Source organism: Rattus norvegicus, chromosome X (assembly GCF_036323735.1).
Source record: "Rattus norvegicus strain BN/NHsdMcwi chromosome X, GRCr8, whole genome shotgun sequence".
NCBI classification, from domain to species: domain Eukaryota; kingdom Metazoa; phylum Chordata; class Mammalia; order Rodentia; family Muridae; genus Rattus; species Rattus norvegicus.
This window is the reverse complement of record NC_086039.1, coordinates 151,676,610-151,748,698: the sequence shown is the minus strand read 5'-3', so window position 1 is coordinate 151,748,698 and position 72,089 is coordinate 151,676,610. Positions and strand designations below refer to the sequence as shown.

At 38.2% G+C, this 72,089-nt stretch overlaps 4 non-coding genes across 4 annotated transcripts; all 4 read left to right on the top strand.

Moving 5' to 3' along the window:
* Positions 1-15,813: 15,813 nt before the first annotated feature.
* Positions 15,814-15,898, top strand: Mir509 (microRNA 509). Its single transcript, NR_106674.1, has one exon. It is a non-coding gene; the product is annotated as a microRNA 509 (primary transcript).
* Positions 15,899-36,537: 20,639 nt separating this feature from the next.
* On the top strand, positions 36,538-36,618 carry Mir547 (microRNA 547). The gene has a single exon (NR_032763.1). It is a non-coding gene; the product is annotated as a microRNA 547 (primary transcript).
* A 218-nt stretch (positions 36,619-36,836) lies between these two features.
* Mir201 (microRNA 201) lies at positions 36,837-36,916 on the top strand. Its single transcript, NR_032759.1, has one exon. It is a non-coding gene; the product is annotated as a microRNA 201 (primary transcript).
* Positions 36,917-41,873: 4,957 nt separating this feature from the next.
* Mir3585 (microRNA 3585) lies at positions 41,874-41,991 on the top strand. The gene has a single exon (NR_037380.1). It is a non-coding gene; the product is annotated as a microRNA 3585 (primary transcript).
* Positions 41,992-72,089: the final 30,098 nt, after the last annotated feature.

Genomic DNA, 72,089 nt, shown 5'->3' with positions numbered 1-72,089 from the left:
GGTTGTCTAACTCAGATTGCCAGATTTGCTTTTCCTTTTGAGTCACCTCATTGACTTCTGTTTACTACAGTTTGACTCTGGATCCTTTAATTACACTAGAATTTAAAGTCATGTTCTTAATAGTCTTGGTTTTTAATTTTACTTTTTAAAACACTTTTTAAAATAATTTAATTTATTTTATGTTTATGGTTACATATATGTCTGTGCCATACATAAATACAGTGCCCACAGAGGCCAGAAAAGGATGACATATTCTTTGGAACTAGAGTTACAAATGACTATTAAGCCCCATGTGGGTACTGAGAATGAAAATGGCGTCCTTTGGGAAGTGATCCATGCTCTTCACTGATGAGCCATCTGTCCAGCTCTGCTTTATTTTTGTCGTTGTTGCTGTTTGTTTGTATTGTTTTGTGATTCAAAATTTTATAAATATATGTAAACAGGCATACTCTAAATTACAAACTTGAGAAATAGTTTGTCTATAAAGTCTGACAACCATAGACTAGTCACAAAACTAGCATACTACCTATATATACTATATACACTTTTGTTTTTATTGCTTCACAAAAATATAGAGGCATATATGATCATCATAATTCATTCTTAATAATAAATTACTGATTCAAATAAACAACTGATTCAAAATTAATTCACTGCATTAATATTCTATAATCATAATCTCCTATGAAAGCTACTCTATGTATTGCATATATATGATAAATTGTGTGGTATATTTTTTTCAATCATGATGGCAAAATACTATGTTTAACTAGTTAAACTCACTACAGCCTCAGTGTGTTAACATTATATATGTAATATGTTCAAGCTCAATGAGTCAGAAGTGACTATCTTAACACAAAAGTGAGGTTAGACAGATTAAAAAGTACATTTCTTTGTTTTTCTGTGATGGCTTAATTAAATGACTCTTAAAGGGCATGAAACAGTAATGAAGCTAAAGTGTTGATTATTATTAGCCTTGACTTTATAGCAGAATAACACAGAGATCATTAAATAGTATGCTGCTTACCAGTTTCAGATATTTTTATTTAATTTTTTGAAGTCTATGTAGAGTACTAGAAAATTTCAAAGTTCCCTCATCTTCTAATTTAGCATATGCTAAATTTTTTTAAAAAAATATTTTACTGACTCCAAGATTTCTTTAAGTAAGTTTCTATATACATAAACAGAACACAACCCATGTCAACCAAGTTTTAAAAAGAGGAGAGACTGAAACCAAGACTTCCTTATTAAAGCTTCTTGGATCATTTCAATAAGCAGTCATGTCAAAGAAACCCTCCCCTAGCGTATCATTAGCAAGCCAAGTAACTATATAGATCATAACTCCAATTGGGGTAGTCTCCTTGCTACTACGTAAGGTAGTTGGTAGAAATTTAGAAAATAAGTGACAAAATTGAGTTTTCATCATGGTATAAACGCACTTATCAAGGGATTCTCTCATTTACAACATGACAACAGATCAAATATGTACTTAAATCTCACCTGTTGAACTCTGCCATGGCTTAAAATTTCATGTGGAATACATTCCAAAATAGCCAATATTACAAACTTCAGAAAGTAAGAGGTTTAAAATTGCTCATGTGAATTATTTTGTGCTTTCATGTGTGTATGGGCCATATGAGAGAGAATCGGGTATATTTAATGAGCTACTGAGAAGGTCAGAATCCATTATGTAGGACTAATTTTCTGATTCAGCAGTTGGAAAGGCTGCTTTTGTTGGTCCTTGAATTAGTTACATCATCTATATGGCATATATATGTATACTAGCTCATATTTGTGACTACACAATGATTTCTGTTTATCTCTTCCCTGTACAGTATCAGAACCTGGGCCTGTGCACATATTGGGAAGTTTCCTAGATGTCTCATTTTGCCTGTCATTTAATTTTCACAGCCTTAACTTCTTTATTGTTCTAAAAATGTTAGCATAAGCTCTTCCTGAAAGCATCATAATGTTTTTGTGGGGGTCAAATTAGAGTTTGACCTGGTCTTATGCACAGTTTTAGTTAATTTTTTTGCAATGTATTAGTCACATTTCTTTCACTATGAAAAATACATGAGGTAATCAACTTATAAAGGAAAAAAGGATTGGTTAAAGTTTTGGAAATATCCAGTCCCCTGATATATATATATATATATATATATATATATATATATATATATATATATATATATATTGCTGTTGCTTTAGGCTTCTGGTAAGATAGCTATCATAGCGAGGCTCTGTAGTAAATCCACAGGATTTGGCTACTATCTATCTATCTGTCTATCTATATATCTATGTATCTATGTATCTATCTATGTATCTATCTATGTATCTATGTATCTATATATCTATGAATCTATCTATCTATCTATCTATCTATCTATCTATACATTGATCTATCTATCATTTATAAGTTGTTTATCTGCCTTACAGACATGACAGTCTTAATAACCTCAAAAGGCTTATCCTCAAAACAAGAGAAGTCTTTTTTTAAGGGTTCTTTTTTAATGTATAAAATTATTTATTGTCAATAAATTTTTATTTAAGTGGTTGGTTTGATTTCTTTGATGTCCATCCAGGAACTCTGAAAATAGCCCTTTCTCAAGGGCATCCAGTTGTGCTTTTTAGCCCTGCATAATAAGAACATGGGAGTAATGGGATGAGTAGTCAGTATTCTAGAACCATCTACATATAAAGTAACAACTGGATAAAGATTTGCTCAAAAAATGTTCCCAACAAAGAGAAGTCTTCATATATGAACATGATCTATTCACATCCATAATTTGAAACTTAAAGGTAATTCATTCTCCCTCCTGGGAGAGGGTAAACCAATTTTCTACAGGTGTGAAGGCCTTGAGCAGCTACCCATTCTCTGCAGATGATCCTATATCCATGCACATTACAGACAATGTTAAGTTGACTTAGTAAATAAAAAATAAAGAACACACGAAATCAGGAGAGGACAAAAGGTAGGGGGATAGGAAAAAGTTGGAGAAGAAGCCATGGGAAAGGGATATGATCAAAACTTCAAATGCATGTGTAACTCGTTTCCAAAAAACGAAAGAGGTAATCTTTCATCAATACCATATGAACTCATAATATGTTCTTCATCACAGAACCATGTTTCATTTAGTTACAATATAACTAGAACCTGACCATTCTTTATCAATTCTACTGCAAGCATCACCATTTCTCATTTGCATGGTTTCAGGGAATTTTTTCAGTGCCCATGTGTCTAATCTACAATCTAAAGTCAGAACACATAGGCAATTTATTATAATGCAAAATTGTGGATTTTTTGTACAACATGCAAAGATTAAGTTTCTCAAAGTTTCATGATGTAAGAAGAAACCCCACAGATTTTACAATATTTATAAGTCTAGATGAATTCCACTTTTCTGGCATGTGCATACTTACCTTTTTTCCTACACTTTTATACCCTTCCTCCAGCTATTTTCATGGCTACTCATTCTTTTCAAAGGAACTCTGTCCTATCCTATTACAATTAGCTACTTCAATTATATTTTCATATTAATCTCCTTTACATTTCATCTTCATAATGATTATCATCTTCACAATGAAAATAAACTATTTGTATAGATACAACATTTCTAATATATAGAGCATGGCAAGTTGTAATTAAGAAACTATAATTATTATTACCATTATTACATCGTAGTATGAATAGTTTGGTTTGATGGTCATAGAAATGTGAAGCTTTATTAAATATTAGTAGTTCTACATTTGGGACATCAAAGAGTATTACCACCGATCAGAGAACATTAGGTGTACTGATGTCTCTAATAATAGACTAGTTCAACTATGCACATTTGTTACCCATTAAACTCTAGCTGTTTTAGGTTTCTATTAAATGATTTAATAGATAAACTAAAATCAGTTAGCTCAAACTTTATCTTCAAAGGGAAAATACTAGTTTTCTGCTCTACAAAGATACACTATCATGATTTGAAACAGCAGTGATCGAGATAATTACACTAGTCCTTTGAAAGTGCCTGAATACTCATATGAGACCTCTTTCTAGAGTCCAAGGGTAATTATCTTCTAACTTTGCTTCGACTTTGATCAAACAGCCTTAAAAGCCAGTCATAGGAAACAGGCCTGGTTATTTCATTGTCATTTATAGCAAACCCAGGGTGCATTTTCTCTTTGTAGATTTATTTGAAAGTCTACGAAACTGTCATGGGGCTGTAGACAGCCCTGATCAGATAAGCCCTGCTTATATGCATGGTATTTCAAGAAAACTCTCCAGCTGCGGTGAAGGAGTTCAAACCACAAGCACAAAACATATAACTAGAAAAAAAGGAACACTTGAGAAAACTCCTCCGAGTGTCATATTCTTGCCTTTAGTTGCTCTCGCTTAATAGATCTCTCAGTTCATGAAGAGCTCAATTTTTATTTCTGAATACTTTTACAGAAGAAAAGGAAATATAGTCCTTTGTAGGTTAAATAATAAGCAAATATTATTCTCTAAAATAAATTTGAAAATAAAACTAAACTCTAGTGTAGATCATTGTCATTGGTAATCATTTTATCTCAGCATACTTTATCTTATTTTTTAAAAGCGATTTTATTTGTATGAGTACACTGTAGCTGTCTTCAGACACACCAGAGGAGGGCATCAGATCCCATTACAGATGGTTGGGAGCCACCACGTAGTTGTTGGGAATTGAACTCAGGAGGTCTGGAAGAGCAGTCAGTGCTCTTAACCACTGAGCAATCTTTCCAGCCCTATCTTTCCATAGTCTAAACTAGCACGGCAGCTTGTCTGTCCAACACTAAAATGTACAACATGTCTCAAATGTAATCAATCTTTTTTTTTCTAATGTGTTTTTTTTATTAACTTGAGTATTTCTTATATACATTTCGAGTGTTATTCCCTTTCCTGGTTTCCGGGCAAACATCCCCCTCCCCCCTCCCCTTCCTTATGGGTGTTCCCCTCCCAACCCTCCCCCCATTGCCGCCCTCCCCCCATAGACTAGTTCACTGGGGGTTCAGTCTTAGCAGGACCCAGGGCTTCCCCTTCCACTGGTGCTCTTACTAGGATATTCATTGCTACCTATGAGGTCAGAGTCCAGGGTCAGTCCATGTATAGTCTTTAGGTAGTGGCTTAGTCCCTGGAAGCTCTGGTTGCTTGGCATTGTTGTACATATGGGGTCTCGAGACCCTCCAAGCTCTTCCAGTTCTTTCTCTGATTCCTTCAACGGGGGTCCTATTCTCAGTTCAGTGGTTTGCTGCTGGCATTCGCCTCTGTATTTGCTGTATTCTGGCTGTGTCTCTCAGGAGCGATCTACATCCGGCTCCTGTCGTAATCAATCTTTAGTCACACTCTATTTTGTGAAATTTCCTATTACACATACTCCTGTCTAGAGCAAGAATATGTCCTCTAAAGTTCCCAGAACAATTTCAAAATGGAAAAAGCTACTAATTAGATCCACTTGCACTTTTAAGAAACAATAGATGTTCTATTGTACAAATGTTATAGTTTTACATTTAATGCTACGATCCACTCTGAGAACAGTGACTGAAATAGGAAACAATTTTGTGCTTAATTATGAATACTCATTGGCTCAGAAACATTTGATGGAAAGACTAGTCTTTCTCAGTTAAGTAGTCTGTGTAATGATCTCTCAAAATGTGTGGTATATATTTGTAAGGGCTGCTTCTTGCTTCTATATTAAGTTCTGTTAAATGACTACATCTTTGGCAATAGCGTAGGATATTGTTACTTTAGTTAAATAGTAATCTTCATGAATCGATTTGGTCAGTCTTAGTTTATTCTTCTTGCATTGCTTCACTTTATTCTGTACAAGGCAAAGCATTAATTATGAAACTGTGACCACTTAGACATAATTAAGGTTTGTTATTTGGACTTATTATTCAAAATTAACATAACACAAACAAGAAATATCAATTGAAACTGAAGGAAAAGTAGTTGAAAATATTCAACACATGTTCATGATGATGGTGATGCCTTTTATGAATTTAGGATTGGAAGGGAAGAACTTAAAAACAACATTCAACTTAGTAAAAAATATTTCTGGAAAATTTTATACCTGCCATTATACTTAATTTTGAAATAATATATATCATTCTTCAAATCTGGAAGAAGCCAATGATGTAAAATTTTCTTGTTAACTATTATCATTTTGAAAACTGAAATAAGAATAGAAAACAAACAAAACCATATATACTGAAAAGGAATAATAAAATAATGTTTACTTTAGAAAGACATAATAATCAACATAAAAAGATCAAGCTTTCTCCAAAACTTTTTTCCATAAAAGTAAAAATGCATGTTCAGTGTCAGTTCAGATTTCATATATTATATGAAAAGCAAGCATTTCCTATCGAGCAGCATGAACCTAATTGAAGTGAAACTAGTAATGTGGCATATCGGTAATGATGCTTAGCAAAAGGAACAAAATCTGGATAATAAAAATATAGTGTTAATTTAAAAATGAGAGAAATTCTGTATTTATGAATCAGAAGACAACTTGGTATTACCCAGTTATAGGCTCAAGTCCTATAACTGATTCCTATTAAAATCAAAAACAGTTTCTTTGATCATTTTAAAAATAAATGCAACAAAGTACAGAGGCACCAAAATAAATGGTAATGCCATCAAAGTAAAAGAAATTAGAAAGAAAAACCTAGGTTATTTCTGAGGTATATAATTTTTGAACATGCATATGCAAAGTTAGAGGAACATTAAAGCAGCGAAGAAACTAAAATGGAATTGTGGGTAGCATTATTTATGGCTGTATGTAATTAACATAAATTTGGCTTAAATAGGACACATTTATTGTCTCAGATTTTGCTAAGTAGTTTTAGTCTATTTTTCATCGTACAATGAGATGTTCAAGATTCTTAAGGCTGAGTAATTTTTTCCAGGAGCAATGTTTATTTAGTTGATAATTCTGAATATTTCAAGGGAAAGTTAAAAGCACTGGTTTTGCTCTGGTGAGAACTTCATGTTATTAGCATCATGATGTTGGGAGTTCATGTTAGAAGAGACCTCAGGTCAAAATAAATAGTTAACTTCCACATTGAAATGATAGAATATTCATCAAATAAATATCTGCATTATAAAACAGCAAAGTAAATAATCAGTAAAGGACATAGTAAGATCTCAATCAGACACATAGCCTCAGGATGTCCTATCCCCATCTCTTTCTTATTGTTTACATGTTTACCAACTCAAGATATTCTGGCAGCATTTCACATTGCTGTGTTTTTGGACTTTTGAGGTTTTCCACACAGCTTCAATCCCATGCTCTCATTAGGCTTCCATCAAACTCCATAACAAACTCCAGCATCCCAATGCTTTCTTTTTGAAATACTGGTAATATCACTCACAAGCACACAACTCTTCTTGAAACCATCATCATTTTTATGCTATAGAGTCTGAATTTGTATTAGTGCAAAGGAAATCTGTTTAAATCATAGCTGTACTGGCCATAGAGTAGCTTGCCAGAATACCAGGGCTCCAAGGTAGTCATGTTTAAGTGATTGAGTATCATACATAAATTTATTGTTTAGAGCTTCAGGATTTCCAGGACACAGATTTACCTTAGAAGTGGTTTGGACTTATAATTGGAAGGAAAGACAATCTTAAGGATATCTGAAATTTCTTCAGTTTCTTTTCCAATTTCTCTAATGTCTACCATTCCAGCAAATATGTTTACACCAGTACCCTATGAAGCATTTCCTTTGTTCTTTTCCTAATAGGACAGCAATTGAAAGACAGCCACTGGTATACACTTAATCATTAAGACTCACTGTAAATTTATGCTAAATTGTGCAATAATACCCATACCACAACCTGAATACTGTTTAGTTTGGAAATGTTCCCAGTCTTTTGTTCTTTGTTTCACCATTTGCAAACATCTTCAGCATGGACACATTACCAATGGTGGTATTACAAGGGTAATGTTTATTTTTAATTCGAATCAAGTTCTCATTTCCATCAGTGTTCTGGTCTAGATCACTTACCTGAGCCCTAAGGTGTTCTAGGTTTTCCCAAACTCACCATCTATTTAAGGAACTCTATTTTATACAACCAATAAATTCCTCATAAACTTGATTCTGGGAAAATAGAGAATAGCAGTGTTTTTACTTCTTTTACTTTATAATTTGAGCAATTTGCTTATTCAATGATTTTCTTCTATTTTATGTCAAATACTTGCTAATATTTCTTCTGGACAAAATACAGATTTAAGTATTTCTAGAAGTATTCATCCATAGTCTACCTCACTCCACTAAATGCTTCATTTGGGTTGATTTTCCATTCCAGTGTTTACAAACAGATTAGGTTAATGTGTCATATCCACAACTCCTATCATACGTCTAAGCGAAGCTATAGGACAAACAATGAGGACCATCCATGTCTATATCTAGGACACCAACAAATAGGATTGTGACATCTGAATAGCAAGATTTTTTTACTTGCTTGCTTTGAGGAAAAATGGTTACATTGAGAAAACAGCCCGATTTACAGGACTATCTACATCCTTCTGCATGCTCATTTATCATTCTAGGCCTTGCCTTCTTATTTCAGATCATATAATACTTTTATTTTATATTTTAAAAAAGGTGATGTTTGAGAATCATAATTGTGTGCAGGCTTCAGAAAACATCATCTCATTGTACTCTCATAGGGCTTCTTATTAAGCACTAAGCAAAATAAGTAGAATGAGAAATTATATATAGCAAACAGTTACTGGGAACTAAAGTGAACTACAAATATGAAAGTTTCAAAAATTGAGAGTAGTGGTTTCCTTGGATGAAGATACAGGGATTAAGTTATTCTTTTTAGGAAAGAGAGACAGTTATGGACTGAGAAGACAGTATCTGATGAAATGGAATCAGAGTCAGATAATTTTGATGGATATGGAGGAATAAGTGCTTTGAAGAAAGAATAGTAATCATTAGCTACATAGAGAATTACAGCAAAAAGAAAACATAGAAAGACAACTAATAAAATTCACTTGCCATTGACATGTTGGAACATGTGACTTTGAGGCATGAATGCATTCAAGAACTTCATGGCTTTCGAGGTAATATTGGTGTTAGATGGTAAGAACTTAGTTATTTAATTAACATGTCAATCTCAAGCCTGATGTGTTATACTGAGATGGAATTTTCATAGTGGAATTAATGTTCTCAAAGTTTTTTTGCTACTAGGTTTTAACTGATTTCTGCATTTAAGATTTCTTGTCAGTTTGATTTTCGGGTTTTCTTATGTTACCTGTGTCTCTATAATTGCCATAAATTAAGCCCATATACATTAGCATTATTATAGGCATTTCATAGTCTCATCTCACTCTGATTTAGCATTTTAAAATAGGATATGCAGTTTTATTGCAGTTTTCCATCTTTCTAGAACATCCACTCATTTACTTCTGTAATACACACAGTAAGTAGATGTTGATCTTTGGCACTGACATGGTCAATGCTAGCAAAGCAGAAATAACCCAAACTAAGCTTTTTTCTTCATGAGAATTATGTCCTGCAAAATAAGTATTTCAGTAAAAAGAAGGTATGAATTCAAGTTTGATAAAATGAATTTGATTAAACATTAAAATTTAAATAATAATAATCACTTCATTACCATTACTTTGAGAAGAATTTTCAGTTATTTGTCTCATAACATATGAGTACTTTTTCAAGTACCTGCACTAAATTTGCTCAAAGAGGAAAACATACTATGAATTTGTGTTTAGTGGATGTATGTTCTCTTAAAACCATTTTAATGATAGAATTCCATTAATTTTACATTAAAGTATTTCATTTTTGCATAGAATAAGAAAATCTGTATATCTTACCCACCTTACACATACTCTTAAATACCACTAATTTAAATTTAATAAACTTTCTGAAAATTAAAAATTCACTACTTTTGTTAAAGGAGAGTAACAGTAGAAACAAATTTAGTTATATATATATATATATATATGATATGTTTTCCCCAATGTGAAGATAGAAAATTTCATTGTTATAATGAAAAGATACAATTTAAATCTGCACTTAAATTGGTCTATGACATATTTGGTAAATATTTCTTGTTTTTAATGGCATGCCAAATGCACTTCCCTCATGTTTCCAAGAGTTTAAGACTAGCTTGGTCTATATAATGAGTCTCAGACCAGCCAGACTATACCGTGAGACCTTATAATATTAAGAAAAGGAAGAAAAGGAAAAAGAAGAAGAGGAGGAAGGAGAAGAGGAGGGGGGAAGGGGAGGGGGGAGGAGAAATAAGAAGAGAAAGAGGAAGAAGAGAAAGAAGAGGGACAAAGGAAAGAAGGGAGGGAGGGAGGAAGGAAGGAAGGAAGGAAGTGAAGGAGGGAGGGAGGAAGGAAGGAAAGAAGATAAGCATCAGTTCAAAATAATGCTAATGGTTTGCTGTTTGCAGTTTCTTGAACAATAACCTGCTACTTCATCCTTGTATTCTCCCCGGTGAACTAGTTACATCCAACTTTAGTGCTTAAAGGGGAAAGACGCTATAAAACTGCAGAGATGGCAAACTTTTTAGACAGCAGACTATCATAGCTTTCGAATCGCCTCTGTATAAACATAGTAGTGGAAAGCTGCTACCTTATGTCTTAGAATTGAATTGGTTTTGTTTTCCTTTTGCAGGACAGAGTCTCATGCAGTTCAGTCTTGTTTTGAACTTCTGATCCTTCTCCCCAAATTTCTTAATGCTGGGATTATAGGTATAGGCTGCCAGTGTCTGCCTCTGTATCTGTTAAGCTGAGGCAGAGCCTCTCAGGAGACAGCTATATCAGGCTCTTGTCAACATGCACTTCTTGCATCTGCAATATTATCTGGGTTTGGTGTTTGACTACGGGAGGGATCCCCAGGTGGGGCAGTCTCTGGATGACCTTTCCTTCAGTGTTTGTTCCACACACTGTCTCCATATTTCCTCCTGTCAGTATTTTTGTTCTCCCTTCTAAGAAGGTCTGAAGCATCCACACTTTTGTCTTCCTTCTTCCTGAGCTACATGTGGTCTGTGAATTGTATCTTTGGTATTCTGAGCTTTTGGGCTAATATACACTTATTAGTGAGTGCATACAATGTGTGCTCTTTTGTGATTGGGTTACCTTACTTACTTCTTATATTGTTCATTCCTCATTCTTATGAATGTTCCATTTCGTCTACCTGATTAGATCTCAGTTTTTGTAAAGAAGGACTACTGCTGTGTGCTTAGAACTTCAGTGAGCACTAAGGTTCATCTCTTCCTTGCATGTTTTCAATCTGTTGCTGACTCTTTGGAGCATATCTTTGAGAAGATGTGGCAGACCCAGTTTGTGAGTGAAATCTATTTTCTGCATTGGAGTTGGTTGTGTAGAGTACAAGCTTCTTTTTAATACTTCTTATATTAATTGGAAAAGAAAGATACACAGAGTGAAGATGATTGCATCAGAAATACAACCTACTAAGACTCACTGTCTATAGTTGTTCAAACTTCCACGTCAGAATACCAAAACACAAATGGTTAACACTCACACAGGAATAGAAAGTGGAGAACACTTGAGAAGTGTTTGTGCTAGTGTTCTGAATAAATCCCAGTGACTACGCACAACATGAACAGATATATTGGCTAATTTAGAAATTCAGAATTGGGTGTGTAGTCATAATTTCTTTTGATGTGCTGGATGCTGTCCCCTATTTCAGGGAAGTGTAATGATGCATGAAATGAAATATGACTGCCCCACTTTCAAGTGGAGTGACATATACCATTCTGTGGGTGCTTTCGGTATACCAGGTTACTTGTAGATGCAAGTTTACTTACAGAACAAGTATGCTATCTTTGCAACACCTTTTTGAAAGACTCCATCCAGCCTTCTCCAAAATATTTTCTTATGTAAATTTTCAGAGTAAACCATAGCAACTGATCTTACAATTACTGATTTCTTAAATGTTAATTTTGTATCCAGTCACTTTGCTGAAGATGTTTATTAACTGTGGGATTTCACTGGTAGAATTTTTAAGGTCATTTATGTAGGTTATCATATCATCTCAAAATAGTAATACGTTGCCTTCTTCTTTTCTAATTTGTATCCCCTTCACCTCATTTAGTCATCTGATTTCTCTGACTAGAACTTCAAGTACTATATTGAATAGATATGAAGAGAGTGGGCAGCCTTGTCTTGTCCTTGATGTTAATGGAATTGCTTTAAGTTTCTCTCCATTTAATTTGATTCTAACTATCAGCTTGTTATTGCCTTTATTGTATTTAGTTATATGCTCTGTATCACTTATCTCTCCAATGTTTTTAACATGAATGGTGTTAGATTTGTCAAAGGCTTTTCCAGTATCCAATGAGATGATCGTGTCTTTTTTTCTTACAGTTTGTTTATATGGTAGATTACATTAGTGGATTTTCATATGTTGAACCTCCCTGCATCTCTATGGTGAAGCCTATTTTATCATAATGGGTAATGTTTTTTGATGTGTTCTTGGGTTCAGTTTGTGAGTATTTTATTGAAGATTTTTGCATCAAATTCATAAAGGAAATTAGTCTGAAACTATATCTTTGATGAGTCTTAATGTGGTTTAGATATCAGGGTGACTGTGGCCTCATAAAAATGAGTTTGGCACTGTTTCTCTTGAGGAGTATTGTATTAGCTCTATTTGAAAGTCTGGTAGAATTCTGTGCTAAAACTGTCTAGTCCTTTCTTATCCCCTTCAAGTACTATAGTCTATAGATATGAAGAGAGTAGACAATCTCTGGGCTTTTTGTCTGTTTGTAAAACTTTTAATGCCTGCTTCTAGTTCCTTGAAGGTTATATCTATTTAAATTCTTTATCTGATCTTGAATTAAATTTGTTAAGTGATATCTATCAAGAAACCCATTCATTTAGAGTAGATTTTTCAAATTTTGTCATTTTTGAAGTAAGAGCTAAAGATTCTTTGGATTTCCTTTGTGCCATGATGTTTCTCTTTTCATTTCTCATTTTGTTAATTTGAATATTCTCCCTCTGCCTTTTAGTTAGTTTGGCCAAAGGTTTGTCTAGCTTGTTGATCTTCACAAAGGAAGAGGTCTTGGTTTCATCGATTCTGTGTAGTGTTCTCTCAATTGAAATTAGAACTAGAAGTAGTATGTGGAATGGGGGTAGGCCATGTATCTCTGTGACTAACTAAAAACCTAGGGCAATGGAACCTCCCAGGAATCTATGAGGGTACAACTAACTCGGACTTCTAGCAATAGGGATATGGAATGGCCATCTCCTGTATACAGGCAAAACTTCAAATGGAGGAATGGGGACATCAACCCAGATACAAACCTCCCACCCTCAATTTGTCCTGTAAAATGTTTGGAGCAGATACTGAAGGAAGGGCCATCCAGAGATTGCCCCACCTGGGGATCCAGCCCATTTGCATACAATCATCAAACCCAGACTATATTGCTGATGCCAAGAAGTGCATGCTGACAGGAACCTGATATAGCTATCTCCTGAGAGGCTCTGTCAGAGCATGACAAATAAAAAGATGGATGCTCGCAGCCAACCATTGTTCTGAGAATGGGGTCCCCATTGGCAGAGATAGATAAAGGATTGAAAGAGCTGAAAGGGTTTGCAACCCCATAAGACCAACAATACCAACCGAACAGAGCTCCCAGGGACTAAACCACCAACCAAAGAGTACACATGGACAGACCCATGGCTCCAGTTGCATATGTAGCAAAGGATGGCCTTGTTAGGCACCAAATGGAAGGAGAAGCCCTTTGTTCTGCCAAGGCCTAACATCCTCCCCCACTATAAGGGAATGTCAGAGTGGGGAGGCAGGAAGGGGTGGGTTGATGGGTGGGGGAACACCCTCATAGAAGAAGGGGGAGGAAGTATGGAGTAGGGGGTCTATGGACCAGAAACTGGGAAAAGGGATAACATTTGAAATGTAAATAAAAAATAACCAATAAAAAAATGGAGCAGAAATTGAGGAAATGACCCAACCTGAGACCCATACTATGATAGAGAGCCAATTTCTGAGAATGCTAATGATACTCTGTTGTGTTTGCAGACAGGAGCCTAACAAAACTGTCCTTTGAGAGGCTCCACCCAGCAGCTGATGGAAACAGATGCAGATACTCACAGCCAAACATTAGGCAGAGCATATGGAATATTGTGGAAGAAGAGGAGGGAGGATTGAAGGAGCCAGAGAGATCAGGGACAAAGCAAGAAAACCTACAGAACCAACAACCTAGTGCTATAGGGACTCACAGAGACTGAACCACTGACATGCATGGGAAAGACCTATGCTCCCTACATGTATGTGACTGGGTCTTCATGTGGGACACCTAGCAGCAGGAACAGTGGCTGTCTCTGATACTGATGCCTACCTTTTGATCCTTTTCCCCTAACTGGGCTACTTTGCCTAGCTTCAATATAAGAAAATGCACCTAGTTCTACTACAACTTGATATGTCAAAATTGTTTGATATTCATGGGAGACTTCCCCCTTTCTGAAGGGGAGAGAGGTCAGGATAGAGTATGTCTGGGAGGAGAAAAGGGAGAGGAAGCTTTATGATATAAAGTAAATAAATTTATTAATGAAAACATTTTCTTCTTTGAACAACAACAAACTACTTTTATAAAAATCTATATACTTTTTGTAGGTCAGCTATTAGAGCCAAGAGCAAGACTTTAGTTTGGTCATAATGGTCCCACTTTCTTATGGATTATGTTTTTTAAAAACTATTCATGTTTTAGAGGAAAAAGTTTCCTATACCATTTCTGAAATCTTTGAAACAGTTTTTTTCATATTTTATTGGATATTTTATTTATTTACATTTCAAATGTTATCCTCTTTCCTGGGTTCCCATCCACAAACCCATTCCATATCCCTGCTTCTATGAGGGTGCTCCCCTAACCACCCACCCACTCCAGTCTCAGTGCCCTAGTCTTCCCCTACACTGGGGTATCTAGCCTCCATAGGACCAAGGCACTTGCCTACTATTCATGCCCAACAAGGCTAGCCTCTGCTACATATGCAACTGGAGCCATGGGTCATTCGATGTGTACTCTTTGGATGGTGGTTTAGTCCCTGGGAGCTCAGGGAGTTCTCGTTGGTTGAAATTGTTCTTCCTATGATGTTTCAAACCCCTTCCGTTCCTACAGTCCTTCTCCAGCAGACCTCCTCAAATTTGTCCCTGATTTTCTGTGTCTTAACCTCTCTCTTATTTATTAAATCTTTTTTCTTTCTTCACAGGTCTAGATATTCTTTTGACTTTTATTGAGTGGCAAATAATTTATAAATTTAATAAATTTATACATAATACTTCAAAAGCTTTTAATTATTATAATTTTGTTTTGTTACTTTCTAAAAGTAATTTACCTTCTGTTTTCATCCAAGATTTTTGTTTATTTGTTTGTTTTGTTTTGTTTTGTTTCTTGAGACATCTATATGTAGTCTTGGTTGTCTTGAAACTTACTTTGTAGACCTAGCTAGCCTGGAACTCACAGACATCTTCCTATCCTGCCTCCTGAGTTTTAGGATTAATGTTGTGGGTTTTCACATTTGACTGTGCATAATTTTTTGATTAATGTAACTAAATAATTTTTAACGTATTCATTAGCCAGGCACCTACAATCTTCTGTAATAAAATATCACATTTCTTCTAATTTATTGGATTCCTGGATCACTCACAGTGGACCTTTTAGGTCACTTATACTAAATATAACTTATTTCACAGAAATATTGTTTACATATATTTTCTCTCATTCTCTGGTTTATTGATTTAATTGTTCCTAACTGTCATTTGTAAAGCAAAAATAAGAGTTGATCATGACAACTGTGTGTGGTTCTTTACTCCAGAATATGGCAATCATGCATAATTAAATGTGATTGACATGTCTGCAGTGGAGTAACACATGCAATATATGGCATGTGCAGTGGCACTGTAAGAGAAGAGTTTTTGCTTAATTGCATGCAGAACCATGAAGACAGGGACATCTCTCCTCTCTCAGCCCTGACCACAGTCTCTGTTCTTCTTCCTGGTCTACATCAGGGAACTTTTGAAAGTAAATTTTATGAAGAAAACTACGAAATGAAAAGGACTCTGAAAAGGACTTCAAAATGATGTTTTCTATTTTTCCTGAAATTCATAAGTACTGCTGCAGAGTTACTTAAACCAGGCAAGATGATATTTTGATGTGTTTGTGATCACCTCAGTGAATAACAATTATAATTTATTTAGCCTAAACTGTTTTCTAGAAACAAATTTGTTAATTTATTCCTCTTTATTATATTTCTATTTAATGAATTTATTTATTATCTATTTTTGAGAAGGAGTCAAGGACTTTAGCACAAGCTGGCATAGTAAGTGCGCATGCCTCCACAACCTAGAAAATGGTGTCAAATCTTCCTTCAGAGCTAGAGACCCAGTTGTTTATGGATTACCTGATATGGGTGGTGGAGAAACAAAATGGCACACAAGTGGCATGCTTCTTTCTGAATTGCAAATATGGCTCTTGAATTCCCTCTGTTTCTTTCTGTTTTCCATGTAGCAAGATGTTTGCCAGTGTGATACAAGACTAACATTGTAATCAAATGGAAGCAGAATGACCTGGTGATTACTATTTATGCCTATTTAGTCAACAGGGTATGAGGATATGTTTACCTTTAAATCTAATTGTTTAATTATGAAAAAATATTAATGCTGTTTTGTTCTTGAGACATGATCTTACAATGTACCACAAGTAGACACTGAACTCATGATCCTCCTGATGCTGCTTCCCAGGTACTGGAATTTCATGCATGCAACCTATCTTGACATTTTGTATACCTGTAGACTTTTATTCTATGACAGAACCTAGTGTCACTACCATTATTAAAATCTGTTTAACAAGTCCTACATACTAATTTCCTTCTCCAATTCCAAGGATTCTTCTTAACTATACCTTATCCAATGATCTGTGTTATGTGATATCTAACATGATTCTAAAAATATTTTTCTGAGATGACTCATCAGCATATGTTCTCATTCTCTTAGAAATATGTTTGGATCATTTGTGAGCCACTAATATATGAGGAATTCTTAGAATTCAGGTAAGTGTAGGTATTCTCTGGATTGTTTAGCTATTCATTTCTTTTTACTTATTGTGATATATGTTCACTTTTACTTTTGGTGTCTTTACAGCATCTGTTCCTAACACTCTGACAAGAGTGAAACAATGTTTGAAACACAGACTGAGGAGAGAGAGAAGTTTAAGTTAACACCAAAACAATCCATTGGTTTGTTATTTAATCACTCAATAGAGTACAAATCAATTGAAATTATGAGGACAGAATCAGGTGTGTGTGTGTGTGTGTGTGTGTATGAGTGTGCATGTTTGTGAGTGTGCATGCTCCTGTGCATGGGCTCTGTGAGTGTATGTGTATGTATGTATGTATGTATGTATGTATGTATGTATGTATTTATAAGTTTTATTCTCCTCATGTCATGTGCTACCATAAGTTATAGAACTTAAAAGTTTAATTTTCAATATAAATGAAATAGAAAAAACTTGCAATAACAGTTTTTTGTTTAAGTATTAACATTTATATTACTTAAATATGTATGTTATTATAGTTTTAAGTTTATCTCCATGTCAACTATAAATATTAAATATTTTTAATGTTTATGCGATCCATACATTTTTTTTCAATGAGCTATGATTGGAGGTGGCCTGAAACATGAATTATTGTTGACAGGCTTCACTCTTAGATATATGAGGAACTTTCCTACTCTACATTCTGTTGAGCAAACCTAAATTTGAGTCTAAAAGGGCTTAATGTCATGGAAGTTAAACTGAATTTGTGTTCCATAGAAATTATAATGACATGGATTAGGTGTAAGATTTATATCTGTGAGTATAAGTTTGTTGTCTGAAGCCAAGGATACTGACAATATACTGGGGGAAGCCTGAAGTCTGGATCAGAAAGTCCTTTCCTACACCTATATAGGTCTTTTATAGTACTGCCTATATTTTCTTCTATCAGTTTTAGTGTTTCGAGCTCTCCATAGTGGTCTTTGACTCACTTAGATCTAATTTGATACAAAGGTGATAAATATGAGTCTAATTTCACCCTCCTGGTGTGAACATCTAGTTTTCCCAGCAGCGTTTGTTGAAAATGCTTCCACTTTTTTTTCCACTGTGTACCATAATTGTAATTATTGTCTCTTTTGAAAACACCAGAAGGCTGTAATTTCTAGAACTCATGTTTGGGTCTTTTATTTTATTCCATTGGTCTATATATTTATTTTTGTTCCGGTATCATATTGTTTTTATTGCTACAGCCAAATGTTAGATCTTGAAGTCTGGAATAGCAATCCCTCTAATATTATTCTTTTTGCTTTGGATTGCTTTGGTTTTCCATGGTCTATCCAGAATTTTAAAAGTACAAAAAAAACAAAGTGTCAAGGAAACAAATTACCCAATTAAAATGGGCTAGTCAATTTAAACAAAGAATTTTAAATGGAAGAAATAAGAATATGTAGGAAATACCTCAAAAATATTCATCATCCTTAGAAATAGGTGAAATACAAATTAAAACAAATTTGAAATTTCATTTCACCCCATTAAGAATGACTATGATCAAATAACAATTGACAACAAATGCTAGCAAGGTTGTAGAGAAAGAGAAACTCTTATTCACTGCTGGAAAACTGAAGCAGTCATTACAGAACCAGTGTGGAAAATCCTCATAAAGCTAAAAGTAAATCTTCTACATGATTCAGCTATAACAGATATCCACTCTATAGATACTTGCTTAGTAATGTACATTGTTGTCTTATTCACAATAGTCAGGAAGTGGAAAAACCAAAATGTCATTCAGTGGATGAATGGATTATGAAATGTGGCACATATATACAATGGAATATTATTGGGCCACAAAGAAAAGCAAAATCATGAAATTTTCAGGTGAAGGTATGTCTCCAAAATATGATTATATTGAATGAGATATATCCAGATCCAGAAATACAAACACTATATGTACTCTCTAATCAGATGTTCTTAGTTCCAAATCCTTAAGAAATAATAATATTTTGTTTATCTAAAACTATACATATATAGGATGTTCAAAGTGAAGCCACTTGAGCTGAGAAAAACCCAGTACCATAGACTAACAAAAAGCCTAGTATCAAGCATGAGAAATATCTTTTCACATGGTTGATCATTTTAGATCCAAGTGACTCGCAAAGCAATATAGATTGTGGGTGGTTTCCCTGATTAGCTTTTAGGAATGAGGGTGGGCCCCCAGTGTTGAAGACATCTCATACTTAAGACACAAGTCTGTGGTGTCACTAAAAGGATCCAATCTGGGTCTTTCCCACTATCTAGCTTCTGTGGTTCCAGATAATATGATACAGGCTGCCAAGGGAGAGAAGCAATTAAATAGTCTAACCCAGCTGCAACACCTATGAACCACAACATTTTCCAACATAACAAGATATGCATGGTGGTATAGTAATTGGAACTCACATGTTAGTGGCAATCAAAAGCTATTTAATAAGATTTAAGGCCCACTTAACAAGAGAGAGATCATGTTTGGCACTGGAAACCTAGCCAGCTTCTATGGTAAGCGAGGTCATAGATTTAAAAAAATCTACCATCATTTTGTTGTACTAGCAAAATACCTTGCTATAAAGTTTAAGTCTTATCCTTATACCCACAGGTAAATGTAGTTACCACAACTCACCAAAGAAGCTTCTCTTTACTATCATGGAAAGCACAGCTGGAAACAACTCAGCCCCAATGGATAACCATCTCCATCACAGCTCCTGTGTCAGGGAACACTGTGGGAAAGGAGTCTGAAAGATTGCAAAATAGAGAATAACAGGAAGCCTGCTGGGAAATACTGTCTCTTAGAAATGGCTGCATAAACAAAACAGAATAATGGCAGTATCAGTGGATATGCTAATATGGAAGGGGAAATTTTCAAAGCATCTACATTAGAAAAAGAACCAAAGGTGACTAATATAATGCTGTGAGAAAAATTAGCCTCTCCCACAGATGAGCCCATATTGGTTTTTCATTACAGCGAACTATATGCATACCAGAAAAAAAAGAACTAGGGTGCTCTGTGTGTGTGTGTGTGTGTGTGTGTGTGTGTGTGTGTGTGTGTAAAACATTAATAATGAAAATGAAGCAATCAGCTTGAGAGTTGATAGGAATGTTGAAGGCATTTGAGAGAGGGTAGCTGAGAAGGTCCAAATGGAAGTAGGTGAGAGAAAGTGATATAATTTTATTTCAATTAAAAGCATTTTAAGGACACAGGTCTTCCTGGTTGCTGCTGCCGCAGCGAGCCCGTGGGCATTACCCCGCGAGCGAACGTGAGCCAACTTGTCTGCTGCAAGAAAGCTGCCTGGTGAAATCGGGAAACGCTGCAAGAAAGCTGCCTGGTGAAATCGGGAAACACAGAGGCAGAATTACTCTAGGACCGGGCACGACCTGAGTTTACCGGAAGTCCCACACCCGCGGATCCCAGCCCGCAGCAGCTCTCTGCTCACAGACCCGTTGGGAAAGAGACCTCACCGCCTGGTCAGGTGGGCACTCCTGAGGCTGCAGAGCGGAAGAGACCACCAACACTGCCCACCCCTGCCCACATCCCTGGCCCAAGAGGAAACTGTATAAGGCCTCTGGGCTCCTGAGGGGGAGGGCCCAGGAGCGGCAGGACCCCTGCCTGAGACACCGCCAGAACCTGAAGGAAACAGACCGGATGAACAGTTCTCTGCACCCAAATCCCGTGGGAGGGAGAGCTAAACCTTCAGAGAGGAAGACAAGCCTGGGAAACCAGAAGAGACTGCTCTCTGTACATACATCTCGGACGCCAGAGGAAAACACCAAAGGCCATCTGGAACCCTGGTGCACTGAAGCTCCCGGAAGGGGAGGCACAGGTCTTCCTTGTTGCTGCAGCTGCAGAGAGCCCGTGGGCAGCACCCCACGAGCGAACCTGAGCCTCGGGACCACAGGTAAGACCAACTTTTCTGCTGCAAGAAAGCTGCCTGGGGAACTCAAGACACAGGCCCACAGGAACAGCTGAAGACCTGTAGAGAGGAAAAACTACACGCCCGAAAGCAGAACACTCTGTCCCCATAACTGACTGAAAGAGAGGAAAACAGGTCTACAGCACTCCTGACACACAGGCTTATAGGACAGTCTAGCCACTGTCAGAAATAGCAGAACAAAGAAACACTATAGATAATCTGATGGCGAGAGGCAAGCACAGGAACCCAAGCAACAGAAACCAAGACTACATGGCATCATCGGAGCCCAATTCTCCCACCAAAACAAACATGGAATATCCAAACACACCAGAAAAGCAAGATCTAGTTTCAAAATCATATTTGATCATGATGCTGGAGGACTTCAAGAAAGACGTGAAGAACTCCCTTAGAAAAACACAGGAAAACATTAATAAACAAGTAGAAGCCTACAGAGAGAAATCGCAAAAATCCCTGAAAGAATCACAAAAATCCCTGAAAGAATTCCAGGAAAACACAATCAAACAGTTGAAGGAATTAAAAATGGAAATAGAAGCAATCAAGAAAGAACACATGGAAACAACCCTGGATATAGAAAACCAAAAGAAGAGACAAGGAGCTGTAGATACAAGCTTCACCAACAGAATACAAGAGATGGAAGAGAGATTCTCAGGAGCAGAAGATTCCATAGAAATCATTGACTCAACTGTCAAAGATAATGTAAAGTGGAAAAAGCTACTGGTCCAAAACATACAGGAAATCCAGGACTCAATGAGAAGATCAAACCTAAGGATAATAGGTATAGCAGAGAGTGAAGACTCCCAGCTCAAAGGACCAGTAAATATCTTCAACAAAATCATAGAAGAAAACTTCTCTAACCTAAAAAAAGAGATACCCATAAGCATAAAAGAAGCCAACAGAACTCCAAATAGATTGGACCAGAAAAGAAACACCTCCTGTCACATAATAGTCAAAACACCAAACGCACAAAATAAAGAAAGAATATTAAAAGCAGTAAGGGAAAAAGGTCAAGTAACATATAAAGGCAGACCTATCAGAATCACACCAGACTTTTCGCCAGAAACTATGAAGGCCAGAAGATCCTGGACAGATGTCATACAGACCCTAAGAGAACACAAACGCCAGCCCAGGTTACTGTATCCTGCAAAACTCTCAATTAACATTGATGGAGAAACCAAGATATTCCATGACAAAACCAAATTTACATAATATCTTTCTCCAAATCCAGCACTACAAAGGATAATAAATGCTAAAGCCCAACATAAGGAGGCAAGCTATACCCTAGAAGAAGCAAGAAACTAATCGTCTTGGCAACAAAACAAAGAGAATGAAAGCACACAAACATAACCTCACATCCAAATATGAATATAAAGGGAAACAATAATCACTATTCCTTAATATCTCTCAATATCAATGGCCTCAACTCCCCAATAAAAAGACATAGATTAACAAACTGGATACGCAACGAGGACCCTGCATTCTGCTGCCTACAGGAAACACACCTCAGAGACAAAGACAGACACTACCTCAGAGTGAAAGGCTGGAAAACAACTTTCCAAGCAAAAGGTCAGAAGAAGCAAGCTGGAGTCGCCATTCTAATATCAAATAAAATCAATTTTCAATTAAAAGTCATCAAAAAAGATAAGGAAGGACACTTCATATTCATCAAAGGAAAAATCCACCAAGATGAACTCTCAATCCTAAATATCTATGCCCCAAATACAAGGGCACCTACATATGTAAAAGAAACCTTACTAAAGCTCAAAACACACATTGCACCTCACACAATAATAGTGGGAGATTTCAACACCCCACTCTCATCAATGGACAGATCATGGAAACAGAAATTAAACAGAGATGTCGACAGACTAAGAGAAGTCATGAGCCAAATGGACTTAACGGATATTTATAGAACATTCTATCCTAAAGCAAAAGGATATACCTTCTTCTCAGCTCCTCATGGTACTTTCTCCAAACTTGGCCATATAATTGGTCAAAAAACGGGCCTCAACAGGTACAGAAAGATAGAAATTATCCCATGCGTGCTATCGGACCACCACGGCCTAAAACTGGTCTTCAATAAAATTCAAGGAAGAATGCCAACATATACTTGGAAATTGAACAATGCTCTACTCAATGATAACCTGGTCAAGGAAGAAATAAAGAAAGAAATTAAAAACTTTTTAGAATTTAATGAAAATGAAGGTACAACATACCCAAACTTATGGGACACAATGAAAGCTGTGCTAAGAGGAAAACTCATAGCGCTGAGTGCGTGCAGAAAGAAACAGGAAAGAGCATATGTCACCAGCTTGACAGCACACCTAAAAGCTCTAGAACAAAGAGAAGCAAATGCACCCAGGAGGAGTAGAAGGCAGGAAATAATCAAACTCAGAGCGGAAATCAACCAAGTAGAAACAAAAAGGACCATAGAAAGAATCAACAGAACCATAAGTTGGTTCTTTGAGAAAATCAACAAGATAGATAAACCCTTAGCCAGACTAATGAGAGGACACAGAGAATGCGTCCAAATTAACAAAATCAGAAATGAAAAGGGAGACATAACAACAGATTCAGAGGAAATTCAAAAAAAAAATCATCAGATCTTACTATAAAAACCTATATTCAACAAAACTTGAAAATCTTCAGGAAATGGATAATTTCCTAGACAGATACCAGGTATCGAAGTTAAATCAGGAACAGATAAACCAGTTAAACAACCCCATAACTCCTAAGGAATTAGAAGCAGTCATTAAAGGTCTCCCAACCAAAAAGAGCCCAGGTCCAGACGGGTTTAGTGCAGAATTCTTTCAGACCTTCATAGAAGACCTTATACCAATATTATCCAAATTATTCCACAAAATTGAAACAGATGGAGCACTACCGAATTCCTTCTATGAAGCCACAATTACTCTTATACCTAAACCACACAAAGACCCAACAAAGAAAGAGAACCTCAGACCAATTTCCCTTATGAATATCGACGCAAAAATACTCAACAAAATTCTGGCAAACCGAATCCAAGAGCACATCAAAACAATCATCCACCATGACCAAGTAGGCTTCATCCCAGGTATGCAGGGATGGTTTAATATACAGAAAATCATCAACGTGATCCATTATATAAACAAACTGAAAGAACAAAACCACATGATCATTTCATTAGACGCTGAGAAAGCATTTGACAAAATTCAACACCCCTTCATGATAAAAGTCCTGGAAAGAATAGGAATTCAAGGCCCATACCTGAACATAGTAAAAGCCATATACAGCAAACCATTTGCTAACATTAAACTAAATGGAGAGAAACTTGAAGCAATCCCACTAAAATCAGGGACTAGACAAGGCTGCCCACTCTCTCCCTACTTATTCAATATAGTTCTTGAAGTACTAGCCAGAGCAATCAGACAACAAAAGGAGGTCAAGGGGATACAGATCGGAAAAGAAGAAGTCAAAATATCACTATTTGCAGATGATATGATAGTATATTTAAGTGATCCCAAAAGTTCCACCAGAGAACTACTAAAGCTGATAAACAACTTCAGCAAAGTGGCTGGGTATTAACTCAAATAAATCAGTTGCCTTCCTCTATACAAAAGAGAAACAAGCCGAGAAAGAAATTAGGGAAACGACACCCTTCATAATAGACCCAAATAATATAAAGTACCTCGGTGTGACTTTAAGAAAGCAAGTAAAAGATCTGTACAATAAGAACTTCAAGACACTGTAGAAGGAAATTGAAGAAGACCTCAGAAGATGGAAAGATCTCCCATGCTCATGGATTGGCAGGATTAATATAGTAAAAATGGCCATTTTACCAAAAGCAATCTACAGATTCAATGCAATCCCCATCAAAATACCAATCCAATTCTTCAAAGAGTTAGACAGAACAATTTGCAAATTCATCTGGAATAACAAAAAACCCAGGATAGCTAAAGCTATCCTCAACAATAAAAGGACTTCAGGGGGAATCACTATCTCTGAACTCAAGCAGTATTACAGAGCAATAGTGATAAAAACTGCATGGTATTGGTACAGAGACAGACAGATAGACCAATGGAATAGAATTGAAGACCCAGAAATGAACCCACACACCTATGGTCACTTGATTTTTGACAAAGGAGCCAAAACCATCCAATGGAAAAAAGATAGCATTTTCAGCAAATGGTGCTGGTTCAACTGGAGGGCAACATGTAGAAGAATGCAGATCGATCCATGCTTATCACCCTGTACAAAGCTTAAGTCCAAGTGGATCAAGGACCTCCACATCAAACCAGACACACTCAAACTAATAGAAGAAAAACTAGGGAAGGATCTGGAACACATGGGCACTGGAAAAAATTTCCTGAACAAAACACCAATGGCTTATGCTCTAAGATCAAGAATCGACAAATGGGATCTCATAAAACTGCAAAGATTCTGTAAGGCAAAGGACACGGTGGTTAGGACAAAACGGCAACCAACAGATTGGGAAAAGATCTTTACCAATCCTACAACAGATAGAGGCCTTATATCCAAAATATACAAAGAACTCAAGAAGTTAGACCGCAGGGAAACAAATAACCCTATTAAAAAATGGGGTTCAGAGCTAAACAAAGAATTCACAGCTGAGGAATGCCGAATGGCTGAGAAACACCTAAAGAAATGTTCAACATCTTTAGTCATAAGGGAAATGCAAATCAAAACAACCCTGAGATTTCACCCCACACCAGTGAGAATGGCTATGATCAAAAACTCAGGGGACAACAGATGCTGGCGAGGATGTGGAGAAAGAGGAACACTCCTCCATTTTTGCTGGGATTGCAAACTGCTACAACCATTCTGGAAATCAGTCTGGAGGTTCCTCAGAAAATTGGACATTGAACTGCCTGAGGATCCAGTTATACCTCCCTTGGGCATATACCCAAAAGATGCCCCAACATATAAAAAAGACACGTGCTCCACTATGTTCATCGCAGCCTTATTTATAATAGCCAGAAGCTGGAAAGAACCCAGATGCCCTTCAACAGAGGAATGGATACAGAAAATGTGGTATATCTACACAATGGAATATTACTCAGCTATCAAAAACAACGAGTTTATGAAATTCGTAGGCAAATGGTTGGAACTGGAAAACATCATCCTGAGTGAGCTAACCCACTCACAGAAAGACATACATGGTATGCACTCATTGATAAGTGGCTATTAGCCCAAATGCTTGAATTACCCTAGGTGCCTAGAACAAATGAAACTCAAGACGGATGATCAAATTGTGAATGCTTCACTCCTTCTTTAAAAGGGGAACAAGAATACCCTTGGCAGGGAAGAGAGGGGCAAAGATTAAAACAGAGACTGAAGGAACACCCATTCAGAGCCTGCCCCACATGTGGCCCATACATATACAGCCACCCAATTAGACAAGATGGATGAAGCAACGAAGTGCAGACCGACAGGAGCCGGATGAATATCGCTCCTGAGAGACACAGCCAGAATACAGCAAATACAGAGGCGAATGCCAGCAGCAAACCACTGAACTGAGAATAGGACCCCCATTGAAGGAATCAGAGAAAGAACTGGAAGAGCTTGAAGGGGCTTGAGACCCCATATGTACAACAATGCCAACCAACCAGAGCTTCCAGGGACTAAGCCACTACCTAAAGACTATACATGGACTGACCCTGGACTCTGACCTCATAGGTAGCAATGAATATCCTAGTAAGAGCACCAGTGGAAGGGGAAGCCCTGGGTCCTGCTAAGACTGAACCCCCAGTGAACTAGACTGGTGGGGGGAGGGCGGCAATGGTGGGAGGGTTGGGAGGGGAACACCCATAAGGAAGGGGAGGGGGGAGGGGGATGTTTGCCCGGATACCGGGAAAAGGAATAACACTCGAAATGTATATAAGAAATACTCAAGTTAATAAAAAAAACATTTTAAGTAAAGGTCAAAGGGACTGTAATAACTGAAATCCAAATTTTAAGACAGGTGTTTTGATGACTAAATATTTTGAGTTTTCTCTATTTATTCATAAGTATAATTTATCTTTCTTTTAGATGTGGAATTGAATGAACTTTCAGATTAATAGAGGTAAGATAGAATATTGAATTTTGATTCAGTGAAATGCCATGTTTGAGGTCCTGGTCTTTTAAATTGTCCTCAGTGAATAAATTCAGTATGTATGCATGTTTCGATTTTCATTGATTTTTCAGGTTATGCTTTTCTATATTTAAATATATATGTATATATTTGTTTTATGATATTTGCCTCCTTCCTTCCCTGTTTGCCTGTGAATGTTCACCAACTTTCTGTCCATATATCAGTACATCAGAGTCTGTGCTCAGAAAAGAAACTTTGAAATAGTTCTTCTCTATAACCTGACCTCGGAATGAAGGCTGAGAATTCCAGGAATATAAAGAGGAGGGTTGCAGGTCTAGGTTCAAAGGCCATTTCTGTCTTATAAATTAATCCAGGTAGATTATAACTTCTTTCTTTTATCCTTTATCTATTACCATCCTCACAATACTCCTCTTCTTTCCCTTGAAATTTCTAAATCTTTTCTTTTATTTGTGATTTTGGCAATAACACCCAGAACTGTAAAACCTAAGACAAAATAATTTTTACTTGCTGCATAAATATCACGCCAAATTTAACCAACTTTGGGCAGGTTTTACAGGTCCCCAAATCTCCATGAATCTGGAGATTTTCATAGTTTAGCTGAGTCTTTATAAATGGTCTCAAATGGAAATCTGCTCTGCTCTGTTGTTCAATTATTTCTTGTACAATTGATCAAATTTATCTTCATATATCTTCATATAAGACTGTCTCAGATCCTGCAGAGCACTTGAGTCCATGCCACCCACTGCCTCGTACCTATATGTTCGTTTCATCTTCTCTGATAAAGCCCTGTTTGAAAACATTTGCTCGATTGAGACGATATTCCTCAAGATAATTTAACTTTTAATAAATAATTGAATCAGTAACATCTTTTTGGCTACAAGACGTATTTCCAAATGTTTTGGTTAAATTTATATAGGGGATATACGTAGAGGTCTATCTTTGTGGGTATATTAAAATTCTTCCTTCTGCAGAGAGGCTTACAACTTTGAAATGAAAGTTTGAGATAAAGAAGGTTGTGGTGTATGTTGGTGTTCCTTTCACTTCTCATGACTTGAAATTTAATAGACCAATATATTATGAATATTTACCTTAGCCCAGTAAAAGTATAAAGAAGAAAGGGTTGTTTAATAACTTGTAAAACCTGAAAGTCAATGGTGAAATAGGTGAGATTAAACTAACCCTGAGAAATATGAAAGAAGAAAAGCAATATGGGAATGTTTAATTTATCTCTTGTACAATGGTGAGGAACCAGATGTGAAGAAGAAACATCAGATGACTATACAGAAGTAACATGACCAGAGAACCTGTAAGAAAAGCTGCCACATAGAACTATGCTGTGTGATGTGCCCCACTCCAAAAGTGCCAATCAGGATAACTAAAATATGGTTGGCACTTTCTTGAGTGAGGCAATTCACAACATGTACAACTACACATGGTGGCCAAGAAGGCAAGTTTCATGGTGTCTTCACACTCAATTCAGCCATGTGACTATTTTTGTTGATGATGATATTGCTACTGCTGCTACTGCTGTTGTTTTGTATCTATGTAACTTCCTTTAGATAAGTTTCACACCTACCTAAGTTTTGAAGGTACCTGCCCAAGCCTTTCATTTATGATCTTTCATAAAATTGAAACACTTGGCCAGGAAATAGCTTGAGCACATTTGAACAAAAGAATGTAATTATCATAATCATGGCAAATGTTAACATTGCTAAAAATCATTTTAAATAAGCCTTTATTATATATGTTAAAATAGAACTGTAAAATAGTATATTACGTGAGATAACCCAGGGTATAAAACAAAGCAAAACAAATAACATGTGTTCTCTTTCATATACAGATTATATTTTATTCATCATTTCTAAATTTATTGTTTATTTATATGTAATTGAATCTGTATAGAGACCAGTAAACTAGAACAGGCTCCACTGCAGGAGATACTTTCAAGAGGGATGAAAGGAAAGCAATAGAACACATCTTTTGAAAGCCGAAGATTAAATATGGGGGCAGAAGGTTACACATAAAGAAGAAAGGCAGAAAGACGGGAGAAATGAGTGGGTGAGAAGGAAAATCAACTACAAGTATTTTTTTTAAATGTCATAATGAAATCTGACACTGTGTTAATTTAAAATTAAAATTAAATAAGGAGCTCAATTTAACGAATTAAAAATTAATTTGAAAATTAATTTGAAGCTACTTCTTACCTCAGAAAGAGAACAAAGGAAAATAGTTTATTTCTCAAAGCCAAGGTATTAAATGTGAACCAAATAAGATAATATTCACTGAAAGAGGCAACTGGTAAGAGCAAAAGGCCTGAAAGCTCCAATCCAGTTTGGGAAATTCTACATGGAACTCCAACGGTCTTTTCATGTTCGGTCAGGACTACCATCTTCACTTAAGTACACCATTCAGTTCCAGAGCGATAATGCTCAGATAGAGTAACATACAATTGTTAGCTTTTTTGAGTAGATTAATGCATACAAAGGACATCATATTTGGTAGCCATGGGCATGACTATGTATACACATATATTTGAGTTCACAGGGTTACCCTTTTTTAAATCCAAGTACCATTTCAGATTTCTGTGCTACTGCAGTTAGTTTGGGTAGTTCTTACAGTACATATTAAAAAGGAAGAAAGGAGGAATGAAGGTTCCTTGATGAAAGCACACTCATAAATTTTACAAGAATTTGTGTGCCCTTGAACAAGGGATGATGTATGATGCAATGGTTTAACCAGGGCCAAGTGTTGAGTGTGTGATCAGTAATCAGTAGCATTGTTTTGGGCGATAGTTCAAATTTTAGTTGAAGGAAGTAAGTTGCTGGGAACACTTTTATTAAGTGTTTTTTTTTATTTTTCTGATTCCCTACTCACCTCTCTTTGCCTGTCCACTATGAGCTTTAGTAGTCTATTACAGACTTTTGCTATAATCATAGTCTGCCTTACCATAAGATAAACAGAACCAAGGACTATGTACTGAAACCCCTGAAATAACAAGCCAAAATAAAATCTTCACCTCCTACACTGACTTTTACATATAAAGTTTCATTACAATGAAAACTTTGAATACACTTTCTTAAAAGGTTGGGATGTGCCTTTCCTTATGCTCACTTCAATGTTGTTCATTTTCGAACACTGTTATTCTTGTTGCTCCTTCAAACCAGCAGCTTGTTCTTTCATAGCAATTCTAGCAATTTTAGTTCACAAGAATTCACATTTTTCTTTGTTGACTTTCAAATATTCTGTCTGAGAAAGTTCCTTCTGTACCCTACAGCTCTTCTTTCAGATTTAAGACAAATATTTCCTTAGAGACTTAGAAGTTACTCTGTACTGGGAAAGTAGAATCTGTCTCTTAAATGTAATCATGTATTTTAAAATTTGTTGAAAAAATATGTTTATCATTTTTTTTTCTGATTTCACCACAAAGGGTTAAGGAGGTGCCTATAACATTCATTTCTTTATGCTTTCTCTAAAGTACTATGTTTTAAAGTTTGTTTTGATGTGTTTGTTGTTTGATTACTTTTAAATTACTTAGAATAAGAAACACTTATATTAAGGAAGCATATCCTAGAATGTGTCTGTGATGACCTTTTCCAGAGAAAGATATATTTTGAAGGCTCCACTCTGATGAAAGGTTCAAGCCTATAACAGATTCACAGCTCTTAAGGAGTGTTGAGAGGTAAGACTTAGGAATAAGTTGGAGGAGTATATGACTAGACCAGAGTACTTGAGAGTGCTTGGAAACAGGGGTGAGCCTCGTTGGATGGTTAAGTGGAAGTTTGTTTATATTTGACTCAAATAAGTTACATATCTTTTAACTCTGCTTCAAATCTTTCCCCGTAATATTTCTACATGATCATCTATATGGCAGTGGTATTTTCTAATTAGGAGAGAATTTCCCCCATGTACTTTAGTTTTCCTTGGGAAACCATTGAAATCCATGTAGGTATCAGGTAGTGAGTCTGACACCACTACACACTCTTCTCAGAATAAGTCATATCCTTTTTTGAGGCAGTGTGGGAGCTTATAAATGTGGGTTCATGTTTGTAAGTTTTTTTCAGATTAATTTTGCTTTGGTTTGAGCATTGTAATTGATTTTTGTTTAATAATATTGTTTAATTACCGTTAGATAATTGTGTTCATCTGTTTTGCTTTATTTATGATTATTTCATGTATGCATGTTCTTTTTTATACAGTGTCTCTGTATGTGTTTTAAAAATTAAGCTTTGGGTTTTTAAATTTTTGATTAGCACTCCTGTTACAGTTTGTGTATTCATTTTCTTTACTTTTTTCATTACTTGTAGGAATTATTTATGTTTTAAGTAAGTTTTGCATCAGAATTTGTTTGAATACTTATATATGGTTTGATATTTCATTATTGATGCACTCATATACTGATTCTGCTTGAACTTTCTTTTTGTAAAGCTGTTTAAATTCTTATTATGTGTATTGTGATAAATATTTTAAATACAACATTGATTTAATAATGCTTTGCTTTTCTCTTTGATATTTGAGTATAATAAAGATTGCTAGAATTACAAACTAATTTTAATAGACCCAAATTATGCATCCAATCAACGTCTATACAGTTTGAATTTACTTCTGATGTTAATTTTGGAAGTTGGTGTTGGTTTGCAAAACATCTTTTTGAATTCACATTTTCCTAAAACTTTCCCAGAGATCAATTTGTACAGAATTGAAATTGTATGGCTATATTTTCCCCCAGGAACAGAATCAAATTATAATACATTTTCATGTCTTCAGGTCTTATTTACATTTTCATGTCTTCAGGTCTTATTTAATGTTTAACAACTTTTTTTTTTTTAGGATTCATACTTTGGGTACTACCTTTGTAATGACAAGAGCAATGACTAGAGGTTAAAAGAAAATTCATGCCATCTTGGAGACAATACCAACTTTGCAAACTCTAGGAACCGGTGTGAGTAGACAAATCATCTTGAAGGATTGTGACTGTTAGGTCTTGGTTGGTATGATTCCAGGTGATAATTTATTCAGGGTCCTGCAATCATTCCTCTCTCGTGCCATATTGAAATACTTTGTGTATAATCCTCTGATATTAAAACAAAGATCAATTGTCTCTAACACACTTTGAAATGTTGAGTACATTTGCAATGAGTATTGCAGGAATCCCTGTTCACTCTATTGTTTTAGAGTCCTAAGGTAGATTGTGGGCATGGATCTGATCGGAGATAGGAAGCGGATGAGTAAAAAATCTGCTCTGTCAACCATCATCTATTCTTTGGCTGGATCTGGCTGAGTAAAAGCTGGGCATCATACGGGTTGTGTTTGGTAGGTGGAGGCAGGTATAGATACATTTGAATTCCTGCATTGCTCAATTTGTTGTTTCTATAGTTGTAACAGATTCTTTTAACTAGTAAGTCTTATATATTGTTGTTAAAAACCTACTGCTTTATGTTCTGAAACAACCCCTATATAAGTAGCATAGAGATGCTATTAGCTTCATAATCATAAACATTCTGCACCTATCATGAATTTCAAATCAGGCTTCTTAAAATATTGCTTTCAAAGTGAATTTCCAAACATGTTTTAGTAGAAATAAAAAAAAAATCAATTTTGGATCATGTGTAATAAACTCCACAATTTTGCTATATAGAAATAAAAAATTTTAATTTAGAATAGTGTGTCATAAACTCCATATTTTTGCTAACTGTAACTAGAAGCACCACAAAAGTTAACCAAAGAATAGCTCAGAAAAGTAGACAGAAAGAAAGTGACTTGATTAGAAAATTTAAGACTCCAAGAACAAGTGTAACATTTACTAGTCCCCTGTGTGGCAAAAGCAAGTAGTCTAGGTAGTCTCCTTGTTATTTCTTAGATTTATTGGAAATTCTCCTTATGATAGCCAAGAAAGGTCTTCTTATCCAAATTGGGTGAATAAATGAAAAGGACATGGCAGATTTCATCAGAACAAAACTAGGTAAATAGAAAATCTGTTTGGCTCTGTGCTCCGAGACTTTCCTCCACCATTAACAAATTCAGTCAGCTAGAATAAACAAAAGTCAATGAACAACAAAACCCAACAGGACATCCACAGGAAGTGCTTGGGCTTGTAAGCCTCTTGGTCCAGAGGAGGTGAAACTATTGTTGTTTATAAACGCTGTCAGATAGTGTTTCTATAAGAGAATCCAGCCAAAAGAAGGTACTTAACCAGGAAATTCTTGTTGTCCCTGTAGGCCCAGGGCATCCATAACCCATCTGGAAGCACCAGATGGCTCAGGCTGGGAGATCACTTTAGTCCAAGTAGATAGCAACAATCATGAGCAAATGGAAACCCAGATAGTAATCAGCTTAGATAATCAGATCAAATACCAACACAAGAAGTCTGAAGAGTCAATTGTCATTAAAACTATAGCTCATGAAATTAATCATCTACATGAAAAATGAATGCAAGATAAATGTCTATTTAAACAAAAGATGTAAACAGAACCCAGATTCTCTTATTTTATGGAAAATGTGGACTAAATAGAAAATGTGCTTTTTATTAACAGTTATATCTGTAAAGACTATCCAAAGGACGTTCTTAAAACTAAAAATAAATGATAAAATGAAAAATGTTACAGCATTATAAAGAAAGAAAAAAAGACCAAAAATATGTTACACGCACGCATATACCTGCACATGCACTTAGATAAGACAGTAAACATCCTCAGAGGCTTATACAAAATAGTTGATAATTTAACAAGAAATATAAAACCACTAAACAATATTAGAAACTAGAAAGAATAAATAAATTTAAATAGTTGCTTGTTTATTTACTTCAATGTAATTGGTAAAATATTAACACTGAAAGACTGTGATAAGCTACATATTTATAACTTTTCAATTAAAAATATATATAACAATTATTCAAATAGATAAGCAGATGTAAATATAAGTAAAGTAATGGAACATATTAAAAAATGCACAGGAAAACAAGAAAAAGGAAAGAAAGGGAAAAAAACCAAAAGCAACACCTGTAAAATGAATAGTCATTGAAAGCATATTATAAGCCATCCTAAAGGTAAATGGTCAAAGTATACTGTATATAAAGGAAATAGAAATATATTATATACTTCTAATAGGAGGCTGAATTAATAATTACTATAATTAGCAAGTAAAAAATGGAAAGCATATGAATATAAACATCAGTCATCCCACCATCAAAACTGCAGGAATCCTCAAATGGCTTACCTTGTTCATTGTAGGGTTTTTATTATCAGTACTGGGTAATTAAGTACAAAATTCCAAAGGCTACAAAAATATTGATTTATTTTCTACTTTCCATCTTTGCTTTCCTTTAAACAAAAAGCATGGATACTCTAATAACTCTCACATTTCCTTAAAATTTTGCATTTTAATTTAAATGTATTTAGTCATTGTTAGCAGAAGGGTTGAAAACAGAGAAAATTGAAATAGAAGGGCGGGACAATGTTCTCAGGAAATGGTTGTCATATAAAAGGTCAGAAATTCTGTGTTGTGAACTTCTCCTTGATTCTGTTTTCATTTTATAGTTTTGCTTTTGTAGTACGTGAGAAGAAAGTGACCTTTCCGATTACACAAACGGAGAGAAAGAGAGAAAAAGAGAAAGAGAGAGAGAGAGAGAGAGAGAGAGAGGAGAGAGAGAGGAGAGAGAGAGAAAATAGAGAGAGAGAGAGAAAAGAGGAGAGAGAGAGAGAGAGAGAAGGAGAGAGAGAGAGAGAGAGAGAGAGAGAGAGAGAGAGAGAGAGAGAGAGAGAGAGACTGCCCAGCAGTTTGCCATTCAGGTAAATGACACTGCAGAAGGAATGAGAAGGTCTGTAGCCTTTGTACATAGGGAGCTGAGATGTCTGGCCAGTACATTTAATGGGTTACTAGGAGAGTGATATATATTGTTTTCTTATTTCACATTTCCTATATGTAATTTGCAAATAATATTTCTTTTCCTGAGGATCACCAGTTAAAGGAAAATCATTCTTCCTAGCTACTACATCTGGGGACGTTAAAGATACACTAGGTAAATACTCAGAACAATAACAATAAAGCATTGGTTCATTGGAGAAATGAATGCCAGTGTCCATTCTAGGAGTTAAAGGTATAAAAGATATCAGGAAAGTATCATGAGTATTGGAATAAAGATTTGTGAGAGATGTCTGAGCAAGATTGGCAGATTTATTCATTGCATAAAGGACCTTACTAGAAAAGGTGCGGTTTGGACAAACTGAAATATGAATTTTAGTCTTTTGAAGTACGTGAACATGTGGTACTCTTGGATTTGAGGACTGAGCATCAAACACACAGCTGCTCTTTTCTGAAGATAGATTCCCTGCCTGAAGGGCATGCTATCTCAAAGGACTTGCAGAAGCTTACCCTGAGGAGCAGGCCCAGCATGTGAGGCTCCTTAGACAACCTTCTCATGCACAATCTTCAGCTATTTACATTTCGCTTCCCTGAAAAGACCAGATGGAGCTACAAGGAAGAGCTTTGGAGGAAGTGGCCCTCTGTGCAGCCTCAGAGTTCCTGCTTTTGCACAAATCTATAATACACTTCCTATACTCAAATCTAGGAGATTGTTCTGTTTTCAGATTTCTTCATTTATGAGTAAAGAGATAATAGTCTCTAGGCCCTTTCTTTTAATGCTGTACTTCATGGAATTATTTTGTTCCATATTTACAAAGTTTTTTTGTTGTTACTGTCATAATTTTCTTTGCTTGAATTTTCTGGGCTGTACTTGAATATACTGCATTTTCGTATGATCTTTTTACTTCTATATTATTTGTGATTTATATAAGTGTTCTTTCAAGTTTTGAAAAATATTTTAGATCTTCTAGTGTTTACATTGTACTTTTTGAGGATTAATTTTTAAATTTGCTTGCACATTTATTTTATATATTCCTTATTTACTTTCTTTTCCTTGACTTGTAAGTTCATGGCTGCTGTTGCCATTGCAGTAGGCTTTCATCTTGGATAAGATACCAAGCCTAGGTCTACATTTTATTTTAAGGACATCTTAAGTTTCTGAGTTTACCCTTTCCAGAACTATTCCTACTTAATTTCATGTAGCCTGCAGCATGAAGACCTGAAGAGTGACTGAAGTGACTCATTCTGCAACAGTTGACTTTTGTGGTACACCAAGCAACAGAATAATGTAAACTGCTATCCTGTGTCTATAAAGGGGAGACATAAATAGGGATGTTTGATATTTATTGGTCCTAAACTCTGTCATTATATGGGCAGAAAACAAAAATAACTTAAGGAAGACTTGGGGAGAAAAGAAGAACAGGGGTGGTAAAAGAGAAGTAAGAGGAATGAATGTCATTTGTGCCTTTGGAGAAAATTCTTCTGATTTGATTATTCGTGTAATGAGGATATGGTTTGGATTACTGGATGGAATGGCAGCGGGAGCTGATTAGGGTTACTACCTTCAGTCACATAGTGTGTGATGTATCACTTCAGGATGTACCACCCATTTAATGGAAAATATGATTGGTACTTCTTTAAGTGAGATAATGCACACTAACTGCCACGTCAATACTAGCCTTAGAAAAAGATATAGGTGCTTACACATTACTTGAGTCTTAGAAACAGCTGCTTTTTGCTAATTCAACTCATAGGAGACTTTGGAGAATGCTGTATATAAGAATAGACTATGATGTTCCCTGGGAATTGAGTCATCTATTTCTCATTGTTTTGCATTCATGTTAAGAAGATGAGTTGCTACCTTCAATGATGTTATGTACAGTACCTCACTCAGTAAGGCATTGTTCTTCTATACTAATAAATGAACAGCGCCTTTCTGTGTAGCGTAATGTGCAACCTGGACAGCATTTGTAGTAGCATTGATGGTAAGCTTTAGTCACAGATCAGTAATGAACATTCCATCTTGGGCCATTTCTAAGTGCTCTCTGTGTACCTTTTGAGGGACCAGCTCCAGAAACTGGGAGTATCTTGGAAAAATGTTTGTCATTTCAAGTTGTTATTATAACTAAACAAATAGGAGGCAAGATTTATAGTTCTCTTTTACCTTTCAGTCATTCATTTTTGTATAATTAAACAATTTGTAATTTTTAAAACTTTAAAAATTTATATGTCTACGCTTTTACAATATTTGTTTCTTATGTAAGCAACTGCTACATTTCCCCCCAAGAATGAAACTCATTCTGATTTCTTTTACTATTCTTGTATGCTTTTGATAACACCATATCTATGTTTATCTGCTAAAATCATATTGTTACATGTTAAAATACTGACAGAGACAGAAAAATTGAGGCATCAGGTTGTACTATTTTGTTACATTTCTGTTTTAGGAAAACAGAGGTATATGGATATCCCCTTGCTGGTAAACTACATCAGAACCCTTCCCCTATATTCCATTTTATTTTCAATGTAATGCCTTTAGCTAGAGTATATCTATTTAAAACTTCAAATATGCCTATTCAAACGAATTATCAAATTAAGTTTTCCACATTTTAAGCTACAGTTTTCCTCATTCTGACACTGGTCCATTCATTTCCTTCAATTTATTCCCAGTTCAGATTATTGAGATAATGTCAGATAACTTAGCTGCATGCATCCCAGAATGGAAGGAGTTAGATTATACTAACAACCATCATGCATCAAGGGGATGGTCAAGGAAACCAAAAAACTTAGAACAGTAAATGGACATGTTTACAAGATTTTCTATTCTGTAAATCTTTCTTTAACTTTCGTTAACTCGTGGGATTTTTCTCATTCCAGACTGTGAGTAGGAAGTGAGATGTCCATTTTCTCCATTCTGGTACTTGTAAGTATTATATTCTTTGCTTCAGGGATCCTGAATGTGCATCATTATTGTTTTATTGCTCAGGAGTTGAGGATCTTTAAGTGCTAAAGTATGAAACAATTAAAAAAAGACATGTCTCTGCATGACTCAACACATATTTGCTCCTATTCGGCACCTTAAAGTTTCTGATATATGTTATATATAACACTTATAACACTTGTCAAAATCTGCAGATACAGATGACAGAAACACAGAATTGCCACAGCTAAGGTTCTATAAAAAAGAATATCAAGAATAATTGGCCCAAGTTAATACTACCTTTTTATGGGTTGTTAATCTGTGTACTGAAAGGTAGTAGACAATATAATTCATAGGGCCTTTTAATATTGATACGGAAAGACTTATAGGAATGGTAACCCATGCTTGAAACTCTAGAAGTTGACATTTGAAAGCAGAAGGACCAGGATTTTGAGATTAACTCAGATTATATAGGGAATTTGAATCCAGCCTGGGATACATGAGGATAAATGGGATGGGAGAGCATTATAGAAATAAATATCTAAGTAAGATGCTCACTTTATACTTTATACTTTATGTATATAGTAACAATCCCACTTTCTTGTTAGTACATATAATTTTATGACTAGCAAAACTCCAAAATCATTCAAATTATCTTGCAATTATAAAAAATCTCAATAATTATGGCATTTTATTGGTATTTTGAAATGGATATGTTAAGCTTGTTATGAATTAATTGATAGTGGAACTTATACTCATCAAATCAAACACAGAAAACCCTAGAACAAAGCAGTGTAAAATCAGCAGCAGTGAGAATTCCTTACTTTGTCTAATTCTGTTCATTCATGTGGGCTCCTTTACTCAAAGGCCTGCTAGAGAAGAAAAACTTTGTCATCTTTATCCTGACACCCTCTCACTGTTCTAAATATCTCTGTTTTCAGGTTTCTGCATTACTCTGTGCTTTTGGAGTTGAATTATGTAAAAAATAAAGCCAATGTGGGATTTTTTACATCAGAGAACTTTTGGGTGAGTAGTTAGTTATTTCTGCTTATGCAATGGCTTTGAGTGATAACGAACGTCTTTTTTTTTTCTTTTTTCTTTTTTTTTTTATTAACTTGAGTATTTCTTATATACATTTCGAGTGTTATTCCCTTTCCCGGTATCCGGGCAAACATCACCCTCCCCCCTCCCCTTCCTTATGGGTGTTCCCCTCCCAACCCTCCCCCCATTGCCGCCCTCCCCCCACCAGTCTAGTTCACTGGGGGTTCAGTCTTAGCAGGACCCAGGGCTTCTCCTTCCACTGGTGCTCTTACTAGGATATTCATTGCTACCTATGAGGTCAGAGTCCAGGGTCAGTCCATGTATAGTCTTTAGGTAGTGGCTTAGTCCCTGGAAGGTCTGGTTGCTTAGCATTGTTGTACATATGGGGTCTCGAGCCCCTTCAAGATCTTCCAGTTCTTTCTCTGATTCCTTCAACGGGGGTCCTATTCTCAGTTCAGTGGTTTGCTGCTGGCATTCGCCTCTGTATTTGCTGTATTCTGGCTGTGTCTCTCAGGAGCAATCTACATCCGGCTCCTGTCGGCTGCACTTCTTTGCTTCATCCATCTTGTCTAATTGGGTGGCTGTATATGTATGGGCCACATGTGGGGCAGGCTCTGAATGGGTGTTCCTTCTGTGTCTGTTTTAATCTTTGCCCCTCTCTTCCCTGCCAAGGGTATTCTTGTTCCCCTTTTAAAGAAGGAGTGAAGCATTCACATTTTGATCATCCGTCTTGAGTTTCATTTGTTCTAGGTATCTAGGGTAATTCAAGCATTTGGGCTAATAGCCACTTATCAATGAGTGCATACCATGTATGTCTTTCTGTGGGTGGGTTAGCTCACTCAGGATGATATTTTCCAGTTCCAACCATTTGCCTACGAATTTCATAAACTCGTTGTTTTTTATAGCTGAGTAATATTCCATTGTGTAGATGTACCACATTTTCTGTATCCATTTCTCTGTTGAAGGGCATCTGGGTTCTTTCCAGCTTCTGGCTATTATAAATAAGGCTGCAATGAACATAGTGGAGCACGTGTCTTTTTTATATGTTGGGGCATCTTTTGGGTATATGCCCAAGAGAGGTATAGCTGGATCCTCAGGCAGTTCAATGTCCAATTTTCTGAGGAACCTCCAGACTGATTTCCAGAATGGTTTTACCAGTTTGCAATCCCACCAACAATGGAGGAGTGTTCCTCTTTCTCCACATCCTCGCCAGCATCTGTTGTCCCCTGAGTTTTTGATCATAGCCATTCTCACTGGTGTGAGGTGAAATCTCAGGGTTGTTTTGATTTGCATTTCCCTTATGACTAAAGATGTTGAACATTTCTTTAGGTGTTTCTCAGCCATTTGGCAATCCTCAGCTGTGAATTCTTTGTTTAGCTCTGAACCACATTTTTTAATAGGGTTATTTGTTTCCCTGCGGTCTAACTTCTTGAGTTCTTTGTATATTTTGGATATAAGGCCTCTATCTGTTGTAGGATTGGTAAAGATCTTTTCCCTATCTGTTGGTTGCCGTTTTGTCCTAACCACAGTGTCCTTTGCCTTACAGAAGCTTTGCAGTTTTATGAGATCCCATTTGTCGATTCTTGATCTTAGAGCGTAAGCCATTGGTGTTTTGTTTAGGAAATTTTTTCCAGTGCCCATGTGTTCCAGATGCTTCCCTAGTTTTTCTTCTATTAGTTTGAGTGTGTCTGGTTTGATGTGGAGGTCCTTGATCCACTTGGACTTAAGCTTTGTACAGGGTGATAAGCATGGATCGATCTGCATTCTTCTACATGTTGACCTCCAGTTGAACCAGCACCATTTGCTGAAAATGCTATCTTTTTTCCATTTGATGGTTTTGGCTCCTTTGTCAAAAATCAAGTGACCATACGTGTGTGGGTTCATTTCTGGGTCTTCAATTCTATTCCATTGGTCTATCTGTCTGTCTCTGTACCAATACCATGCAGTTTTTATCACTATTGCTCTGTAATACTGCTTGAGTTCAGGGATAGTTATTCCCCCTGAAGTCCTTTTATTGTTGAGGATAGCTTTAGCTATCCTGGATTTTTGTTATTCCAGATGAATTTGCAAATTGTTCTGTCTAACTCTTTGAAGAATTGGATTGGTATTTTGATGGGGATTGCATTGAATCTGTAGATTGCTTTTGGTAAAATGGCCATTTTTACTAAATTAATCCTGCCAATCCATGAGCATGGGAGATCTTTCCATCTTCTGAGGTCTTCTTCAATTTCCTTCTTCAGTGTCTTGAAGTTCTTATTGTACAGATCTTTTACTTGCTTTGTTAAAGTCACACCGAGGTACTTTATATTATTTGGGTCTATTATGAAGGGTGTCGTTTCCCTAATTTCTTTCTCGGCTTGTTTCTCTTTTGTATAGAGGAAGGCAACTGATTTATTTGAGTTAATTTTATACCCAGCCACTTTGCTGAAGTTGTCTATCAGCTTTAGTAGTTCTCTGGTGGAACTTTTGGGATCACTTAAATATACTATCATATCATCTGCAAATAGTGATATTTTGACTTCTTCTTTTCCGATCTGTATCCCCTTGACCTCCTTTTGTTGTCTGATTGCTCTGGCTAGAACTTCAAGAACTATATTGAATAAGTAGGGAGAGAGTGGGCAGCCTTGTCTAGTCCCTGATTTTAGTGGGATTGCTTCAAGTGAACGTCTTTTTAATGGTAAAGTCACAGCCATTTCACAAACAATAGTATAACTCAAAAAAACAATCTGCCTACATTTGAGGAAGAACAAAAGTGAAAACGTCTTTTCTAAGTTAACCAGAAATTGTATGATAAAGACTCCAGAACTGAAAGAATGAAAAAGGGAAGGCAGTAGCACTGGACAATTGGCAGTACCTAGCTCCTTGGCATTCATGTGGGCATCTCTGTGAACACCTGATACATGAAAACATGAAGAAAAGCCCTAAGGATGGAGGAGTATTTTTGGTAGGTCTGCCACATGGAGCAAATCTGTGTGCAGTGCTTTTCACAAGAAGGTGTCTTTCATGGGGATTAAAACATGAACGGCCCTTGTTGTGAGGAGTAATGTACAACATGTAATGCCTGTGTGGTGTCCCTAAGGATGGGGTTTTAGACAGCGTAATAATAGTCTCCAAAAGACCATGGGGCTTGGCATCTTTGTGAGAAGTGTTAGTATTTTTCCATACCTCAACCATATACAGATACTAATGCACTCTTACTCTTTGGTATAAAATCATTAACATATCAAACATAAAGAAAATATTATAAAATATATTTTAACTTGAAGAAAACATTAAAAGAAAGTTTCTCCCTGGTGCTTAGCTTACGTAGTGCCAGAAACTATTATTCTTTCTGCTGTGGGACACAATTAATTCATCAGTGGGGTTAACCAGTGCTGAAGTCAGCATGCTGTAGTGCCAACATAACAGAAAAGATGGGCCTACAGGTGTATGACTGTTATGGGGTAACAGTGTTTTCTGGTTAAATTTGAGACCTGTTCCACAGGAGATAATTTTATTCCTGGTACTGTAATCCTGGTAAACATCCCATGACTTGTAAATTTAGAGGCCCCAGAAGTGGCATGTACTGTTAATGTTTTGTAAAATGGTCATGCTGTCAAACTGCTTTCTGAATATTTATGTTTTTACATATGGCATAGATTTGCAGTATTCTCTAGTCAAAAAAAAGCTTATTTTCAAAGTGGGTAGTCATTCAGTCAGAGACTCAGAAATGATCAATGAGCCAAATACAAGTGACTTTGAATACTCAGCTGTAGATAAGCCATCTCCTCCAAAATAAGACACAAGGAACATTATAGAAGATACCTGATACACAATTTTGACTTCTGCACATAACATGAGCTATTGTATACATCAAGTCACAAAAGCTGTGTCTTCATATGCAATAAGATCTACCCAGTCCAGAAAAACAAATTCCAGTATGGATGTAGGGAGAACCTATGGGACTCTATCCTCAGTGGAGAAGCTATAACTATTGATGGCCACTGGGAGAATGTCACTCCACTTTGGAGGCATAACTGTGATTATGAAAGCTGTGTACCAGTGGATAGTCCCATATCCACATATGTAAGTGCAGCATTAATTAGACACAGAGGTTATTAATAACAATACAAAAGAAGACATTAAGTTGGGAATGAGTCAGGATAGATTGGAAGAGAGGTAGTAGTTGATAGGCACTAAAATACATGTATAAATGCTCGACATTTTCTAATAATTTAAAATATTTTAAAAGATAATTGTAATGCTAAGTAAAACAAAATGATTAAACTGGACATTGGAGAATTAGCATTTTGCCTTTTAATAGCATTATAATCAAAATTCACGGTCTAAAACTGGTCTTCAATAACAATAAGGGAAGAATGCCCACATATACGTGGAAATTGAACAATGCTCTACTCAATGATAACCTGGTCAAGGAAGAAATAAAGAAAGAAATTGAACACTTTTTAGAATTTAATGAAAATGAAGGTACAACATACCCAAACTTATGGGACACAATGAAAGCTGTGCTAAGAGGAAAACTCATAGCGCTGAGTGCCTGCAGTAAGAAACAGGAAAGAGCATATGTCAGCAGCTTGACAGCACACCTAAAAGCTCTAGAACAAAAAGAAGCAAATACACCCAGGAGGAGTAGAAGGCAGGAAATAATCAAACTCAGAGCTGAAATCAACCAAGTAGAAACAAAAAGGACCATAGAAGGAATCAACAGAACCAAAAGTTGGTTCTTTGAGAAACTCAACAAGATAGATAAACCCTTAGCCAGACTAATGAGAGGACACAGAGAGTGTATCCAAATTAACAAAATCAGAAATGAAAAGGGAGACATAACTACAGATTCAGAGGAAATTCAAAAAATCATCAGATCTTACTATAAAAACCTATATTCAACAAAACTTGAAAATCTTCAAGAAATGGACAATTTCCTAGACAGATACCAGGTATCGAAGTTAAATCAGGAACAGATAAACCAGTTAAACAACCCCATAACTCCTAAGGAAATAGAAGCAGTCATTAAAGGTCTCCCAACCAAAAAGAGCCCAGGTCCAGACGGGTTTAGTGCAGAATTCTATCAAACCTTCATAGAAGACCTCATACCAATATTATCCAATCTATTCCACAAAATTGAAACAGATGGAGCACTACCGAATTCCTTCTACGAAGCCACAATTACTCTTATACCTAAACCACACAAAGACACAACTAAGAAAGAGAACTTCAGACCAATTTCCCTTATGAATATCGATGCAAAAATACTGAATAAAATTCTGGCAAACCGAATTCAAGAGCACATCAAAACAATCATCCACCATGATCAAGTAGGCTTCATCCCAGGCATGCAGGGATGGTTTAATATACGGAAAACCATCAACGTGATCCATTATATAAACAAACTGAAAGAACAGAACCACATGATTATTTCATTAGATGCTGAGAAACCATTTGACAAAATTCAACACCCCTTCATGATAAAAGTCCTGGAAAGAATAGGAATTCAAGGCCCATACCTAAACATAGTAAAAGCCATATACAGCAAACCAGTTGCTAACATTAAACTAAATGGAGAGAAACTTGAAGCAATCCCACTAAAATCAGGGACTAGACAAGGCTGCCCACTCTCTCCCTACTTATTCAATATAGTTCTTGAAGTTCTAGCCAGAGCAATCAGACAACAAAAGGAGGTCAAGGGGATACAGATCGGAAAAGAAGAAGTCAAAATATCACTATTTGCAGATGACATGATAGTATATTTAAGTGATCCCAAAAGTTCCACCAGAGAACTACTAAAGCTGATAAACAACTTCAGCAAAGTGGCTGGGTATAAAATTAACTCAAATAAATCAGTTGCCTTCCTCTATACAAAAGAGAAACAAGCCGAGAAAGAAATTAGGGAAACGACACCCTTCATAATAGACCCAAATAATATAAAGTACCTCGGTGTCAATTTAACCAAGCAAGTAAAATATCTGTACAATAAGAACTTCAAGACACTGAGGAGAGAAATTGAAGAAGACCTCAGAAGATGGAATGATCTCCCATGCTCATGGATTGGCAGGATTAATTTAGTAAAAATGGCCATTTTACCAAAAGCAATCTACAGATTCAATGCAATCCCCATCAAAATACCAATCCAATTCTTCAAAGAGTTAGACAGAACAATTTGCAAATTCATCTGGAATAACAAAAAACCCAGGATAGCTAAAGCTATCCTCAACAATAAAAGGACTTCAGGGGGAATCACTATCTCTGAACTCAAGCAGTATTACAGAGCAATAGTGATAAAAACTGCATGGTATTGGTACAGAGACAGACAGATAGACCAATGGAATAGAATTGAAGACCCAGAAATGAACCCACACACCTATGGTCACTTGATTTTTGACAAAGGAGCCAAAACCATCCAATGGAAAAAAGATAGCATTTTCAGCAAATGGTGCTGGTTCAACTGGAGGGCAACATGTAGAAGAATGCAGATCGATCCATGCTTATCACCCTGTACAAAGCTTAAGTCCAAGTGGATCAAGGACCTCCACATCAAACCAGACACACTCAAACTAATAGAAGAAAAACTAGGGCAGCATCTGGAACACATGGGCACTGGAGAAAATTTCCTGAACAAAACACCAATGGCTTATGCTCTAAGATCAAGAATCGACAAATGGGATCTCATAAAACTGCAAAGCTTCTGTAAGGCAAAGGACACTGTGGTTAGGACAAAACGGCAACCAACAGATTGGGAAAAGATCTTTACCAATCCTACAACAGATAGAGGCCTTATATCCAAAATATACAAAGAACTCAAGAAGTTAGACCGCAGGGAAACAAATAACCCTATTAAAAAATGGGGTTCAGAGCTAAACAAAGAATTCACAGCTGAGGAATGCCGAATGGCTGAGAAACACCTAAAGAAATGTTCAACATCTTTAGTCATAAGGGAAATGCAAATCAAAACAACCCTGAGATTTCACCTCACACCAGTGAGAATCGCTAAGATCAAAAACTCAGGTGACAGCAGATGCTGGCGAGGATGCGGAGAAAGAGGACCACTCCTTCATTATTGGTGGGATTGCAGACTGGTACAACCATTCTGGAAATCAGTCTGGAGGTTCCTCAGAAAATTGGACATTGAACTGCCTGAGGATCCAGCTATACCTCTCTTGGGCATATACCCAAAAGATGCCTCAACATATAAAAGAGACACGTGCTCCACTATGTTCATCGCAGCCTTATTTATAATAGCCAGAAGCTGGAAAGAACCCAGATGCCCTTCAACAGAGGAATGGATACAGAAAATGTGGTACATCTACACAATGGAATATTACTCAGCTATCAAAAACAACGAGTTTATGAAATTCGTAGGCAAATGGTTGGAACTGGAAAATATCATCCTGAGTGAGCTAACCCAATCACAGAAAGACATACATGGTATGCACTCATTGATAAGTGGCTATTAGCCCAAATGCTTGAATTACCCTAGATCCCTAGAACAAACGAAACTCAAGACGGATGATCAAAATGTGAATGCTTCACTCCTTCTTTAAATGAGGAAATAGAATACCCTTGGCAGGGAAGGGAGAGGCAAAGATTAAAACAGAGACTGAAGGAACACCCATTCAGAGCCTGCCCCACATGTGGCCCATACATATACAGCCACCCAATTGGACAAGATGGATGAAGCAAAGAAGTGCAGACCGACAGGAGCCAGATGTAGATCGCTCCTGAGAGACACAGCCAGAATACAGCAAATATAGAGGCGAATGCCAGCAGCAAACCACTGAACTGAGAATAGGTCCCCCGTTGAAGGAATCAGAGAAAGAACTGGAAGAGCTGAAGGGGCTCGAGACCCCAAAAGTACAACAATGTCAAGCAACCAGACCTTCCAGGGACTAAGCCACTACCTAAATACTATACATGGACTGACCCTGGACTCTGACCCCATAGGTAGCAATGAATATCCTAGTAAGAGCACCAGTGGAAGGGGAAGCCCTGGGTCCTGCTAAGACTGAACCCCCAGTGAACTAGTCTATGGGGGGAGGGGGGCAATGGGGGGAGGGTTGGGAGGGGGACACCCATAAGGAAGGGGAGGGGGGAGGGGGATGTTTGCCCAGAAAGCGGGAAAGGGAATAACACTTGAAATGTATATAAGAAATACTCAAGTTAATAAAAAAAACCATATTTTTAAATAAATGTTTAATGTGTGTATCTTTCAATACAATATTAGTTTTGTAAACATATGCTCAATCTGTTTTTCCCCTTTTTATATTGCTAGAACATGAAACTATTTGGTACCTATGTTAATAGTTACTTAAAAAATACATGTTTCTTTCAGATTACTCCTCAAAACATATTAGGTCACTTCGAAGTTAGGTAGTTCTGAAACCTGATTTTATTAGTCATTCTTTTCTGATTGATTTTATATTTCGTATATCAGCACTGTTGGGTTGGTTATATATTTAAACATTATAAGTTAATTCTGTGTTTCAAAAAAATCCTACTAGATTATTATTTAGCTTTTAAAGTATTATCACTGGCTTTTATTCTGTAATAGGTTTCTAGATAAGAGCACATGAATTATCTTCTTTAGTCTAATCAAAACCCACACAGGTGGTCCTAACTTTTGTTGCAAGGTGGTTGGTGAATAATAAATTAGGAGTAGTAAGTTCCTCTCCAATAAAAATTATTTCAACTCATATAAAGAATATCAGAGCCCACACTTTTCTGTGGAGCAAATGTTACTGTTTTAGAGGAATCAGGTATCAGAGTGCCTCTTCTTGCTTCACCAGGCTTTCTCCCTAGACTAAACCAAGTCAGCTGAACGGAGATAGATGATGAACTAAGATTCTCCTTCAAAAGCACTTGGTCCTAGCTGGCATGGCAGGAGCAGGCAAGCTGGCTGGGCTATTTTAGTACTTGCTCTTTCATTTCCGACTTTTGCCACATGCTGAGCTCTAGGTGCCAAGAGCACAAAGAACTATAAAGTACTGTTAAACTTGTGTGAGGAAGCTAAGCCATTGTTACTTGTGAAACTGACCAAGAGTTTGAATGGGTATCCCAGGATTGCTACATAGGGAAATTAGTTCTGTTACCCTGAAGGGAGGAAAAAAATTCCCAATGCAAACAGCTGGGTTAATAAAGATACTTCAGTGCAAGTCAGAATTATTACAATTCACGAGTCTAGTAGTGTTTGGATTCTTTATATGCTATTCTTTATATGAGTTGAAATAATTTTTATTGGAGAGGAACTTACTACTCCTAATTTATTATTCACCAACCACCTTGCAACAAAAGTTAGGACCACCTGTGTGGGTTTTGATTAGACTAAAGAAGATAATTCATGTGCTCTTATCTAGAAACCTATTACAGAATAAAAGCCAGTGATAATACTTTAAAAGCTAAATAATAATCTAGTAGGATTTTTTTGAAACACTACCTTAAGTGACTGTGTCAGGATTTTTTAAATCGAACTTTACAGTTATGGTATCTAAAAGCAGAAGAATCTAATAATAAAATGTTATGATTATTCTCAGTTTCTTTTTGTTTTAAGTCTGAATGTTTCACTTTTACTACATTCACAGTTAATGGTTGTGTGTATCAGTTTACCCTGAGATTGAAACATTCCACCTCCAACATAAATTCCTTAAGACATAAGGTAAACAATTTCAGGAAGTCCTTGAAACTAACCAGATTCACTTTGTGTGCCCAATTTCTTGAGTCTATAGAAACAGAAAAGACTGCTAAGGGTCACTTTCAGATAAATCAAGCTACAAAGAAGATTCCTCCAAGTCCAGCCAGGCAGGCTGATTGTGTAAGAGGAGTGAGTCAGAGTGTGTGGCCTACCTGTGACTAGTAGGCAAAACATTTACTAAGAAAACCTGCCTAACATCCAGAGATGAACAAAGACAGAGTTTGTGACAGGGCAGCCAATCTGCTGGTGTCAGCTGCTTAGGACAAGCAGTTAGGGGCTGAGGAGATGTGGGAGGAGGGTATAAAGGCACTCTCCACTATAACAATGAAAGAGTCTGTTTCTGCTTCTCATCTGGCTCCTAGAATCTGTATTGTTAATTCCCTGCCTTCTTACCCTCTAACCCAAGAACTATTTTAGGGGGCCTGGGGCTATGGTAACATCTGGCACCCGAACAGGGACAACAGGGACCCCTATGGACCCTGATTGGATTCAAGTGCTCTTTTTGCTCACATCTATTGTTTTCTGGGCCCTGGTTTTCACCCAGTGCTACCACATTTGTGCCCACTGCCCTTGATTCTGCCTTCCCTTTGTTCTTGCAAATTGTGGCCCCATGGAAGTCTTTCTTGCATCGCAGCATGGTCTCAGAGCCCCATTTTTGATTGCTTCTCCATATATTGGCTCCTTTTTTGTTTTGTTATATGTCCCTGGTAGGTGAGTGAGAGGGTTCCTTCATTATTCTTTATTTGTCTGTGTCTATCATTCATGTAGGGTACATGCTTTTGGATTTGGTTTGCCTGGAGTCACCAAATAAGGACTGAACCTCCAGGAGATGGAACCAGGAATTCGCCCCAATGGCCCTTTCCCATCTGGAGACACCTGCGGGCATATTGAAGCTGTCTAATGAACCAGGGAAGTAACCTACTATGCACAAGACATTTGGGTCTGACACATTGTTGCTCTTGTCCATGATTGTCTACTAGTCTATGGAAATTCAGCTTGTTTTGCTGACAGAACTATGGGGAATCTACACTCTTAAGAAACCCCAAATCAAGGCCTTAAGAACTTTCTTGGTTACCTGATGCCTAAAGAATAAACTGGCAGACCTTGGGGGAGTCTGGAATGAGGCTGCAATTCTGGCACCAGAGAATATGCGGGACCCAAATTTGTGGATAAGAGAGCTCGTCCTCACTAGGAAGCACAAGGTTAATTCAGGCATTAATACCGCCCCCACCCCATTTGTATTGAATCTTCTTTGTCAGCACTAACCTCTCCATTGCCACCCAGCTGCCATCTTCAGGGAGTGAAAGCACCATCCAGCAACCTTCCCAAGGATAAGGAGGAGGATTTGTCTCTCTACTGTCAAGACACTCCCTCACCTACCCTGTTATAGGCAGACCCTTAGGTTCCTTGTGCCTCCCAGAGAATGTTACACTCCACCCCCAGTACAGGTAGCAAGATGTGGGAAGCCTGAGTTGGAGAAACTGTCCCCCCCTGCAGCCACACCCATGAACTTTCTTGTCGCCCAACATGGTTTTTGTGACTTCCCCCTCTTGTCCCACTGCCCAGGCCTCTTGTTGAGACATACCCTCTCAATATGGGACCCAATTTGGCTATGCAACCATGGGTGCCCATCCTTCTTACTGATTTGCCCCTCATTAAATAGGTGACAAGGGAGTCAGGACCCGATTCACCCTACTATGGGCAGGTCCTGAAACAATGGTCTATGTAACTTCAAACCCAGTATGACTGGTATAGTCTTCTCAAGGCTGTTTGGGAACCATCAGTATTTCTGAACTGGCTGTCTGCTTATGATGACCATGCTGAGGCTCAAGCCTGATATAACATCCAAAACAGCATCACCATTTCCTTGGTCATGATGGTAATGGGACTGTGTAATTTTAATGATCAGAGTGCCCAAACCCTAATAAGTCAATGCATTTATTTCTGCCAAGTTTCTAACCTGCCATTCAAGGCCCTTAAGGCCTGCACTTCCTCTGACCTCCTCCACATTCTTTTGCAACCTCACTGAGAAAGTGGGGGAGGCCTTCACAGATTATCTGACCCCAGTCACAGAGACTATAGAGAGGAAGATAGACCCTGACCCCACTCTAGAAATTCTCATAAAGCAATTGACTTAGGAGGGCCACAATACCCCTACCCACATGTGCCACGTCCACAATGAGGACATGGTCACATGATAACTTGACTGCCATGCAGGTACAATTGCCCTGACTGCTTTCTTTAATGTACTCCTGGCTGAGTGGCAGAGGTCCTCCAACCCCCAGATCCTGCCTGATAGGGCATGCTGTGGATGCAGTAAGACTGGGCACCTGCAGAGGAATTGACCCAATGCCTGCACTTGGACAAGTTTCCTAAATGGTAACAGAGGTTTCCACTGGGCCAGGGACTACCGGTCCACAGAAACCCAATCACCTTTTCTTTTAATCCTAAGAGGGACACCCTTCAGCCCTTCCAGTAAGGCCAGTAAGTCAGGAAACAACATACCCAAAAATATTCCGGACCCTGTCAGTATCCCTCCATTCTCCTGTAATGATCATCCACCTCAATGGGTAGCCTGTCAAGGGAGTGGTAGATGTCACTGTATTAATGGAGAATGAGGCTTTAAGATTCCCTCATCGGAATTTTATGCCTAGCCCCATAATAAGAGGTAGGAGAAGGGTATTAGGGCAGCTCTCAACACGAACTACTGTTTGACCAGTACACTGGGAAGATCTTGATGGCAATCAGGGGTCAATTACCTCTACATTAGGTGATGTGCCTATGGGGCAAAGACTTGCTGGAGAATATGGGCAATATAACAGATGACTGCATGAATGATAAAATTACCCAGATTACTCATCCCAGGTTCACCCCCAATTCTAGAGGCCACTGCCCACCACAAACCCACAAGGCTATAAATACCTGCCCCAACAGCCCTCTTCTGGCTATCAAATTTATGCCATCTGGATGAAGCTATGATCCTTAAGCTATTGGCCCTCAAAGTTAAGGAACAACTTAACCTGGGCTATTTAGAATACTTGACCAGCCAACATAATAATTCATCATCTTTGTTTGCAAGAAATCAAGCTGTTAGAGATTGCTGCAGATCTTCTTGCCATCGAGGAGCAAATGGAAAGGATGGGCACTACACAACCTGGCCTGCTCACCACGGTGCCATCCCTCCCTCAGGCCACATCGTAGTCCTAGACATGAAGAATTGTTTCTTCCAAATCCCTCTTGCCCCTACTGACAGGTGTGGCTTTGCCTTTATGGTGGGGAAACCTAACATGCATAAACCTACCTGGAGGTACCAATAGACTGTGCTGCTACAGGGGATGAAAAGCAGCCCCATTATTTTCCAGTTATATGTGGCATTGGCACTCCATAATATCGCCAAGGAAGTCTTTCTTATCCATTATGTGGATGATATCCTGATAACCCACCCAGATGCAAGACACTCACAGGCCCTCTCTGCTCATTTGCTGAAAGATTTAGCTAGGCTTAGTCTGAAGGTTGTGCCCAAGAAAGTACAGTCTATTCCCCCATATGAGGTTTTGGAATTCTCCATTGCCAAACAAATTCGGTCTCTGATATTTTATGTCAAAAGAAGGAACTATATTCCCTGACCAAACTGCAACAGCTTCATGGGAATGTTAACTGGCTCAAACCTTTCCTGCCTCTTCCTGACCAGGAGATGAGGCACTTGTTTTCCCTCCTGGATGGTCCCTTTAGTGCTTCCTTGTTAATGATTCACAATGGAGGCAAAGGGGCTCCTCATGCAAGAAATATCACGCTGGCATTTGACTCTCTGGAGAGACATAGTCCCTTCAAACCTCTATTGGGTATAATCCTGTGGACTGTTAATGACATATTGGGTGTGTTTGGCAGGATGACCCTCTGATGTGGCTATATCAAGCCTACTCTGCCCTTCACTAGATCAGTTCCAAATTTGAATTTACCTTCTGTCTCACCCTTAAGACATGGTCTAGGACCACATGGTTAACATTTTTTTCTGATAGCCAATATGCTGTTCAGGTGGATCCATGTACTACCCTTCTCCCAGATTCAAGAGCATCTGAACCCCCTCTTTCTGACACTGACAAAACATCAGGAGCTTCTACTACAAAAGGCCCATCCTTGGTATGTTTCCCACATTAAGTAACATATGATGCTCCCAGATGTCTTGACTGCCTGGTACCTTGGCTTGGGGGATTGCTGATCTTGACTCCTAGAGCAGGCCTGGATGCTGCACCAACAATTTCATCTGTCCCTACAGAGCTTTTATAAACTTATCCCAAGGCTCTCAATGTCTCAGTCCAAGTATCTGAATGGATCTTGTGCCACCTGTGCACTTATAATGCCCCTGGGCCTCCTCAATAATTGGGGAGTGAATCCCAAAGCCTATTACCCAATGCTAGATGACATGTGGACATTACTCACTACCCTCCATTTAGGAGTCTCTGCTATGTGCAAGTAATAGTATATATCTGCTTTTCCTATGTCTGTGTTTGGCCCTTGATGGAGAAAAAGTTTCCCATGTGACTAAAGCCCCTAATACTAGTAATGAGGGTGACTTGGGCCCTAAAATCTTTCCATGATAAGGGACTTATCTCTTCTTATAAACACTGGGCCTTGCTGCTCTGCAGCACTCCCTTCCCCTTGGTTAGATGGAAAGATCCCATTACTTCACAATGGCAGCCATCCACCCCTCTTCTGACTTGAGGGCAAGGTTATGCTTGTGTAGTTCTCCAGGGATCCATAATACCGATATTGGGTGCATGGTAAGGGACATGAGACCTGCTATGGAGGACCTTGAGGAGCTACCTCCACTGCCACGGACCCTGGGGAAGTCTGACACTTCTCATTCTACTCTCATGTGTGCAGAGTTGTGGCCCTTGTGCCTTTGCCACCCCTATTACTTACTGCCTGTTGACATAGGTTGCCCCCCCAATAACCTGAACATTTTACAACTTATGCCATGCTGGGACTCTAATTCATGGACCCTATAAGATGCAACTCAAAAGATTATCAGCACTTGGCCTGTCGCTAGGACTATCTGTTTTGTCATAGAAACTAAGGCCCCCCTTGTATCCAACTTAGGAATGACAGGGGACTTTCATGCCATTAAAATATCAGGAAAGATGCTTTCACCTGCCATCTGGCCCTATGCCAACCCTGCCTCCTCTCTACCTCAGCAGGGTATTCATTAATCCACTGCTTCTTGCTGTCCCCCTATAAGTAGACTGCCCACCATAGTCAAACTCTCAATCCAGTGGGAATTCTTTAAGTGTCTTATGGAGCATGTGTCATGCCAGTGCTCTATCAAGGTCATATAGACATGGTTGGTTCTTGGAGATAAGAAAGTCCTCCCAATAGGTCAACCTATTCCACCTAAGCATGCACTCCAGGGAGACTGATGTTCCAGAGCTGGTAGTCAGTGATGGATAAGAACCCAGTAGCCCCAATATCCAGGGAAACCTAAGACATGCAAGGTTGCATATGCTGGTCACTCCCTGAGGTGGGGTCAACAAGGTCAAAGCACAGAACTCTGGCTCCCACTAAGCTGCCAACATCTAAATGGAAAAAGGGTGGCTATCTAAGAGGAATGTGTCAGCATGTCCTGTCCAGCAGGCTCTTCCACATTTGCTAACTCCTGAACCTGTCTGACACCTGAAGAGAAAGACAGAGCTTGTGATCTTTAAGCAATTGGCTAGTGCCTACTGTGTGGGACAAGCAGTTATGGACTGAGGGGACATGGGAGAGGGGTATAAACGCACTCCCTACTATAACAATAGGTAAGTCTGCTTCAGCGTCTCATCTGGTTTCTGGAATCTATGTCATTAATTCCATGCCTTTTTACCTCCTACCCCTAAGGCCTATCTGGGGGCTTTGGGCAGGGGATCAAAGCTAGGGCAACATGACTGGAAGGAGAAGAAACCAGCTGAGTTGCCTAAAAGAGGTTCAGACCCACTGAGTCACAGGTAAGGATACTCGACAACCTACTGAGCAACTTAAAGGCTGGACAATGTGTTCCAGGTTCCCAGGGTTTGTGGTTTGTCACCCATGCTGGGGTGGGTTTTGTATTTCTGCTCCTATATATAACCCCTTGCCCATATTCCTATAAATTATCCTAATAAAATTTATGGTTCATCAAGTTGGATTTTGGCAATATCCTTGTTTCGGTTTGTTGTTGGCTCTCCTAAGGGAGTAGACATTTATGAGACATCTCCTCAGTAAGTCTTACTATACAACATAATTGATAGCTGATAGAACCAAAGATGAGCTGGGGAGGAGTAAGTACATGGTCCTACCTACATGTGGGAAAGCATGGAAAGGAGAATGCACAGCCTAAAAGGCAAGCATGTGTGGAGGAAATTCTGATACTGTTGTCCTTTCCTATATGGCATGTATTTGTGCAATTACAGCAGTTGCATAGTTCTAGCTGTAGGTAGTGACATGTATAACTAAGGCTGCACCATCAGAGTTAGGTATGTCCATGGGAATAATCCAAGGGTGGTAAGCTTCATTTCTGTGTGGGGTAACAGGCCACCTGCTTTATAATTGGGGTCCACTGTGTGAATATGGAGATGCCTTGGAAATAGTTAAGGTTTAGAGGAAAGATTTCAGACTTTGAGATTAGCATACCATGGTCAAAATACATGTGAGACTGAGATGATGGCCAAGAAGGAACTTGTTTGTATAAAGGACAAATTGCAGTAAGAAAAGGAGACAAAACCAGTGTCTTCTGTGTTAGCTTCTGGTGTAGTAAACAAATAAGATCGATGAGAGGATGAGAGAGAAAGATGGTTAAAAACAAACAAGCAACAACAACAACAAAAAAACAAAATAAAACAAACAAACAAACAAACAAACAAAAAAAAAACAGAAGATAGGCCTAAGGTCTAAACTTTAACAGAGTAAGAGGGAAAGTTTGTGAGCCATTGTGCAGATGGGGAACTTTACAATATTCTAGTAAAAGAAATTAAGGTGGTAAGGAAATATTCAGCAACCCAGATATCCACAACTGAAGAATGGATACAGAAAATGTAGTTCATTCACTAAATGGAATAATACTCAGCTATTAAAAAAGGGTATCATGAATTTTGCAGACAAATGGATGGAACTAGAAAATATCATCCTGAGTGAGGTAATTCAGACCCAAAAGTGCATGCATGGTATGTACTCACTAATAAGTGGATATTAGTCAAAATACAGAATATCCATGATACACACAGACCATAGGAAGTTTAGCAAGAAGGAAGGCCCAAGTGAGGATGTTTCAATCCAACTTAAAAGGAGGAAAAAAATAATTACAGGAGGCAGAGAGAGGGATAGAGATGGGCAGAGGAAGGGAGGGGGAAAAGGAAAGGCAGGCAGGATCAGGTATAGGGGAAGCAAAGAAGCCAAGAGGGCCAGGAGAATAGATAGAAATATACAGCTGCAGAAGGTGGGGGCAGAGAAACCTCTAGAAAGTCCTAGAGACCTTGGATGTGAGAGGGTTCTAGGACACAATGGGGGTTACCTTAGCTGAAATGCCCAATAGTTGGGAGAAGGAACCTGAAGAGACCACCCTCAGTAGATAGACAGTGCTCTCAGTGGTAGCATGGAGTCACCAATCTACCTTCAAAATTTCTGACCCAGAATTGATCCTGTCTAAAAGAAATGTAGGGACAAAAATGGAGCAGAGACTGAAAGAAAGTGACATGCCCAACTTTGGATCCATCTCATTGGGGGAAAGGGGTCACCAAAGCCTGACACTATTACTGATTCTGTGTTATGCTTAGAAACAAGAGCCTAGCATGGATGCCCTCTGAGAGTTTCTACCAGCAACCGATTGAGACAGATATAGATACTTACAGCCAACCATTGGACTGAGGTTGGGGGCCACTATAGAAGAATTAGAGGAAGGATAGAAGGAGCTGAAGGGGATTGCCACCTCATAGAATCACCAATAGTGTCAACTAACCTGGAGCCGTGGGAGCTCCTGGAGACTAAACCATTGAGCAAAGAGCATACATGAGCTGGTCTGAGGCCCCCGGCACATATGTAGCAGAAGACTGCCTTTTCTGGCCTTAGTTAAAGAGGTTGCACCTAATCCTATAGAGACATGATTCCCCAGGGAACACAGTCTTAGAGGCAAAGGAGAGGGGGATGGAATGAAGATTTCTGGAAGGGAGGTTTAGGAGGGGGAAAATATCTGTAATATAAATAAATCAAATAAAAATGAAAAAAAATGAATGAATAATTTAAAAAGTTACCTAAACTCTTTACCAGGCTAACATGGTCAGGAGACCATGGATTCTTCTGCCTTTGATTTAGAAGTAGAGGACCTGCCTTCACCACCGATATATTTAAGCCCCCCAGTACCACCAACATAAATCTCTTCAGCCTCCTCAGTCACCTCTTTCCTCTCTTTCTCCTTCTTCACAATGTCCTGTGTACTCTGTCCACCCATCTGAATCCCCACAGGCACAGTCATCTTCCTCACCTGCTGTGCTTTACCTGTCTAATCACCCCCACCTCCCTCACCTACTGCCCACAACCTTCTCCAGCTCCCCAAGTGCCATTACCTCCTTCATTCCCATTAGCAACTCCCACCAAGTCTCATACTGATGGAACCCACCCCCTGCAGCAGTGCCAAGCTTTCAAGGACCTCTTCATGTGCATGTTCCTTTCTCTTTGATCATTCTTAAGTAGAGAAATGTCTGGGCTTTTTCTCAAACGAATCCACTAACTTCTTTAAGGAATTTAGATAACTTACCCAATCATCCAATCTTACTTGGCATAATTTCTGTGTCCTCTATTCACCCTTACCCCAGAGGAAAAGAGAGTTTAAATAGCTTCTCAAGTTCACTCAGATGATGTGTACCACAATAATAGTGATTTTCTCATAGGGGAAGTTTCTGTCTGTCTTAGTCAGTATTCTATTGCTGCGAAAGGAATGCTGTTACCATAGAAGCATGTATAAAGGAAAACGTTTAGTTAGGGCTGCCTTATACTTCAAAGGTTTAGTTCATGCAGGCAGGTACTCTACTAGAGTGAGGTGTGAGTTCTATATCTAGATCTACAGGCATCAGGAAGTGACAATAAGCCACTTGGGCCTTGTTTGAGGTTTTGAAACCTCAAAGCCCAATCTCAGTGATACCCTTCCTCCAACAAGGCCACAGATAGTCCAACAAGGCCAGACCTCCAATAATGTCACCCTCTATGAGCCTATAGGAGCCATTTTCATTCAAACCACTATGTTGCCCCTCTTAGTGACCCTCACTGAAACTATCAGCTAAATGTATAGAATCAGTCCTGTGGCAGGGAAACCTGAGACAAAAAAGATTGTCTGCCTCCCGACAGGGCACCAAAAGGCCTACTATAAAGTTGTCAATTTTGACAAATTGAGAGAGGTTTCACAATGGTCTGATGAAAAACCTGTTAAATTTCTTGCCCAGCTAATGGAGGCTCTGTTTTGTCTTACTAAACTAGATCCAAGCTATCAATAGGGCATGCTTGTCCTCAGTACTCACTTTCATTCTCAGCTCCCCCCCTCAACAATGGAAAGAAACTAAAAGGGTTGGACAAAGGCCCTCAAACCTCTCAGAGAGATTTGTTGAATAAGGGATTTTAAAATGTCTAATGGAAGGGAGGAGCAGGAAAAGGCTGAAAGGCCTCTTCTGATAGAAATAAATACCAGCTTCTGACAGTGTGCCTGTGGCCTTACCTCCAAAGAGGACAAGAACTGGTGCCCTCCACCCTGGGTCAGTTTTAAATGTGGCAATGCCAGCCACCAGTCAAAAGACTGCCCTTCATATTACAGCCCCCGAAAGGGGAGACAGACTCCACAGGAAGACCAAGAGAATTAACTAACTTGGTGCCTAAGGCTCTCAGAGACTGAACCACCAACCAAAGAGCATACATGGGCTGGATTTCCACCTCCCTGGAATTCAAGGCCCATACATTAACATAGTAAAAGCCATATACAGCAAACAAGTTGCTAACATTAAACTAAATGGAGAGAAACTTGAAGAACCCACTAAAATCAGGGACTAGACAAGGCTGCCCACTCTCTCCCTACTTATTCAATATAGTTCTTGAAGTTCTAGCCAGAGCAATCAGACAACAAAAGGAGATCAAGGGGATACAGATCGGAAAAGAAGAAGTCAAAATATCACTATTTGCAGATGATATGATAGTATATTTAAGTGATCCCAAAAGTTCCACCAGAGAACTACAAAAGCTGATAAAAAACTTCAGCAAAGTGGCTGGATATAAAATTAACTCAAATAAATCAGTAGCCTTCCTCTACACAAAAGAGAAACAAGCCGAGAAAGAAATTAGGGAAACGACACCATTCATAATAGACCCAAATAATATAAAGTACCTCAGTGTGACACTAACCAAGCAAGTAAAAGATCTGTACAATAAGAACTTCAAGACACTGAAGAAAGAAATTGAAGAAGACCTCAGAAGATGGAAAGATCTCCCATGCTCATGGATTGGCAGGATTAATATAGTAAAAATGGCCATTTTACCAAAAGCAATCTACAGATTCAATGCAATCCCCATCAAAGTACCAATCCAATTCTTCAAAGAGTTAGACAGAACAATTTGCAAATTCATCTGGAATAACAAAAAACCCAGGATAGTTAAAACTATCCTCAACAATAAAAGGACTTCAGGGGGAATCACTATCCCTGAACTCAAGCAGTATTACAGAGCAATAGTGATAAAAACTGCATGGTATTGGTACAGAGACAGACAGATAGACCAATGGAATAGAATTGAAGACCCAGAAATGAACCCACACACCTATGGTCACTTGATTTTTGACAAAGGAGCCAAGACCATCCAATGGAAAAAAGATAGCATTTTCAGCAAATGGTGCTGGTTCAACTGGAGGGCAACATGTAGAAGAATGCAGATCGATCCATGCTTATCACCCTGTACAAAGCTTAAGTCCAAGTGGATCAAGGACCTCCACATCAAACCAGACACACTCAAACTAATAGAAGAAAAACTAGGGCAGCATCTGGAACACATGGGCACTGAAAAAAATTTCCTGAACAAAACACCAATGGCTTATGCTCTAAGATCAAGAATCGACAAATGGGATCTCATAAAACTGCAAAGCTTCTGTAAGGCAAAGGACACTGTGGTTAGGACAAAACAGCAACCAACAGATTGGGAAAAGATCTTTACTAATCCTACAAAAGATAGAGGCCTTATATCCAAAATATACAAAGAACTCAAGAAGTTAGACCGCAGGGAGACAAATAACCCTATTAAAAAATGGAGTTCAGAGCTAAACAAAGAATTCACAGCTGAGGAATGCCGAATGGCTGAGAAACACCTAAAGAAATGTTCAACATCTTTAGTCATAAGGGAAATGCAAATCAAAACAACCCTGAGATTTCACCTCACACCAGTGAGAATGGCTAAGATCAAAAACTCAGGTGTCAGCAGATGCTGGCGAGGATGCGGAGAAAGAGGAACACTCCTGCATTGTTGGTGGGATTGCAAACTGGTACAACCATTCTGGAAATCAGTCTGGAGGTTCCTCAGAAAATTGGACATTGAACTGCCTGAGGATCCAGCTATAGTTCTCTTGGGCATATACCCAAAAGATGCCCCAACATATAAAAAAGACACGTGCTCCACTATGTTCATCGCAGCCTTATTTATAATAGCCAGAAGCTGGAAAGAACCCAGATGCCCTTCAACAGAGGAATGGATACAGAAAATGTGGTACATCTACACAATGGAATATTACTCAGCTATCAAAAACAATGACTTTATGAAATTCGTAGGCAAATGGTTGGAACTGGAAAACATCATCCTGAGTGAGCTAACCCAATCACAGAAAGACATATATTGTATGCACTCATTGATAAGTGGCTATTAGCCCAAATGCTTGAATTACCCTAGATGCCTAGAACAAATGAAACTCAAGACGGATGATCAAAATGTGAATGCTTCACTCCTTCTTTAAAAGGGGAACAAGAATACCCCTGTCAGGGAAGAGAGAGGCAAAGATTAAAACAGAGCCAAAAGGAACACCCATTCAGAGCCTGCCCCACATGTGGCCCATACATATACAGCCACCCAATTAGACCAGATGGATGAAGCAAAGAAGTGCAGGCCAACAGGAGCCGGATGTAGATCGCTCCTGAGAGACACAGCCAGAATACAGCAAATACAGAGGCGAATGTCAGCAGCAATCCACTGAACTGAGAATAGGACCCCCGTTGAAGGAATCAGAGAAAGAACTGGAAGAGCTTGAAGGGGCTCGAGACCCCATATGTACAACAATGCCAAGCAACCAGAGCTTCCAGGGACTAAGCCACTACCTAAAGACTATACATGGACTGACCCTGGACTCTGACCTCATAGGTAGCAATGAATATCCTAGTAAGAGCACCAGTGGAAGGGGAAGCCCTGGGTCCTGCCAAGACTGAACCCCCAGTGAACTAGACTGTTGGGGGGAGGGCGGCAATGGGGGGAGGGTTGGGAGGGAACACACATAAGGAAGGGGAGGGGGGAGGGGGATGTTTGCCCGGAAACCGGGAAAGGGAATAACACTCGAAATGTATATAAGAAATACTCAAGTTAATAAAAAAAAAAAAAAAAGAAAGAAAGAAAGAGCTCATGGACCTCACTAGGACTCTCACCCTGACACAAAGCTAGGGCATCAACATATACACAAATTTCTAAATGTGCCTTCTATATCTTACACCATTATACTTCTATATGGCAGGAGAAAAATGTTCTCACTAACAAGGGATCATTAATTACTAGTGGGCCTTTAATTTTAAAACTGTTAGAAGCCTCTTACTTTTCCGAAAAGGTCACAGTTGTTCACTGGGTAGGTCATCCAACCCTTACCAATGATATAGTAAAATGCATTTACTAACAAGACTGCATAAGTCAGTCAACACTCTTACTCACCTTCTTCTGTACTCTTCTTGAACCCTAAACCTTCTAAACATAACTCCTACTCATTGGATGTCCCCAAAACAAGCTCTCTAGGCCATAGGAGCCATCATTGAACCCCAGAGCTGACTTCTTCTGTAAGACATAAGTGTCTCTGATCCTCAGGCAAAATCGTCCCTGACAGACATCCAGAAGGCCTTTTATATTTGGTCTCTTTCTCCAACCTCTCACCTTAACCTTCTAGTTGTTCTTAAGTCTATCACTCATCGATGGCACACCTGCAATCCAACTTCCCCACAGGGCCTTCATCACCCTCCTCTTCCTTTAATCCATGTCAGTTTGGGGTAGTCTTCCTGGGGAAGATTGGGAGACAGATTTCATCTGTCTTATGCCCCCTAACAAAAATCTTATTCTTAATATGATAGACATTTGGTTAGAATGGGTAGAAGCTTTTCCTACTAGGAGTAAATGTGTAAAGGTGATGTATTTCCATCTTGTAAATGATATTTTACCTAGATTTGAATTTTATAGGTCCATACAGTTAAATAATGTATTGGGATTCATGTCTAAAGTCACATAGCTATGTTCAACAGCTCTATATGTATAGTGACACCTTCACATCATCCTACTATCACTAGAACTCAAGAAAGGTTAAGAGGGCTAATGGATTAAGTAAAGAAATCACAATTGGAATGTAACAAAAGAGAGAATGAACAAATTAAAAACATCATTTACAACGTGAGTTATAAAATACCCCTTTCCTTATTCTGAATTTCACCTTCTTTGAACTCGGCTCTTATCTCTTACCCTACCTCCATCCAGGCCATGCTCTAAGCTCTCTCCATCCTCGGCCCATTTGAGTTGATCTAAGAGTATCCTTTCTTCTATGAAATATTCTTCCACTGAAACCATCCTCACTTTATAACTATTTACCTTCTCTTTCTTTCTTTTTTTTTTTTATTTGTATCTATTTTTTTTTTATTAACTTGAGTATTTCTTATATACATTTCGAGTGTTATTCCCTTTCCCGGTTTCCGGGCAAACATCCCCCTCCCCCCTCCCCTTCCTTATGGGTGTTCCCCTCCCAACCCTCCCCCCATTGCCGCCCTCCCCCCATAGACTAGTTCACTGTGGGTTCAGTCTTAGCAGGACCCAGGGCTTCCCCTTCCACTGGTGCTCTTACTAGGATATTCATTGCTACCTATGGGGTCAGAGTCCAGGGTCAGTCCATGTATAGTCTTTAGGTAGTGGCTTAGTCCCTGGAAGCTCTGGTTGCTTGGCATTGTTGTACTTTTGGGGTCTCGAGCCCCTTCAAGCTCTTCCAGTTCTTTCTCTGATTCCTTCAATAGGGGACCTATTCTCAGTTCAGTGGTTTGCTGCTGGCATTCGCCTCTATATTTGCTGTATTCTGGCTGTGTCTCTCAGGAGCGATCTACATCCGGCTCCTGTCGGTCTGCACTTCTTTGCTTCATCCATCTTGTCTAATTGGGTGGCTGTATATGTATGGGCCACATGTGGGGCAGGCTCTGAATGGGTGTTCCTTCAGTCTCTGTTTTAATCTTTGCCTCTCCCTTCCCTGCCAAGGGTATTCTTTTTCCTCATTTAAAGAAGGAGTGAAGCATTCACATTTTGATCATCCGTCTTGAGTTTCGTTTGTTCTAGGGATCTAGGGTAATTCAAGCATTTGGGCTAATAGCCACGTATCAATGAGTGCATACCATGTATGTCTTTCTGTGATTGGGTTAGCTCACTCAGGATGATATTTTCCAGTTCCAACCATTTGCCTACAAATTTCATAAACTCGTTGTTTTTGATAGCTGAGTAATATTCCATTGTGTAGATGTACCACATTTTCTGTATCCATTCCTCTGTTGAAGGGCATCTGGGTTCTTTCCAGCTTCTGGCTATTATAAATAAGGCTGTGATGAACATAGTGGAACACGTGTCTCTTTTATATGTTGAGGCATCTTTTGGGTATATGCCCAAGAGAGGTATAGCTGGATCATCAGGCAGTTCAATGTCCAATTTTCTGAGGAACCTCCAGACTGATTTCCAGAATGGTTTTACCAGTCTGCAATCCCACCAACAATGGAGGAGTGTTCCTCTTTCTCCACATCCTCGCCAGCATCTGCTGTCACCTGAGTTTTTGATCTTAGCCAATCGCACTGGTGTGAGGTGAAATCTCAGGGTTGTTTTGATTTGCATTTCCCTTATGACTAAAGATGTTGAACATTTCTTTAGGTGTTTCTCAGCCATTCGGCATTCCTCAGCTGTGAATTCTTTGTTTAGCTCTGAACCCCATTTTTTAATAGGGTTATTTGTTTCCCTGCGGTCTAACTTCTTGAGTTCTTTGTATATTTTGGAAATAAGGCCTCTATCTGTTGTAGGATTGGTAAAGATCTTTTCCCAATCTGTTGGTTGCCGTTTTGTCCTAACCACAGTGTCCTTTGCCTTACAGAAGCTTTGCAGTTTTATGCTTCTCTTTCTTTCTTACCACACTTTCTCAAGGACCATGGTGATTGTGTCCTCCCACAGCCATTTTACCGATCCTATCACCCATACCATCTTACTAGGGACTTCATTTATTTGAAAGACTCTTGCCTTCTGGCCCTCAACAGATGCTGGGCAAGTCAACTTCTTGTCATCCTCACCATCATACTAACAGCAGCAAATAAGCTCCAGGGAGTCATAATTTGTAGCCATCCGGTATAGCTCAAATGGATTCCTTCCCCAGAAAATTCTTCTTTCAGTTGATAAAACCACAGAGATTTAAAATCTCTTGTTCCTATCCCTGATGACATCATTCTTCCCCCTTCTGTTGTGAATGATGATCTTCCAGACTACTCAGACAGGATGTCTGACATTGAATTTTCAGATATACTTGGCCCATAATAAGTCCATTCTTAATACAACCTTCTATCTTGCCTCTGGTTAGAGCTCATAAGACCATCTGGCCTTCAACCTCAAGGGAGCCTGCTCTAAGAACTATGGCATCTTTACCACCCACAGACAATATCAAAGACCTCTGTCTTTACATTTCATAGTAACCCCCAAATACTTTCATTTTTCCCAGGATCAAACAGATGTAGCCTTTCTGGATGACTCATCCTGGGGAAGGAGTATCAACTTGGGGTGTGACTACCATTATTCTGATCCAGGGTAGTACACTTGCACAATGGGCCTGAACACGGTATGGTTACTTTTACCATCACCAACATCCAGGACAAAAGGTGAGCTAAGGTAAGTCATGGGAACTATGTATACCCACATGGGAGAAGCTGTCCTAGCTAACAGAATGGGAGTGATGATTTTAGTTCCCTAGAAAAGGCAACTTCTGCCTCGTCTGACACCCTAATCTAAGCCATTAAATAATCAGCATGTAATAGACCTTTCAAACCTGTCTCATGGGTGATCATCCTAAATGACCTCCTAGACCTCCTACATATGAGGTCCTGTAACAGAAACTTGTTACAATGACACCCCTCCTCCAATGTGACCCTGCCATCTACTCTCTGTAATTCTACATCTTTCTACCACCAGTATCTCTTAACCCCTGGAGACTCCAAGAGATTGCTTGTTCAACAAGCTCTCTCAGCGTTGCAGGACCCAGACTGCTGACAGCAGAGAAGGCAGGCACTTGTTTCTTTCTCAGTGAAAAAGGTCATTACTTTGTAAGCCAATCTGGCCGGGTAGAAGAGCAAGTTAAAACATTTTGTGAACTGGCAAACAGGATCAGATCTCTAAGGTGATCCTGATATAGAACTCTTACTCTGCTCTCCTGTGGCCTAATTGCTTCTGCCCTCTGATCTCTTTTCTCCTCATAGTTTGTCCTGTGTCTTTTCAGAATTTTTCAGGAAATAATTAGTATGCTCCTGACAGAATTTCCTCAGCTTTTCTATTTACACCTGCCACTTAAAGCTCTGCTTGGAACCAACATTCTAAGCCTTCTATTTTTCCAGCATCCCCAAACAGCAGAAAGTAGTTTGGGAGGACTGTTGCCATTCCTTGACATGAATGAAAGGCTTGGATGTTAGGTCTCCAAGACAGGGCCCCCAAAATGGCAGAGCTGATGGCAATGCTTTAAGATGATGTCCCAGGTCCCAAGAGGGCCTGATTTTCCTAAGATAGTTGATTTTTCTAAGAAACAGAAACTGAAACCTTTCTCGGAAAGATCCTAAGGGCTGGCTGAGCACTCCTGATCACAGTAGCCATACCTGAATGCTCCAAACCAGGGGCTATTACTCCAGTGGTTCTGACCACAACAGATGTGTCTCCAGAGTCCCCACTATTACCCGACCTGGCTATGCCAGGTTCTGTACTGTCTCCTCTCCCGCTACCTGCTTTTTGCCCCTTTATAACCAAGCAAACCTTCCTGGCTGGGCTGTCGCTTTCTACTGTCTGACGTGGCCTGGCAGTTTTTCATTGAAGTGGCTAATTCTTCTCCACAGAGTTTGTTTGTTGGGTGTTTTCTTGCTGTATTACCTGTTTATACTTGGAATATTGACATATTTTCATACCCCATTATGCCCAAGCTGTCTGCCCTCTGTATAAATTTACAAAGAGAATTATATGGGATTTGGAAAGATAAGAAAATTTTCATCAGGTTAAGATCCTTGTAGGACAGCTTAAATACCTATGTGCCCCATTAGTCCAATATCTCTTCCTGTTAGAAGTCACCAGAAATTCAAAAGTTTGTAGCTGGGGCTATGACAAAATCAACCCATGGAAATGATTTTGGTAGAGTTTTTCTCTCAGACATACAAATAAGGAGAGGTACACAACTCAAAATAGGTTCATAAAGTCCCTGAAACTGACCAGATTCACTAGGACCTTTCTTTCACAGCAAACAATAAAAAGCTGAGATACCCTCTCAGACAAGTCAAATTGCTTGAAAGAGGTTTAGAACCACTGAGTCACAAAGAACGCTCTGTAACCTGCTGAACTTACTATAGGCTGTGCAGGGTGCTCCAGGTTCCCCAATTTTGTGATCTGTTATCCTTGCTGGCATGGGCTTTGGTGATGCAGCTGCTTTGAGTCATTACTAATCATATAAGTAACCCCCATCCATATTCCTATAAGTAACCCTTGTAAAAGTCATAGGTTCCCCAAGTTGGACTTTGGAGACATCCTTACTTTGGTCTGTTGTGAACCCACTATGTGAGGTATCTCCCCAGGATAGGTTTTACATGGCAAGAATATTATATCTGTTTAACTATATTTTGTGCATAGACTTGGGAATGGTTTAGTTTTATGGGTGAGTAAGTACTGATGATTCCTAACTTCTTGTAGTATACTATTACAAGCCATCAAGCACTGTACTCATGTATACTCACTTTTGGTCAAGGACCAAGGCTGCTTGTCCTAAGAATCATTGAGTCCAGTCTCACCATGACCTCAAAGACTATTCATATTACAATAGACAGTCAAAGTAAGCAGGACTTACAAATAGCATGTACTGTTTCTTCAAATGGTATGTAAATGTCATAGTTTAAGTATAGGAACTTAAACAGACTGGTATGAGCAGAACCTACCTTATCTCCATAAAATTTTCCCTTTGTAGATGTAGTCTCAGAGGTATAAGTGAAATCAGTGACATAAAGCCAATCAGGCATGAGAAATTAAGAAATCTGCTCACCATGGAGACTAGATAAAGACAGAACAGTGCAAATGTCACACCCACCTACTTTCCCATCCCTTTCTTTTCATCTCCCTGCTCCTGGGACACCTGAAGGAAAAAGATAAGGGGATCTAATTCTTCCCTGTTTCCCAACCCCATTCTGCTCATAACCACTTTAGAAAAACAACAGGAATTTAGGTGGAGGCAAGAATCAGTAATTCCTGACCCCTCTCCCATGGAAATATGTTGTGATTCTTCATATACGACTAGAAAGGTACTCTAGGAAGAAAAAAGAGATAAACATTAGGAACACATTAGTCAGAGTGGTATATGGGAAAGTTATATGGCTCATATTTTCAGAGGTTTCAACCCATGGTCAAGGAAAGGTTTACTGCATTGGAACTGAGATGGTACAGAATATTATTTCAAGTGGAACACGTAAGGTCAAAATACCTTATCTCATGATGGACCAAAAGCAAAGACAGAGAGATAACATATGGCCAGGTTAGATATAGCAACCAAGGTCATACTAAACACAAATATTTCAAGATACATGATTACCTGTAAAGAACTCAAAAGACATACTTACCAATAAGGGCCTCCAAGTGTCATCGTAATGTCTCATACAATCAGACAAACCCATGTTCACCAGTTTAGAAATCTGAATTTAAAATGAATTAATGAAACCAGTAAATTTCATTGTATCTCCTGATAGAGATTACAAGAGAACAGCACTTAGCCATGAATGAATCAATCCAGCCAAGATCTCTTGTACTTTAGGCCAATACTACAAGTCTTGGGGTTTGGGGAGCATATGTCCTAGGAAGTGGGTAGTTATATAGAATCTCTGTATCACTACTTATGAACTGCAACACTGGAACAGACAGTTTAATCCTGAGCAAGGCTGTGAGTTCTCACAGAAAGGCAGTAGGCACCATGATCGGTTAAGACCTATGAGACATAGCTGGGTAAAGGTAGAAACCCATGGGGGTTATTTCCCTGTTCCCAGATCACAGATGAAATTATGTGAATTGGCATGGTATGAAGTCGCATGAAGATTCAGAAACAAGGAAAAGGTCATCTAGAATGTCCTGATATGGTGTGGGGCTCTCCCTTGGGTATTACAAGTAGATCCTCCATTGTTCCAGACCCAGCAATGGAAAGTATACCTCTTGCTTCCCAGAGAGAAAATTTTTCCTTTTCAATTTCCCAGATAATAATTCTGTAGACTCTTTCCAAAGTTATGATTTTGAGTGTTCTTCTGCCTGCTTTCATTTACAGGAAAACAATTATCAAGCAAAAGTCAAGAAGCCCACACCCCACTCATCATCCGCCACTCATGTCCCAACTACACCAAACCCCTTCAGTGAACTAGACTATGGGGGGAGGGCGGCAATGGGGGGAGGGTTGTGAGGGGAACACCCATAAGGAAGGGGAGGGGGGAGGGGGATGTTTGTCCGGAGACCGGGAAAGGGAATAACAGTTGAAATGTATATAAGAAATACTCAAGTTAATAAAAAAAAATATATTATCCAAAAAAAAGTACATCTCAATATACAGAGAGGAAAGGAGCAATTCAAAGTACCAACTTGGCGATTATGTCTCAAGTGAACTTCCTGGGCATCCAGTTCAACCTTGCTCATGTGATGCTGACAGTGAGGATCTATGGGCAGCTGCTGTAAAGGACATCAAAGAATCATGGACAAGCTTCCGTATGCCCCTCCCCCCTCCCCCACCATCCATAGCAAGTATCCTCTCAACAGACCTGAGTACCAATGCACAGAATAAAGCTTTATCTTAACCTTCCCTTAGGCAGGAATTTGCTTACCTGTTGCTCTGTGTAGTGAAGGAAGATGCCCACTCAAAAGTTGGCTGCCCATGTTCCAGCTCAGCTGGCAAACAGGAAAGATCTCTAAACAATATCCTGGTCTTTACAGGCTTTGGATTTTCTGGCCCACAATAACATACCTAACTCAGAGCTCCAGAACAAGTAGGGTCAGCTCAGAACAATCAGGGGAATGACAAAACACCCCCTGGTGTGGAGAGATCAGGAACCAGGTAGCTACTCATGTCCTGCAGAGAAAAAAAAAACTTAGCTATACCCATCACTGCCAAACCAACAATGTATGTGAACAAGGCTACACAGTTGGTCTATATTTAAATCTGTGGTAGCACTCTGAGACATTGCTCTTCTACATCAAAAGAAAACCCAGAACATCAACAAAGATGGGTTTCTGGAACCCAAGAGTTCCAGCCTCCATCTTCAAGGTACTCACTGACCTCAAATTCAGATAATTATCTGTGACTTTTGGCAGGGAATGTGAGATAGAAAGAAAACAAATTCACAGGATTCTTTGGTTGTCTTTGGTACTAATGATGATGGAAGCCAACTAATACAGCACCTGTGGTGGATGGAAAAGACAGGTGTTCTCTGTAGAATTTTTTCAGGAGCAACATCATAGACCTCTCAACTTCTGCTAGGAATACAGGGTTTTCAGTTACTGCTAAGGGCATCCTCCATCAATAGAGCTTCCCTTCCTTACATGTACACACCTGCCAAAAATCCTCACATGTTCAGTAGACATTTCCATTCATCTTCATTCCTAAGTCTTTACTTCTCCCTCTACATTATTGAAACATGTATTCAGTTAAGGCATAAGACAAGGGAAATGAAACTCTCAAGACTGATGAACAAAACTCAATGTAGCTTGACCACAGGACCCTCCCCAGGCTGACCACCTTTACCTCCATTGACCTCCACAAAGAGGGGAACCCTGTGGAGACATGAGTTACCAGGACTACATCAACCCAAGGAGAGGGTAATCAGTGTCCAATGCTTACCCCTTCCATGTCCTGGTGTTTCAGCTCCTGCCTCTGTTCCTTCTTTAGGAGGTTGTCTACTGACGTATGTAGCTCAGCTGTTCAGAATCTATCATGGCTGCCCCTTCACCCCGAAGCTGCTTCTTCAAATTCCTTGGGGTTGATATCACAAAAACTTAGGTCAGATGGACTTCTGATATGAGGATGGTAAGTCAGGAGGCTCAGAAGGCACATCTAAATTTTTCGATTGATTTATTCAATAGGAAGCACCACATTCTTTAAGACAAGGTCTTTGGTCCTAGCTAGCCATACACCAAATTTATGCTTATAGTCCTTTCTTGGAAATAAAAAGTTATAATGGGAAATGAGGTTTTTTTTTTTTTCATTTTGACAGAGTTTGAGCACAAAATATGTCCTTTGTCTTTCTTTCATTTTGTGTTTATGCTTTATCATATCAATATCAGTTCCACAGAAGCATTCACAGTGTGTAGACACTAGGACCATCAAAGACAGAGTATTTCTAGCACTACCCTGTGTTCCTTAAAGCTCACTCTGTTCATTCTTCTCTGCATCAACCAGTGTGCTGAACTCCATCATTATACACTATTTCCTCTTTCATATTTGTGGAACAGGAATCTATTTATATTTTATTAACATTTTGCTCTCAACATTGGGATCTGAGAGACCATTCTGCACTCTTTTATGCAACAGTTCTCTATTATAGTTACTTACTACTACTACTAGTTTACCATAAACAAAATGTGACATTGTTCATTCAAGAATCATTATACATGTTTTTTCTTTTCAGTACCTGACTATTATGTGCAAATTCTTATAAGTGTTTTGCTTTAAATGTCTGTCTCTGTGTGTATGATGCATATATATTTTTGTTATGACTTATATTAGAATCATTGGTTTATAGTATATTTTTATCAACTCAGTGACTATAATAAAAACCCTTAAAAAGATATGCTACTTTCAAAACTTCACAGTGCTGGAAAAGCGTTATAAAAAATACTGATAAAGAAAAACATCAACAGATTTATACAACTTTGAACACTATGAACTTTAATAACAATTGGTTAGGCAAGATTTGCTCACTAGTGCAGTATAAGTAAGAATTTCTATTATGGGATAACTAACAACTTTCTGATTGTATTTGTGCTCTAATCTACAAGAGGAACCTTGTGTAAATGGAAACCGGTCAGGAGTTCTTGGTTTGAGATTTTATAGGCCTTGGAACCAAAGATACCACTCTTGCACTGAATGAATTTGTTAGGAAAATTGTTCAATATTCAAATTATATAAATCTAACAATAATAAAGGAATATATGACACAGACTGATGTGTGTGACTGAGAAGAAAAGAACTTACTAAAGTTGCTTACTAGGGTTGTTTTTGTACTGAATTGTTTTAAGATATTTTATGATGTCTATTTTGTTTATTTTTAACTATATTGTTCTTAATATTATGTTATTTAATTTCTCTGCATTTCTTTTAAAATATTTTAAAATTTGACTTATTTAATAGTTTACTATTTAATAAGTATAAGTATTTAATAATGTATAAGTGTTTTGCCTACAAGTATTTATTTGTACCTTGTGCATGTCTCAAGCCTGTGAAGGTCAGAAGGCATTGAATATCCAGTTACTGCAGTTGCATATGTTTACAAGCTGTTATATGAGTGGTGAGCACTGATCGATTGATTCTGGCTTAGAATCTGGTCCTTCTGCAAGAGGAACAATTGTCTAAACATATAGTCAAACCTCCGGCTCTGTTAATTTTCCTTTTATTTAATATTTTCTATTTTCAATTTTTGATTGAATTCAATTTTTGTTCATTGTTGTAATAAAACATATTTGGTATTATTTCCATCTTTTCAAATTTGTTATGACTTCTTTTGTGGCCCACAGTGTGGGCTAGCCTCAAGAAAGCACTAAGTGCATTTGAGAAAATGGGCAGTCTTGCTGTTATGGGGTGTTTTCTGTATGTGTTTTGAGGTTCATTTACTTTCAGGTTGTCTAATTACTGCTTTTTTCCCAGTTGTCTCACCAAATTTTAAACCATTATGGTATTTTATTGCAAGATTTTTAGGGTTTGATTTTGAACGTTACCTTTTCTGTAGTTG